Source organism: Nicotiana sylvestris, chromosome 6, assembly GCF_000393655.2.
Source record: "Nicotiana sylvestris chromosome 6, ASM39365v2, whole genome shotgun sequence".
NCBI lineage: Eukaryota > Viridiplantae > Streptophyta > Magnoliopsida > Solanales > Solanaceae > Nicotiana > Nicotiana sylvestris.
This window is the reverse complement of record NC_091062.1, coordinates 202467821-202539909: the sequence shown is the minus strand read 5'-3', so window position 1 is coordinate 202539909 and position 72089 is coordinate 202467821. Positions and strand designations below refer to the sequence as shown.

General features: G+C 37.2%; 2 protein-coding genes across 2 annotated transcripts; both read left to right on the top strand.

Moving 5' to 3' along the window:
- The first annotated feature begins 38827 nt into the window (after positions 1-38827).
- Positions 38828-40515, top strand: LOC138871938 (uncharacterized). Its single transcript, XM_070149862.1, has 3 exons — positions 38828-39272; positions 39375-39526; positions 40435-40515. The coding sequence occupies exons 1-3, from the start codon at positions 38828-38830 to the stop codon at positions 40513-40515; spliced, it is 678 nt and encodes a 225-aa protein (XP_070005963.1).
- Positions 40516-55494: 14979 nt separating this feature from the next.
- Positions 55495-57478, top strand: LOC104233466 (hydroxyproline-rich systemin-like). Its single transcript, XM_009786860.2, has 2 exons — positions 55495-55578; positions 56642-57478. The coding sequence occupies exons 1-2, from the start codon at positions 55500-55502 to the stop codon at positions 57190-57192; spliced, it is 630 nt and encodes a 209-aa protein (XP_009785162.1). The 5' UTR covers positions 55495-55499; the 3' UTR covers positions 57193-57478.
- The last annotated feature ends 14611 nt before the right edge of the window (positions 57479-72089 follow it).

The window sequence follows — 72089 nt, the reverse complement described above, 5'->3', positions numbered from 1 at the left end:
ACATCTGACAATGTAATAGAACTTTTAAAAGAAGTTACTGATGAAAAACTTTGTGAAAAAATTATTACTTTAGCTGCAAGTTCAAGTTCTAGTAGTTCAAAATCTGTTGAAAAATACAAAAACAAATTTGAACACTTTGCACCATATTCTTTATCTGAAATAAATAGAAAACTTCAAAAGTCCAGTACTCCTAGTCGAGATACTTCTTTTGATGATTTAAAAGAAGAAATCAAAAATTTGAAAAGAGATATTAAGTCTCTTAAGCAAAATCAAATGATTTGCGATCACCGTATTACTCAAATTGAGACAAATAATTCTCTACCTGAATCTTCGACTAAAGGATTTTCTGATTTTTCTAATGATAAAGGAAAAGAAATTTCTGATGAAAAATCTGATTTATTTTTAGGTATGATGCAAATTATTACTGCACACAAATGGTATATTAAATGTACTATTTTGATTGATAATAATTTTTCTATAACTGATATAGCTATGATTGATAGTGGTGCAGATGTAAGCTGCATTCAGGAAGGATTGATTCCTACTAGATATTTTCAAAAGACTACTCATTTGGTGAAATCCGCTTCTGGTCATGCTTTAGATATAGAGTACAAATTGCCTAATACTCATATTTGCCAGAATAAAGTCTGTATTCCACATTTCTTCTTTTTGGTAAAAAACCAGTTATACCCTCCAATCATACTTGGAACACCTTTTATTAATGCTATTTATCCGTTTAATAATATAGATGAACATGGTTTTTCTGCTACTTATCAAGATAAAAAGATAAGCTATTCCTTTGTTACAGATCCCGTAACTAGAGATATTAATGCCTTGATTAATATGAAACAAAGGCATGTTGATTCATTACAATTAGAAATTCTTAGTATGAATATATTCGATACTATACAATCTGCAAAAGTTCAGCAGAAGATTAAATTGATTGCTGAAAAAATGGCCGTTGATGTTTGCGCCGATCACCCTAGTGCCTTTTGGAACAGGAAAAGGCATATTGTAACTCTTCCATACGAAGAAACCTTCTCTGAGGATGATATTCCTACTAAATCTCGACCTTGCCAGATGAATGCTGAGCTAGTTGAATTCTGCAAAAACGAGATTGATAGTTTGTTACAAAAGGGTTTGATAAAACCCTCAAAATCTCCTTGGTCATGTTCTGCCTTTTATGTTAATAATGCGGCAGAAAAGGAACGAGGTATTCCTCGCTTAGTTATAAATTATAAACCATTAAATAAACATCTAAAATGGATTAGGTATCCTATCCCTAATAAAAGGGACTTGCTATCTAGGTTATATGACGCCAATATATTTTCAAAATTTGATTTAAAATCTGGTTATTGGCAAATTCAAATATTTAAAGAGCATACTTATAGAACTGCTTTCAATGTTCCATTTGGGCAATATGAATGGAATGTTATGCCATTTGGTTTAAAAAATGCCCCTTCTGAATTTCAAAAAATTATGAATGATATTTTTAACCCATATTTGAATTTTATCATCGTATATATTGACGACATATTAGTATTTTCCAAAACTTTGGAGATGCATATCAAGCATCTTGATATTTTCAAGAAAATTGTTATACAAAACGGTTTAGTAATTTCTAAATCTAAGATGAGTCTATTCCAAACAAATGTTCGTTTTCTAGGTCATAATATTTGCCAGGGAAAAATTACCCCAATACAAAGATCTATTGATTTTGCCTCAAAATTTCCTGATGTTATCACTGACAGGACTCAATTACAAAGATTTTTGGGAAGTCTGAATTATATATCCCCTTTTTATAAAAGTTTGTCACGAGATCTAGCCCCTCTATACGATCGGCTGAAGAAAGATCATAAACACCCTTGGACTAACCAACATACTGAGTTAGTCAAAAGTATTAAAGGGCGTGTTAAATCTTTACCTTGTTTAACCCTTGCCAATCCTACTTGGCAAAAGATTATCGAAACAGATGCGTCTAATGTTGGATATGGAGGGATTTTGAAACAAGTAAATCCCAATAATAAGAGTGAATACTTAATAAGATTTCACTCTGGTAAATGGACCGAAGCCCAGAAGAAATACGCTACTGTGGCGCATGAAATGTTAACAATTGTTAAGTGTGTATTAAAATTTCAAGACGACTTATACAACCAAAAGTTTTTGATAAAAACTGATGCTCAATCTGTTAAATACATGTTTGACAAAGATTTTAAGCACGATGCTTCAAAATTAATATTTGCTAGATGGCAGGCTCAGCTAGCACCTTTCGATTTTGAAATACAATACAAAAAAGGAATTGATAATTCCCTTCCGGATTTTCTATCCCGGGAATATTTAGAATAGATTATGAATTATTATACCATGTTTTTTGATGATAAGGTATTGATCACTATTCTTAAAGTGATTAAATTAAATAGAGACTTACAAGAAGTTATACTTGATATAATTATGGCTGACATAATTAAAACAAGGGAAGAAGAACACTCTAATTTTCAAGAAGTTATTGATATTCTTCAGTTAATTGAAAATGTGTGTCCCTTCGGTCAAGATGATATCAGCACTAGAATTATGCTATCCTTTTTAATTAATAATGATTTGCAATTTCTGCAGAATGGACCCTTCATGGGTCACCAGGGGCAGAGGTAGGGGAAGATCTTCCCCTAGTAGGACTTATTCTCAGGGATCGTCATACGGATCCTCATCAAACTCTCCAGTAATACAAAGAGGAAAAAAGAGTTTGATAAACTCAAAGGTGCCGCATACAGGAGAATCCTCAGGACATTCTATACATCTGGAAGATATTCCAGAAGATAGTCCGTTATATGGACATCTGCAGGCTTATTTAGCATCCAAAAAGCAAAGTGATACTTTTGCTTCAATTGCTAAAGAGGAAGACAATGACGATATCAAGTCATATGAAAAGTTACCAAAGAGAGAAATGATATTTCTCCTTGAAAACTCTGAGATTCAGAGAAAAGAAGAACCGTGGAAAATATTTCAGAGATATCTGATTAATGGATTATACTATCCGGGTGAATCATATAAAACCCGCACCTATTATGAAACTATCCTGATCAGTACAGGTAGTGCAGAATTCCAGCACTTTTCGGGTTATAACACGAATGAAAATGTTTATAACTTTTCAAAAGTCATTATCAAACAGATTATATCTGTTGAAGAATGGGGTATTTCAACAATGAAAGAAAGGCAGATAAGCCTTAATAAATCACCTATGAATTTCACTTATTGGGATTATATTCAAGCATTTGATAGGGTGCTTTATTATAACAATGAGAGACATAAGCATACTTGGTTTATCAAAGTATGCGCAAAGGTATTTACAGGACCTATCCCTAACTGGTTTTTAAACTGGTGGTCATACCACGGTCCTACTACCAAGATTTTGCCCGAACCATTTCTAAAGTTATACAAAGAATGGACAAAAGCTTCGCCGTTCTTAACAGAGTTATATCACGCAGATCATATCTGCTACCTAGAAAAAATTGATCAAATCTACTTCTTTATTGAATTTTCAATCCCCTGGATCCATAAATGGACTCCGGAATTAGGTTATACGGAAGAACAAATCCCTTGTTTATATAGGGTATTCTACAATAATTTTTGGGACAAATTGATGAAGACTGATCCCAAAACAAAGACGTTATATGGACAAGAATTATTAGATTCTATTAAAACACAAGTCCATTTATATGTAACGGCCCCTCAAAAGAGGATAATAGAAGAAAGCACTGTTAAACATATTGCTCGGAGAATATCAATCCAAGACGGAGATAAAATTGATTTGATAAATCAATACTTAGAAGGATTGAAAAGAAATCTGCTCCAATCACTAGATCAGTGCGAAAAATCAGACACTTCGATGAGAAGTGAAACGAGTGGTGATGACCTCGTAGAAGATACACAACCTATACAGCCAGAAATGATATTATCTGACAGAGATATCGACAAGGTGGAAGAATTCCTCCAACAAATGCACAATTTGGACAAAAAGAAGACTTGACAGCTTATCAGCCGCCAGGACCCACTTAAACAGTAGATACACTGTTCATCCACAGTAGAAACACTGTTTATCTACAGTAAAAACACTTGTGTAGGGACCCAGATGTGTGACCCATTTTACTATTCAAGATTCTTTTTTTTTGTTATATAAGGATGCTTCTTCATTTGAAGAAGGAAGAGCCGGAACCCCTCTCTCTCTACTCTTTCTCTCTCTCTCTCAACCAACCACCTTTGTAAACATTTAGTATATAGTTTAGTTTATAGTTTGTAAATCAAATTGAAGAATTAATAAAAGTTTTGGAGTTCATCTTCAGGGCCTTGCTTCTCGGCCTACAAGGTACATATTTTTATTTTTCTTTTTAGTATTTCTAGTCTCTCTCCCTAGCCGTGACTATGTCCGGCTAAACGGATTCATATCTATGTTGAAGAACTAATTTCTCTTGCATATTAACCATGAAGAATCCAGACTCTTTCAAAATATAAAATTTTTTTAATATAGTTTCTTGATTTGGTTCCAAGATGGTGGTACAGTCGGTTCTGGTACTACTCTTATTGGCTTTGCCTTAATGGCTACGTCTAGCCAAGGTTGGCGGTAGTCCGCACGACCAATAAGGATTCGAAATATACGAAAATTCTATTATAGTTTAATGACTGTATGGAAGGATCTATATCTTTTTACCCAAGCAAGGGGCCTGTCTAAGCCCGATACATACTCTTACTGAGCCCATGTGTCTAGCAGTTCTAACTTTGAAAGAGGTAGCCCTTTTGACAACTTGGTACCATTTTACACCAGGATCTAGGTAGGCGGGCGGTAGTCCGCACGGCCATCCAGATCTAGCTGCTTTAGTATACTTTAAAGGTTGGAGGTAGTCCGCACGACCAATAAGGATTCGAAATATATGAAAATTCTATTATAGTTTAATGACTGTATGGAAGGATCTATATCCTTTTACCCAAGCAAGGGGCCTGTCTAAGCCCGATACATACTCTTACTGAGCCCATATGTCTAGCAGTTCTAACTGTGAAAGAGGTAGCCCTTTTGACAACTTCAGCGGGCTTTAATGTCATAGCTGGCTAGACGTAGCCACTAAGGCAAAGCCAATAAGAGTAGTACCAGAACCGACTGTACCACCATCTTGGAACCAAATCAAGAAACTATATTAAATTTTTTTTATATTTTGAAAGAGTCTGGATTCTTCATGGTTAATATGCAAGAGAAATTAGTTCTTCAACATAGATATGAATCCGTTTAGCCGGACATAGTCACGGCTAGGGAGAGAGACTAGAAATACTAAAAAGAAAAATAAAAATATGTACCTTGTAGGCCGAGAAGCAAGGCCCTGAAGATGAACTCCAAAACTTTTATTAATTCTTCAACTTGATTTACAAACTATAAACTAAACTATATACTAAATGTTTACAAAGGTGGTTGGTTGAGAGAGAGAGAGAGAAAGAGTAGAGAGAGAGGGGGGGTTCCGGCTCTTCCTTCTTCAAATGAAGAAGCATCCTTATATAACAAAAAAAAAAGAATCTTGAATAGTAAAATAGGTCCCACATCTGGGTCCCTACACAGTGTTTTTGCTGTAGATAAACAGTGTTTCTACTATGGATGAACAGTGTATCTACTGTTTAAGTGGGTCCTGGCGGCTGATAAGCTGTCAAGTCTTCTTTTTGTCCAAATTGTGCATTTGTTGGAGGAATTCTTCCACCTTGTCGATATCTCTGTCAGATAATATCATTTCTGGCTGTATAGGTTGTGTATCTTCTACGAGGTCATCACCACTCGTTTCACTTCTCATCGAAGTGTCTGATTTTTCGCACTGATCTAGTGATTGGAGCAGATTTCTTTTCAATCCTTCTAAGTATTGATTTATCAAATCAATTTTATCTCCGTCTTGGATTGATATTCTCCGAGCAATATGTTTAACAGTGCTTTCTTCTATTATCCTCTTTTGAGGGGCCGTTACATATAAATGGACTTGTGTTTTAATAGAATCTAATAATTCTTGTCCATATAACGTCTTTGTTTTGGGATCAGTCTTCATCAATTTGTCCCAAAAATTATTGTAGAATACCCTATATAAACAAGGGATTTGTTCTTCCGTATAACCTAATTCCGGAGTCCATTTATGGATCCAGGGGATTGAAAATTCAATAAAGAAGTAGATTTGATCAATTTTTTCTAGGTAGCAGATATGATCTGCGTGATATAACTCTGTTAAGAACGGCGAAGCTTTTGTCCATTCTTTGTATAACTTTAGAAATGGTTCGGGCAAAATCTTGGTAGTAGGACCGTGGTATGACCACCAGTTTAAAAACCAGTTAGGGATAGGTCCTGTAAATACCTTTGCGCATACTTTGATAAACCAAGTATGCTTATGTCTCTCATTGTTATAATAAAGCACCCTATCAAATGCTTGAATATAATCCCAATAAGTGAAATTCATAGGTGATTTATTAAGGCTTATCTGCCTTTCTTTCATTGTTGAAATACCCCATTCTTCAACAGATATAATCTGTTTGATAATGACTTTTGAAAAGTTATAAACATTTTCATTCGTGTTATAACCCGAAAAGTGCTGGAATTCTGCACTACCTGTACTGATCAGGATAGTTTCATAATAGGTGCGGGTTTTATATGATTCACCCGGATAGTATAATCCATTAATCAGATATCTCTGAAATATTTTCCACGGTTCTTCTTTTCTCTGAATCTCAGAGTTTTCAAGGAGAAATATCATTTCTCTCTTTGGTAACTTTTCATATGACTTGATATCGTCATTGTCTTCCTCTTTAGCAATTGAAGCAAAAGTATCACTTTGCTTTTTGGATGCTAAATAAGCCTGCAGATGTCCATATAACGGACTATCTTCTGGAATATCTTCCAGATGTATAGAATGTCCTGAGGATTCTCCTGTATGCGGCACCTTTGAGTTTATCAAACTCTTTTTTCCTCTTTGTATTACTGGAGAGTTTGATGAGGATCCGTATGACGATCCCTGAGAATAAGTCCTACTAGGGGAAGATCTTCCCCTACCTCTGCCCCTGGTGACCCATGAAGGGTCCATTCTGCAGAAATTGCAAATCATTATTAATTAAAAAGGATAGCATAATTCTAGTGCTGATATCATCTTGACCGAAGGGACACACATTTTCAATTAACTGAAGAATATCAATAACTTCTTGAAAATTAGAGTGTTCTTCTTCCCTTGTTTTAATTATGTCAGCCATAATTATATCAAGTATAACTTCTTGTAAGTCTCTATTTAATTTAATCACTTTAAGAATAGTGATCAATACTTTATCATCAAAAAACATGGTATAATAATTCATAATCTATTCTAAATATTCCCGGGATAGAAAATCCGGAAGGGAATTATCAATTCCTTTTTTGTATTGTATTTCAAAATAGAAAGGTGCTAGCTGAGCCTACCATCTAGCAAATATTAATTTTGAAGCATCGTGCTTAAAATCTTTGTCAAACATGTATTTAACAGATTGAGCATCAGTTTTTATCAAAAACTTTTGGTTGTATAAGTCGTCTTGAAATTTTAATACACACTTAACAATTGTTAACATTTCATGCGCCACAGTAGCGTATTTCTTCTGGGCTTCGGTCCATTTACCAGAGTGAAATCTTATTAAGTATTCACTCTTATTATTGGGATTTACTTGTTTCAAAATCCCTCCATATCCAACATTAGACGCATCTGTCTTCGATAATCTTTTGCCAAGTAGGATTGGCAAGGGTTAAACAAGGTAAAGATTTAACACGCCCTTTAATACTTTTGACTAACTCAGTATGTTGGTTAGTCCAAGGGTGTTTATGATCTTTCTTCAGCCGATCGTATAGAGGGGCTAGATCTCGTGACAAACTTTTATAAAAAGGGGATATATAATTCAGACTTCCCAAAAATCTTTGTAATTGAGTCCTGTCAGTGATAACATCAGGAAATTTTGAGGCAAAATCAATAGATCTTTGTATTGGGGTAATTTTTCCCTGGCAAATATTATGACCTAGAAAACGAACATTTGTTTGGAATAGACTCATCTTAGATTTAGAAATTACTAAACCGTTTTGTATAACAATTTTCTTGAAAATATCAAGATGCTTGATATGCATCTCCAAAGTTTTGGAAAATACTAATATGTCGTCAATATATACGATGATAAAATTCAAATATGGGTTAAAAATATCATTCATAATTTTTTGAAATTCAGAAGGGGCATTTTTTAAACCAAATGGCATAACATTCCATTCATATTGCCCAAATGGAACATTGAAAGCAGTTCTATAAGTATGCTCTTTAAATATTTGAATTTGCCAATAACCAGATTTTAAATCAAATTTTGAAAATATATTGGCGTCATATAACCTAGATAGCAAGTCCCTTTTATTAGGGATAGGATACCTAATCCATTTTAGATGTTTATTTAATGGTTTATAATTTATAACTAAGCGAGGAATACCTCGTTCCTTTTCTGCCGCATTATTAACATAAAAGGCAGAACATGACCAAGGAGATTTTGAGGGTTTTATCAAACCCTTTTGTAACAAACTATCAATCTCGTTTTTGCAGAATTCAACTAGCTCAGCATTCATCTGGCAAGGTCGAGATTTAGTAGGAATATCATCCTCAGAGAAGGTTTCTTCGTATGGAAGAGTTACAATATGCCTTTTCCTGTTCCAAAAGGCACTAGGGTGATCGGCGCAAACATCAACGGCCATTTTTTCAGCAATCAATTTAATCTTCTGCTGAACTTTTGCAGATTGTATAGTATCGAATATATTCATACTAAGAATTTCTAATTGTAATGAATCAACATGCCTTTGTTTCATATTAATCAAGGGATTAATATCTCTAGTTACGAGATCTGTAACAAAGGAATAACTTATCTTTTTATCTTGATAAGTAGCAGAAAAACCATGTTCATCTATATTATTAAACGGATAAATAGCATTAATAAAAGGTGTTCCAAGTATGATTGGAGGGTATAACTGGTTTTTTACCAAAAAGAAGAAATGTGGAATACAGACTTTATTCTGGCAAATATGAGTATTAGGCAATTTGTACTCTATATCTAAAGCATGACCAGAAGCGGATTTCACCAAATGAGTAGTCTTTTGAAAATATCTAGTAGGAATCAATCCTTCCTGAATGCAGCTTACATCTGCACCACTATCAATCATAGCTATATCAGTTATAGAAAAATTATTATCAATCAAAATAGTACATTTAATATACCATTTGTGTGCAGTAATAATTTGCATCATACCTAAAAATAAATCAGATTTTTCATCAGAAATTTCTTTTCCTTTATCATTAGAAAAATCAGAAAATCCTTTAGTCGAAGATTCAGGTAGAGAATTATTTTTCTCAATTTGAGTAATACGGTGATCGCAAATCATTTGATTTTGCTTAAGAGACTTAATATCTCTTTTCAAATTTTTGATTTCTTCTTTTAAATCATCAAAAGAAGTATCTCGACTAGGAGTACTGGACTTTTGAAGTCTTCTATTTATTTCAGATAAAGAATATGGTGCAAAGTGTTCAAATTCCTTTTTGTATTTTTCAACAGATTTTGAACTACTAGAACTTGAACTTGCAGCTAAAGTAATAATTTTTTCACGAAGTTTTTCATCAGTAACTTCTTTTAAAAGTTCTATTACATTGTCAGATGTAATAGTTTTTATATTAAGATCATCAAATTGTGATTTCAATTTATAAAATTCATCACTATCACAAGCACAAATATCACCTTTGCAAGCAGTGCAAGCAGTATCAACATTTTTATTATTATCAGAAAAATCAATTAACTCAACTTCAGCTTCAGATTCAGTCTCTGAGTAATAGTCAGATTCTGATCCCGAAGTGTATAACAAGCCATAAACCTTATCGTGTAACTCATCATCGAGTTCTAAGGTTTTTAGCTTTTGAAGCTTGCAGTTTGGAGAAATATGACCAAACTTTCCACACTTATAACACTTAATATCAGCGAGATCACGTTTGGATCTATTCTTCGCAAATCGAGTAGATTTCCTGTTCGCTTTTCTAGTATCACGTTCTTCCTTAGGCCTATATCTAGACCTCTTTTTCTTATACGGGCTATCCGGGTTAGGGTACCTATGATATTTGGTTTTCTTCTTCCTATTTTGAGTGGAAGTTCCGGGTAAACCAAACTGGGTACAAAAGTCACCTACTTGGGACCTTTCTTTAAGCTTATCTATCTTAAGCTGTCTAGAAAGTCTTAGCTCATTACATAATTTAAGACCTTCTTCTGTACAAACACCTATAAGCTTACCATAGGTATAATTATTATACAGAATCTCTCCGCAACTACCCTTTAACACATTCCTTACTCTTTCAGCAAATAAGGAAGGGAGGCCGTCTATAAACTTGGCTTTCCAGTGTTCATATCTATTCTCGGGTAGTTCCATAACTCTACTCATAAAAGTATCTTTATACCATCTAAATTCACTAAGGGTCTTACATCTAAGTCCATTAAGTAAAGTTCGGACGGTCTGATGATTTGAGGTAAATCTACCATTGAAATGCTCTAAAATTGTAAGTATAAGGGTATAAACTGCATCTTCTCTACCCACTACTAGAGCCATTCCTATGTTATCAACACCTTCGTCGGTTGCAGTAGCATTTATAACGAAAGCCTTTTCCTCTACAGATAAATGATTATCCCACCAGCCACGAAGTTGGCCAGTAAATCCTGCAATAATCATTTTGCAAATAGTTCTATCTGTATTTTTAACACTTTTACAGATAGTCGAATACATAAGCATTCTGTGTACGAGAATGGTTAATTGTCTATCAGTTAGACCATCAAGATTCCATTCATAAATTTCGGAACCGTTATAAGACGTATTAGTCTGATTCCAGTCTCGTTCCTCAATCAACACATCTTGAGGAGTAGGACGAGGATAATAATAGGTCTGCATTCTTGGTTTATCAGCATACCTATGATTTTGTTTAACAATCCCTTTGAGTTTATTAAACTCTGACCAAGTCTCAGTTTTATAATCAGAAACGGTCTCCATTTTATCAGCAAATTTTTTTGATAAATCAATAGGTCTAATATTTAAACCAGAAAGCTTTTTATCTAAAAGCTGAGCTAAGTCATCAAGAGATTTAAATTTAAAATCCTGAATCTCAGGAGGTCTTTGAATATGAGTAAGAATGTTTTGATCAACTGTTTTACTTCCTGAAGTGGAGGCAATATCAGTTGGTCCTTTCTTAGTACCCATTTCTTTTATTAAAATAGTCAAATCATCAAGTTTTTTATCAAGAGAACCAATATGTTCTCCTAAAATTTTAACATATAAACCCAAATAATTGTTTTGAGAAATCAATTTATTAATTTCTGCAATACTAATAGCTGCCACATTATCATCAATAAATTTTTGAAAGGCAGTGAAAGTAATACCAGTATTATTAGGTAAAATAAAGGGAGCCTGAGGAGGATAAATTGCTTTAGTAATATTACCACTCCCGTCTTTATAAGATCTTTCTAATACCTTTATATAAAGAGGTAAATAAGTTGTTATAAACCAAGGAACAAAATACATAATTTGATTATGCAAGGCACAAGCTTCATAAAATTCTTGAGATATATTATTTAAATCATCTTTACTATAAGTATCAAAAAACCATGTTTTAAACTGGTTCCATTTTTCACTAAAAAATTCCTTTTGAATATAAATACGGGCCCGAGAACCGGGGCTAAAATCAATTTGGTGTGGAATCATTAAATATTATTGGGGTCGAAATCCATCTCGGATAAAGAAGGAATATCCTTATCTGAAATATTGTCATTATCTTGAACAATATTTGTTTGAGGGTTAATCTTAACCCTTTCAACCCTTTTAACCTTTTGATCAGGCTTATCACTAGCAATAGTGTGTAAAGAAGCCGCACGATTGCGAGCTGGACCGTAAACTGGTTCAACAGGGGAAATATGTTGAATAGCAGGTAGAAGTCTATGATTAGAAAATGAATGTCTATTATAAATAGTAGACTTATCATCAAATTGAATACAAATCCTACCATCTGGATTTTGAGTAACATGCGAAAATTCAGTATTTGACAAGTCGTTAGTAATCTGACTTGGGGATATGACTGAATTTAAAGTCCATGTAGTTGGAAAATTAATTTCCTCCCACCTGATAGGTCTCCTAGTGGTAACCTTGGACTTTGCAAAATTGGTTTCGACCAATATGGTCTGATCCGAAGTATCGTATAACTTACATCTAGGATTCAAAGTAGATAATAGTTTGAAATAAATCCTATAGGACAGACATATAAGTTCAGAACCAGGCGCATAATTATAACCATGCGTTTTCACATTTAAAGTCAAAGCATCAAGAATATTAACATCAGAAAGAGATAGTTGCAGATTGGGTTGAGTATTAAAATATACTGGACCATAGGCCACTGTAGATTCTATCGAACCCATTAGAGACTGTCTGAAATTCAGATTTCTAGCATCTCTAAGAGCTGCTAAAAAGGTCTCTGGTAATCCTTTAAGGGTTAAAGGTTTAAATGCAATTTGAACCATACCAATATGCACATAATGGTAATGATGTTTATATAAATCTATATCATGCTTGTTTAACAAACGAATAGTCTGTTCAGACGAATTTAATGCTAAAGACTGTTTAGTCGTTTTTATCAATTGTTTAGAAGAAAGTTTATCAAACCAACCATAATCATAAATGGTATTATTAAACTATAGTAATAATATGCAATATACTATAACAGTATGATGTAATAGTATACAATATACTATAATATTATACTTATTACTTGTAAATTTACTTGCCTTTTTCTTTTTAATTTGCTTTAAGATTTTACCCAACATGAGGGGCAAATTGAAAATACAAAAAAATAAATAATATTATAGTATGCTATATAATGTAATGGTATACTATTACAATTAGATCCTTTTAGAATGTTTTGAAATTGTTATTGACAACTGATATTATTTCAGTTTAATAATTGAATTAATTTTTTTAACGCTTTGCGTACAATTGTATACCCTGTTGGTATAACTATATACTATACTGGTATCATATGTTAGTTAATATTTGTTTGGTTATATTAACTACATTTAATTGGTACACAATTTGATTTTTCTTTAGTAATAATATAAAAAAAAAAGAATAATAAAAAATAGTGAAAACAGTAAAATGAAATTAGATTATGAAGAAAAAAGAATGTAGAAAAAAGAAGTTAAATGGAATTGGAAAAGGAAAAGAAGAAGAAGAAGAAGAAGAAGAAGAAGAAGAAGAAGAAGAAGAAGAAGAAGAAGAAGAAAACGAGAAAAAAGGAAAGGAGAAAAGAAAAAAAGAAAAGAAAAGAAGCATAGAAATAAAGAAAAAATTCCCCATTAAAATTACTATAGGTAGAAAATATAATTAGTTTATGGGTAGAAAAATAAATGGGTAGAGTAAATAGTTTTGTTTTTGTGGGTAACTGTGTCAAAACCCCTTGTTTTAAATCTAAGATCCCGTTTGGACATAAGAATTTTTTGGGAGAAATTCAAAAATAGCCAAATTTACAAGTGGTAATTCAAAAATAGCCACAATTTCAAAAGTAATCGAAATTTAGGCACTTTTCATGTAAAGATAAATTTGAACGAAAACGCTGTTCAAAATTCGGAAAATACTCCAGCATAATATACTGGAACTCCAGTATACTTATGCTGGAATTCCAGTATAATATACCGGTCCAGCATAATATGCTGGAAGTTGATACACTAGTGCTTCAATCTCAAGTATATTTTGTTGGAACTTTCGCATGCTGGAGTTCCAGCATAATATGCTGGAAGTTCATACACAGGTACACCAATTTCAAATATATTATGCTAGGACATTTCGTGTTGTAGCAAAATAGTTGCTAGTTTCAATGACTTTGCAAACGCTGGCTATTTTTCAATTACCAGTCCGAAAACTGGCTAGCCCGTGCTATTTTTATGAGTTTTTTTTTTTTACTTTTTTTCGAAATCAGCGTTTGGTCATAAAATTTTCAATTTTCACTTGAAGGTGCATTTTGAAATTTTTCGAAAATTCGAAAAACTCCAAAAAGCTGTTTTTCAAAATTTTCACTCAGATCACTCACAAAACTCAAAAAACAACTCAAAATTATATTTATGTCCAAACACAACTCTATTTTTCAAATATCATTTTTACTTGAAATTTTTTTTCACTTTTTTTTTTTTTGGAATTTTACAATTTTTATAACCAAATGCCCACTAAATATCTCTATTAGATTTCAAACAGTTAATTATTGGGCTCAGTCAACCCAAAGATATTCTTTATTTAAGTGTGCGTATAGGGATTTTGGACAAGTTATATTGGAATTTAGGGATAATACATAATTACCTTTTTGGGATTGTCTTCCTTTATCAGATGCACTCTTACACTTTATGGGGATCTTGTGGCTCCCCTATATTTGTTAGAAGTGTAATAAATAACACTTTTTATTTCATAGCACAGTCTCAACTAAAATTGTGTATAACACACGCCAACTATAATTTGACATTTGTGTAGGCAATGAAAATTTTATTAGATTTAAATCCATAACAAATTTGGATTTAATCTAAATTTTAAATATGTTTCAGTCCAAATAAATATTATGGGCTAATATAATTGGATTAATTATGTAAGTCTAATACATAGGGATTAAATAAATAAGTCTAAATTCATTGGGCTAGTGATGAGCCCACCTCATTAATCCCAAGATGTCATCTTCCTAGAGGCTCAGTTTGGTGCCACGTGTCAAATGACGTGGTACACCACGTCAAATGGAAGAGCCAATAGAACCATGCCACGTGTCAAAATGACAATACATGCCAAGTTAAATTAAAGGGCCAATGAAAACGTGCCACATGTGTAAATGACATGTTCTGGCCAATCAAATGCAGCCTTGTCATACTTCAATTTGATTGGTCGGAAAGAGTTTGTTCTTATCATAACTCTTCCCTCCTACAACTATAAATAGTGGTCTTCATAACTCAGAAAATACACCAGAAGTTATAACAGGAAGCAAGAAAGAGCTCGTGGATCAAATGGTGCAAATTCCTCCACAGTTTTCAAGCTTCAAGCAGTCAAGTTCAAGCTCAAGAACAAATAAAGATTCAAGTTCAAGTTCAAGAACGAAGAACAAATCAAGCTCAAGCTCAATCTCAATAACGAAGAACAAATCAAGCTCAAGCTCAAGAACGAAGAACAAATCAAGATTCAAGGAGTACGAGTTCAAATCAAAGTTCGTGCTAGTTGAATTCAAGATCATCGTTCGTGGCAACAATATAGATTCAAGATCAAGCTCAAAGGCCCTTGAATTTATTTTCTATTGGAAAGAAGAATCAGAGTAATCATAGAGATTATAACACTCAAATATTCTAAATAAAATACTACGATTGTTGCAATATTTTCTGATCTTAATTTTATTTTCTTGACGTAATTTATTGTCTACAAATTCCGGCACGCCCAGTGGGACAATCTCTACCTCTCATCTCAACTTTTCAATCACCAAAGTTCAAGAACATCGAAATGGCTTCAAAGAAAATCAACTCCAGTTCAACTTCCACCAAGACTGCTAATTCCAGGTTCTATGTTGATGTTAAAAACATACTCGAAGTGACCTTTGGAAGCTTTGGACCAGTTACTAGGAGAAAAGCAAGCTCGTTAGGACAACAAGCACCCCAAGTGCCATCTGCATCTACCCTTGTTTTCAGATATTCATCCTCAAAAGGAGCTAGATCTTCCACAAACGGACCCGAAGAAGGAAACGATGTTGCTGAAAAAGTCAAGAAAACTCTTGCTCTACTTGACCTCTCCGGATCCAAGCACTCTGCTGTAAAGGAATATGATGATGCTTCAAGTGATGGATCCTCCCCACTTACACCACATAGCATGAGCCAATCAAGGATCAATCTGTGTGACAATCCATGATATTCTCCATCATCTACAATAATCATGCAAGACATGGTGACAAACACTTCATCTGTGGAGGAGCAGAAACTTGACAGAAGCAATCGCTGGCTTAACCAAATGCATGCAAAATCAAGATGCTAGAATTGACAAACTAACAGGCAAGGTGGGAATCTTGATGGAAGAAGAATCTACTCATGCACCTGGCAAACTACCAGAAGTTCAAGAGATTGATCCTCCCCCAAGACAAGTAGCATCCGCTAGGGCTAACCCTATCTCATCTGAAGGGATGATTCCAATCGATCAACTGAAGGAGTTCATTGAAGGAACCATTAATTACAAGTATGGAATTGTTGCCAAATCCTCCCTTACATATGCAAAGTTGTATACTATAAGGGTCGATATGTTGAAGATGCCTGCTGGCTGTAAACCTCCAAAGTTTCAACAGTTTGATAGTAAAGGTAGTCCAAAGCAACATGTGGCGCACTTCATTGAGATGTGCAACAATGTTGGGACTTATGGAGATTACCTCATCAAGCTATTTGTCCGCTCGCTAAAAGAAAATACTTTTGACTGGTACACAGACCTCAAGGCTAGATCTATCGATAGCTGGGATCAACTAGAGCAAGAGTTCCTCAATTGCTTTTATAGTAAGAGATGTACTGTGAGTATGATAGAACTTACAAATACTCCTCAACGAAAGGGTGAACCAGTTATCAACTTTATCAATCGTTGGAGGAATGCAAGCCTCAACTGCAAAGAGAGGCTTAGTGAAGCTTCTAGCATATAGATGTGCATCCAAGGCATGCATTGGGGACTCCTCTGTATATTGCAAGGTATCAAACCTAGCATATTTGAAGAACTTGAGACTCATGCCCATGATATGGACTTGAGCATGGCCTCAACTGGAAATGAAAGGTTACCTATATATGAGCCTCGCAAAGCGAATGACAAGTAAGAAGTCAAGAAACAGGGCAAGTTCATACCCAAATCTGAAAACAAAAAAGCTATGAATGTCAACACATCACCTGTAAAGTTCACAACGAAGGTGAGCAAGAAGCAGAGTATGGATTCGACTTCTTTTCAAGATAAGCCAAGTGAAAAGTTAACTCTAAAAGAAATGCAAGAGAAAGAGTCCCCATTTCTAGATTCTTATATGCCAGCTATTTTTGAAGAACTCATCGAGTTAAATCTCATTGAGCTTCCGAAGATGAAGCGACCAAATGAAGCTGGGAAAATAAATGACCCAAATTACTGCAAATACCATCGACTTGTGAGCCACCCTATGGAGAAGTGCTTTGTCTTCAAGGGCAAAGTTATAGAGTTGGCTTGTGAAAAAAAGATCGTGCTTGAAGATGAGAAAGCAAGCGCAAACTAAGTCTCTATCATCTTTGGTTCATTCAGTCCGGATGAATTATGCGGTTTTAAAGAAAGTAAAGACGAAGAATTACTGGAGAATGACAAAGCTGAAGTCAATCAACCTGAGGACGATAAAGGTTGGACGTTAGTGACTCATCGCAGACGCCACAAAAGGGGCCCAGGAAAAGGATCAATGGAAAAACCAACAAGGAAAATAATGGTGAAAAGAGCTAGAAGATGAAATCCAGTTAAGCACATAAAGAAAGAAAAAGTGGAGGTGCACCACCCTAAAAAGCCACGACATCTAGTGACCTTGGAGGAGTTTTTACCAAATTGGTTCCGCGCAAAGATTTTCCATGGGGGTATTGATGCCTCTTGTTGCCATACTGATGAAGGGAAAGAAAAGGGCGATGACCTACCATTGACACCATCTTCAGAAAATCTTATCGAGTCCACTCCTCAAGAAGTTAATGCTTGTGAGTCACGTTCACAAATGACGATCTTCTACTAGGTGACACTCCTTATAACCGCCCATTGTACCTGGTTGGTGATAACCAGGGATTTTGATACATTTTATACTCCTTCTTGCTTAAGTTTTGATTAGAAATGTGTACAAAATAGTCCCAAACGCTCACAAGTTGTGCTTGATTGCAGGTTTGATCAACAAGGTGACAAGATGTCAAAGATCAACTCAAAAAGGAGTGAAACTTGCACAAGTACCAAGATAAGACAAAGCTCAGGCAAAACAAGGCCAATACGGCTACACACCATTCTGTGTGGTCCGCACAAGTGAGGTTCAGAGAGTATGCAACTCAGGCAAAATAGGTAATGCGGCCGCATGGGATTTACTGCGGTCCGCATTGGAGTCACTACGGCCGCACTCGATTTAGTGCTGTCCGTAGAGCCAAGAATCAGAAAAGTGCCAGTTTGGAGTTTGAAGCCCAATGCGGTCCGCGCTCCATTTCATGCGGACCGCACTCGATTTTGTGCGGTCCGCATTGCCTGAGTTCAGAGAGCTGAATTTTAAGTCAAGAGCCTTAGTGTGGTGCACGTGATTTTGTGCGTCCGCACTAGCCCCACCGGGGTATTTTTATCCAGAATTTTTAGCTCAGTATAAATAGCTTCTTTTCCCATTTTTAGGTTATAACATAGTTTTGGTACTGGGCTGCGCTCGTGACTTCGAATATTTTAGCTATTTTGAGTAATTTTAGCTTCATTTCAACATTGAATCTTCTAGTTTATCTTAGCAATTAATTAATATGAGTTTTTCTTCATCTATTTCTTTGTTTTCTTCTCTAATTATGAGTAGCTAGACCCATAAGTTAGGGTTGTGTCTCAACCCTAGTGCGGGTAATTGATGAGTCTTGTGTTTTAGGGCTAGATTGACTATGAATGTTTGATATTTGGGCCAATTTCATGGTTAATTGCTGAATTGGTGGTTGCAAACACTAGTTTGTGTTTAGTTGACTTTGGCTCTTCTTGAAAAAGAGAGCCTAAGTCTCTGAAATTGGTCCAACAAGGAATTGGGGCGTACTCAAGGGATTGATAGCCTCAATTAAATGGTTAAACCTAGAGATAGTAATACCCGACTTGAACATTGATTGCTTGTGCAAATTTGCATACCCAATTGGTCTTGAGAAAGTTAATTTGGGCAAAATCACTCGAACCACCGAGAGGTGTAGAGTGGGTAAAATCATGCAACGGTTATATCATACTCCCCAAATATGTTAATCATGCCTTAGACTCAAGTATCCGTCAATTGACCACCTAGGTGAAAGTCACCACCCTAGTGCCTTTTAACCATTTGAACAACTCGCAGTAGTTTACTCTTAGCTTATTCTAGTTTAATTTAGCGTTGTAGTTTGATAAAATTAGAAGTAAAACAAAAACCTAAAAAATGTTTACAAGTGCAATTTGGAACACATACAAAACTCCACTTTAGATAGACACCCGACTCCAACTTCTAGCTCCATGTGGAAATCGAACCCGACCTTAATCGGGTAAAAGCTGCTTCAGCCCTCTCTCACTACTCAATAGTCGTGCAGGGTTGGCCTCGATCACTTTTTGGCACCGTTGCCGGGGAGCTAACGGTTTTGGCTATCTATCTAAATAGTTTTGTGTAATGTTCTTCTTTCCTTCTTTATTACTAGTTTGTTTGTGTCACAAATTAGGTACCAAATGGCAGCGAACAATGCCAATGACCCTCTTGGAAATGTGATTGCGGGGGAGGAGGTCGATGATGTCTGAGATAATGAGGTGCCTCTTGTACCTCAAGGACAAAGTAGAGGCCGCCAGGCTAATGCTAATGTTAATGATAATATTCCAGACCCTCCTTTGCCACCTCCAAGAGTGGCTCCTAGAGTGCTTCCGAACCAAGGCTATACAAGTGCTATTGTCCCACCCTGAATCCGGGTGGACAATTTTCAAATAACCGATATGATGTTGACCTTACTAGAGCAACGTGGGTATTTCAGGGGCGCTACAAATCAAAATGCTTACAAACATCTCAAGGGGTTCGTGGATACATGTTGGGGGAGCAAGATAACTAATGTGTCCGAGGATGCCCTCCGGTTAAGACTCTTCCCATTCTCATTTAAAATAAAGGCGTTGGATTAGCTCGAACGACTTCCAACCATTCCTTCACTACTTAGAATGAGTTGGCCGACAAGTTCATTGCAAAAATTTTCTCATCGGGGCATATGTCTACATTAAGAGATGAGATCTTGGAGTTCAAGCAAGAGCCCACCGAACCTTCGCATGAGATTTGGAAGTGTTATAGAACAATGGTGAAGGAATACCCCAACAATGATATGACCGAGGTGATGATCCAACAGACTTTCTACCGGGGTATTAACACTACAAACTAATACATAGTGAACCAACTTACAGGGGCAACTTCATGAAGTTGTCTTATGATGAGGCTTGTAACATTCTTGATGAGATGGCTGACACTTCTTCCGCTTGGCAAAGCAGAGCTAATGTGCCCTAGGGTGACCCCACGGTTATTCATTTGCATGAGGAATTACATGATCATGGGCAAACTATAGCTGAGTTGACAACTACAGTGAACCAACTAGCAAAGGCACAATTGCAACAAGTTCAAAATCCTTGCCAAGTAAATGCCATGGAGGGTGTTAACATGCTTGTCAACAAAAGAAGACAAAGAGGTCAACAGAACCAAGGGAATTCGGAGCAATTTGACAATGATTGTGGTGGATTTCAAAATGATGGTTATGATGAACAAAGTGAAGAGGTGCAAAAGAGGCAATTCTTCCAACCAACAATAATGGAGACCCCAAGGCAATTGGGAAATCAACAACAAGGCAATATTAATTGGGAGAACAACAACCAAAACAACAACTGGGGCAATCAGAACAACAATCAAAACAACCAAGGAAATTGGAATGGTAATAACAACAATTGGGGTAGTAATAACAATCAAGGTGGATGGAACAATGGAAACCAAGGAAACCGAGGGCAAGGCTTTCAAAGGCCCCCAATATACCAACAACCGAACAATCCACCCCCATTTTCATCTCAAGGTCCTAGTTTTTCTAGAAATGATATGGATAGAACTGAAATGATGTTCGAACAAATGATGAAGAAGAATGCGGACTCGGATGCTCAGTTGGCTTCTCACAATACCTCTATCAGAAACTTGGAGGTGCAGTTAGGCCAAATCTCACAGTCTTTAAATACTCTCCCTAAGGGTGCTCTACCAAGTGATACGGTTGTGAACCCGAAGGGTGGGAACAATCATGTTATGGTGGTAACAACAAGAAATGGGAGAGGCGGTGATGTGTATGCCTCCAAACAAAAGCAAATTGTGGATGATGATGTCGAGTTGCAAGAAGATGAAGTTCCTTTGGTGGTTGAAAATGTGATTGATGAAAATGTGAATGAAGAAGTGAGGATTGATAGTCAAGATGTCGAGGTAGAAACGCAAAATGATGTGAACCCGTCTAGGGAATACATAATAGACATGCCGGAGCCAGTTGTGCCTAAAACCAAGGCCACCCCCGCCTTATCCTCAAAGGCTCGCGAAGCAGAAAAATGAAAATCAGTTTAAAAAGTTCATTGACATGATGAAGAGCTTATCCATAAGTGTCCCTTTAGTGGAGGCTCTTAAACAAATTCCAATCTATGCTAAATTCATGAAGGACTTGGTAACAAAGAAGTAGTCTATGGATTGTGAAACTATGAAGACGACTCACAAAGTTAGTGCAATAGTGCATTCAATGGCCCCGAAGCTTGAAGATCCCGGTGCTTTCACCATTCCTTGCACCATTAGGAGTGCGGATTTTGCTAAAGCTCTATGTGATTTGGGGGGCTAGTATCAATTTGATGCCCTATTTCGTTTTCAAGACTTTAGGTATTGGGTAGCCGAGGCCGACTTCCATGAGATTACAAATGGCAGATAGAACGATGAAGAGACCATTGAGTATTATTGATGATGTGCTTATCCGGGTGGACAAATTTATCTTGCCAGCTGACTTTGTGATCTTGGATTACGAGGTAGATTATGAAGTTCCTATCATATTGGGGAAACCTTTCCTTGCTACGGGGAAGACCTTAGTTGATGTGGAAGCCGGGGAACTCACCTTCCGGGTGGGTGATAAAAAAGTGGTCTTTTATGTGTGTAAATCAATGAAGCATCCCAACAGTACCGAGGTATGCTCTTTTGTGGACCTCGTCACAACATTGATAATTGATGACACCAGTACAATGATCAATGTGGAGGACCCTTTGGAGGCCGTATTGTTGAATCTCGATGTTAATGATGATGAGGGCCGAGTGGAGTGTGTGAACGTTTTACATGGAATGGGCTCTTACTCTTATGAGCCTAGGAAATTGTCTTTGGACCTCAAGAATAGAAAGACTCCACCAACTAAACCTTCAATTAAGGACCTCCGGTGTTGGAGTTGAAACCAGTGCCTCCACACCTCAGGTATGAGTTCTTAGGCTCAAATTCTACTTAGCCAGTTATTCTTTCTTCTTGCCTTACTAACATGCATGTTGATGCCACATTGGCAGTACTTCAAAAGTAGAAAAAGGCAATTGGATGGACTTTAGCTGATTCGGGGGATAAGCCCCGCATTCTGTATGCACAAGATTAGTTTGGAAGATGATGCAAAGCCCTCCTTGGAGCGTTAAAGGAGGTTGAACGAGGCAATGCAAGAAGTTGTGAAAAAGGAGATGATCAAGTGGTTGGATGCAGGAGTTATGTACCCCATCTCTGATTGCTCTTGGACTTCACCGGTGCAATGTATACCGAAGAAGGGTGGCATGACCGTGGTTGCAAATTCACAAAATAAGTTGATTCCTACCAGAACCGTCATCGATTGGAGGGTATGTATGGATTATCGCAAGTTGAATAAAGTGACCCGCAAGGATCACTTCCCTTTGCCTTTTCTTGATCAGATGTTAGACCGACTTGCTGGGCGTGCCTTCTATTGTTTCTTGGATGGGTATTCTGGGTACAACCAAATCTTAATTGCTCCAGAAGATCAGGAGAAGACCACATTCACTTGTCCATATGACGCCTTTGCCTTTTCGAGGATGTCTTTTGGGTTGTGCAATGCACCGGCTATATTTCAGCGTTGTATGATGGCCATTTTCACTGATATGGTGGAAGACATTTTGGAGGTGTTCATGGATGAATTTAGTGTTGTGGGAAACTCATTTGGTGAATGCTTTAAGAATCTTGATAGAGTTTTGGCCCATTATGAAGAAACCAATCTTGTTCTCAATTGGGGGAAATGCCACTTTATGGTGGAAGAGGGCATAGTTTTTGGGCATAAAATTTCGAAGCATGGTACTGAGGTAGAAAAAGAAAAAATTGATGTGATTTCAAGGCTCCCTCCCCCTACATCTGTCAAGGGAGTTCGAAGTTTTCTTGGGCATGCGGGGTTCTACCGGATATTTTTCAAAGACTTTTCGAAGGTAGTGAATCCCTTGTGCAAGTTGCTAGAAAAAGATGCCAAGTTCGTGTTTGATGAAAAATGTATGCAAGCCTTTGAATTTCTCAAGCATAAGTTGACCACCACTGCTATCATTACCGCACCTAATTGGAGCTTGCCCTTTGAGCTCATGTGTGATGCAAGCAATGTTGTGGTTGGGGCGGTTTTGGGTCAAAGAGTGAACAAAATATTTCATCCGGTGTATTATGCGAGCAAGATAATGAATGATGCTCAAGTGAACTACACGGGGACCGAGAAAGAACTTTTGGCTATTGTGTTCGCAATGGAAAAATTCCGGCCGTATCTTATGGGTGCTAAGGTTATTATTCATACCGACCATACCGCACTCCGATACTTGATGACGAAGAAAGATTCCAAAGCTAGACTGATGCGATGGGTCTTGTTACTTCAAGAGTTTGATTTGGAGATTGTGGATCAAAAGGGTAGTGAGAACCAAGTGGCGGACCACTTGTCTCGCTTGGAGGAGGAGGGGAGGCCTCGTGACAGCCTAGAGATCAATGATTCATTTCTCGACAAACAACTCCTTTTGGTGTGGTTTTCCGATGTTGCTAATTTTCATGTGACTGGTATAATCCCGTGTGAGCTTTCTTCTAACCAAAGAAAGAAGCTCAAGCGGGATAGTTTGGATTTCTATTGGTATGAGCCATACTTGTTCAATATTTGCACAAATGGTGTGATCCGAAGGTGTGTCCCGGAGGAAGAGCAATTGAGTATCTTGGAGGCTTGTCATTCCTATCCCTATGGTGGCCATCATGGCGGGGCGAGGATGGCTTCCAGAGTTCTCAATTGTGGGTTTTATTAGCCAACTTTGTACAAATATGCAAGTGAACTTGTGAAAAGTTGTGATGAATGTCAAAGAGCGGGTGAAATTTTGAAGAAAGATGAGACGCCTCTCAATACCATTCTTGATGTTGATATTTTTGATGTGTGGGGCATTAATTTTATTGGCCCGTTTGTTAGCTCATGTGGGAACACATACATTCTTGTGGTGGTGGACTATGTTTCAAAGTGGGTTGAAGCCGTGGCTTTACCCAATAATGAGGCCTGGAGTTTGTTGCATTTCTCAAGAAGAGCATCTTTACAAGGTTTGGTACTCCTCGTGCAATCATAAGTGATGGGGGGTCTTATTTTTGCAATAGAGCTTTTGACACTTTGCTTGGAAAGTATGGTGTCAATCACAAAGTTTCTACTTCCTATCATCCTCAAGCAAGTGGTCAAGTGGGAGTCTCCAACAGGAAAATCAAAAGTATATTGTCAAAGACAGTCAATGCTAATAGGACCGATTGGTCAAAGAAGTTGGACGACGCTCTATGGGCTTATAGGACTGCTTACAAGACTCCGATTGGTATGTCTCCGTATCGGTTGGTGTTTGGGAAAGCTTGCCATCTACCGGTCGAGTTAGAGCACAAGGCCATGTGGGCTTTGAGGAAGCTAAATCTTGAATGTGATGTTGCAGCAAATCTTCGTGTGGAGCAGCTTAATGAACTTAATGAATTCCGATTCCATTCCTAGTCTAGTTCATCCTTGTACAAGGACAAGATGAAGTACCTTCATGATAAATATGCTGGTAGCAAGGAGTTCAAAGTTGGTGATTTGGTTCTCTTATTCAACTCTCGGTTACGTCTGTTTTCGGGAAAGCTTAAATCAAATTGGAGTGGACCTTTTGAAGTGGTGTGTGTGACCCTGTTTGGTGCTCTTGATTTAAAGAACAAAAATGGGGAGGTTTTTAGAGTGAATGGGCATAGGGTCAAGCACTACTTGGAAAAAATTGATGACAGCTGCGTGGTGGCACTTCTTCATCTCAAATGATTTGATGGTAACCTGCGTCGTGCCGCGACGTTAAATCAGGCGCTTCTTGGGAGGCAACCCATGTGTTTTCTTCTTATTTTTATTTGATTTTCATGGCAGTATAGGATTTATTTTTGGACTAACTGGTTGTGAGATGCTACAGGATTGTGTTGATGCAGTGTAGGACATAATGAAAAAAGTGTTCCGGTCTCTGAAGTTCTCAATGCGGAGGCACTACATTTAGTGCGTACCGCACTGATAAAGAATGAAGTGTCCAACTCTCTGAAGTTTGCCACCGTGGCCACATTACATTTTGTGCGGTCTGCGGTGGACCACTGCGGCCGCATGGTATTTTGTGCTGACCGCAGTGGGTTGCCTTCTCAAACTTGAAACATGCTGTGTGGTGTGGACCGCGGTCCATTTTATGCGGTCCGCTCTAGGTTGGTAAGCTGGGCCCCAGGTCCTTTTATATAAATAGGGCCTGAGGCCCTCCTGTTACACTTTTCGATCTCTTTACTCTTAGAACCCCTAAAAACACTATTCATCATCCCTTTTGCTCGTAACTAGCTGCTAGGAATCATTAATCATCACTAAATCTCACATCTGGTAACTTGTCTTCTTTTTTAATTGCTTTAATTTTGTTATTCTCCTTTACGTTTTGTTTTTTCTTGTCTATTATTTTGTTCTTCCCGTATTTTCTTCGATTGGTTAGGTTAGGGTAGTTGACTTCTTGATTAAAGTAAAATTAGGTAGATAAAATCACTGGGCAAACTCTTAGGGACCTTTATTAGGTGTAAAATTGGACTTAAAATCAAAATACATTGAACCCTAAGTTAGTGTTGCTTCTGGGCACGCAATGCGGACTGCGGTCGATTCTGTGTAGTTCGTGGTGCTTTAGTGCAGTCCGCAATGGCATTTTGTGCGGACCGTATTGATGAGTGTTTGTAATCTGATCTTCAGGGACTGCGGCCGCACTACATTTTGTGCAGTCTGCATTGGTCCCTGTGCGGCCGCATTACATTTTGTGTGGTCTGCATTGCATGGATATAGAGAGTGGGTAGTTAGAACCCCACCTCTTTGCGGACCGCATTGCTATTTTCTGCGGTCCGCATTGGCCTCTGTGCGATCGCACTCCATTTTGTGTAGTCCGCACTGTGTCACCTCTGCAACTATCTGCAACTTTTTCTTTTCTGCAACTCTGATCTTAATTATTTTTACTGATACTAACAAGCATAATGGATAGTGTTTGCAGACAATGGTGAAACAGAGAGGTAAGTGTTCTAAACAAGCTAGTCGAGGTGAATCCTCCCGTGGAGGGAAACAGAAAATGATAAGACTGATTCCTCAAGCCCGACAAAACATTAAAAACATGAGGAAGATGATTAAAGCTACTGATAGGGTTATTGACATGTCTGGGAGTGAGTACGAGCCCTCCGGGAGATATCTTCAGACTCTGTGCCTGAATACATCCCTGACTGACCGGAGAGGAACAGGCTAAGAGACACTCCTCCACCTTCCCCTGCTGCCTAAACGTCAATAAATGTATCTTCTGGGTCGTCTGAGGGCTCAACTGAAGATAGTGGGGATGAATACCTCACCTCTCCCACAACTTCATTATCCGGAGAGGGTGCAGTAGGATAAGAGGTAGTAGGGGAAGGGGGTAAGCCCCAGGTTGGCGGGGTAGAAGAACTAGAAACCCGAAGGTGTGGCAAGACCGGTTTGTGAGCGAGGTAGCTTATCACAAATTTAGGGAATGGTGGCCGGTGAAGAAGTTGATCTCGGAGAGGAGCTTTGTTGATAGAGACTTATTACCTCACAATCATAATATGAGGAGGCAGTTTAGGGAGAGAGTTGGCTGGGAGTATTTCTTAAACAACTATGAGGATACAAACGAGCACCTGATCAAAGAATTCTATACCAATGTTGCCCACATCAAAAAGGTCACAACAGTGATCAAGGTGCAAAATCTGAAGGTGCTTTTTGACGGGAAAACAATAAATGATTACCTCGGCTTTGATGAGGACGATATGGAACTATATATGGTAAATATGGAATTGGGTGAGGAGGTCCGTCCCTGGTTGGCACATTATCTGGCAATCCCAAGTACCACCCCCGATTGGCTAAATGCGGGAGTGAAAATTTTGAGAAGAAGTCTGAATTTCGAAGCCAAGGGGTGGGAAACATTTGTATGCAGCAGATTGGACCCCACTACTCATGACAACTCCCTCCCTCTTCATCGGGCAGTTTTGGTGGCATCGATCATGCCGGGGTACCCGATTAATGTCGAGAAGGTAATGTATCGGGTAATTACGTAGATGAAGGCAGGACCCGATACCAATGCTGAGGGTTGAGGTTGACAGGATGAAGGCAGATCATCTGCCTTTGGACTTATTGCTACAAGACCCAGTACCAGCAGCTCATCCCTAGCCTGAGTAGTTCTAGAGGCCTCCCAAGAGGAAGAGGATGATTCCCCGAGCAGACGATGCAGTCATCCAGTTGGCAGACCCAACGGAGACCTTCTCTAGTCAGCCACAAGATGCACCTCAGGAGCCTATCCAGGTCCAGGTCCCAACAGCAGAGTAGCAGGCCATAGGGAACCAGTTTGAGGTTCCCGAGCATATTGAGGACCCAGGGACCACTCAGAAGCTCATGCAGACAGACAGGCCATAGAGAGTCTCTATATCCTTTTCCCCTTTTCTTTTTGGTGCTTATTTGGTTTAGTTGGCATTGGGGACAATGCCAACTTTCATTTGAGGGGGGAGGCCCTACTTTTATGGATTTGGATTCTTGTTTATATTTACAGTTTTTATGCTTTCTTTATTTTTCATCTTTGGTTTATATATAATTTTAGCATTTCATTACATTTCTCGTACTTTTATTTTACTTTGGGTCTGTATATAAAGTTATGTTACATTGTACATATTCATCCCATCTATTGTATATTCGATTAAATCCCCTCTTGTAAATATTCATTATTCATTTAACTTTCCACATTTTTCTTTTCCGTAGCTTCTTATTCATGTTCGTAGCTTCTTGTTTTGAATGTGTGCAATAAGGCTTTGGTTTTCTTAATGCCACGGTTCTTTCCAAAGGTGGAGTTTGTGTGAATCAGGTGGCTCTTCCCAATGATAGATGGCATGACAACCTTCTTAAGGGTTTGAGTTCGTTTCTTTTTGCTTTTTAATAGTTAGTGGTGAGGGTGACTCAAGGAAAGCTTCACTTGGTCCTAGCACATTTGCCTTTGATCTCATGGTCAAAAATAAATTGTTGTGTTTAGGATGGTGAAAGTCGTGACCTTGAGACTCTTGTGTTGACCGATAATCATCAAATGGTTTTTCGGGACCATTGTGTGCTCAAATCTTATCTAAGGTCGTTGTGGGCACCCAACTCTATGTATTTAGCAATCTCATAGCTTGTGTGGTGAGAAATTGCATTGCAAGTCCTAATCCCGAGCCATTGGTCTAGAACTTACCCTGAATATTTATTGAGGTGAAATCCTAAGTGAATTTTGACTTGAGACATGATTATAGGCTCTCCTTGGTCCAAATGATAGCTTGAACACTTCCATAACCTACCAATGATAAGATCCCTAGTCAACCCTTTTGAACCTTAGACCTTTTTCCTTCAAAGAACCATGATGCAAGCTTTTACCCGTTCTGACTGATACCCTCTCTTGGCACCCGATCTTTTCTTTAGCACTTGGCAAAATTATAAGTTTGGGGGGGGGGAGACAAGGATGGCAACAAAGTGGTAAAAAGGTACAAAATGAAGAAAAGGAAAGGCAATGAAAAAGAAAAAAAAACAAAAAGACAAAAAGAATGTTCAAAGTAGAATTGAATAAAAAGGGATTCAAGAAAAGCAAAGAATGAAATGTGTGGAAAGTTGAGAAAGGAGAAAAGATTTGAAATGTATAAGAAAGAGTGACAGTGTATCTCTCTAACCCCTTAGAAAGAAGTGAAAAGACTCAAAAAGTCAAATAAATTTGAGCCAAAATGAAATAAAAGAAGTGCTTAAGGGAAGATGGAACCTACTTAGACCAAATATTACCTACCCTAAACCAAAAGCCTTCACTATGTCTCTACAAAAGCCTTATATGATCTTGAGTTGAATGAAACTTACATTAGTGGTGACTCACATAAGGGGCAAGCATATGGTACTTAGAGCCGGAATGACTTTTCCTTGAGAGAGATGAGTGATTTTCTATTAACCTCGTTCTGAGTGCTACTATTCTAAAGGTGAAGTTTGCTTAGGGAGAACTGAGGATGTGTGAGTTTGGGTTCCACGATGACCAAAGTAATAGAAAGAGTTCTTTGATGTGTTTAGTCAACTCTTGATGCTCTTGTGTTGCACTTAATCCATGGTGTTTAAAGGAGTAAAAGTTGTTAATGATTTATTTGTTGCGAAGGCAATTATTAGTCCCAATTGAGGTTAGATGAGGCCACTTTAGGACAGCTAAATTTTCTTGGATTTTCTTTTAAGGGATGGGTCTTATTTTGTTTACTTGAGGACAAGCAAAAACTTAGGTTTGGGGGAGTTGATAACTATGGATTTTATACATTTTATACTCCTTCTTGCTTAAGTTTTGATTAGAAATGTGTACAAAATAGTCTCAAAGGCTCACAAGTTGTGCTTGATTGCAGGTTTGATCAACAAGGTAACAAGATGTCAAAGATCAACTCAAAAAGGAATGAAACTTTCACAAGTACCAAGATAAGACAAAGCTCAAGCAAAACAAGGCCAATGCGGCCGCACACCATTCTGTGCGGTCCGTACAAGTGAGGTTCAGAGAGTATGCAATGCAGGCAAAATAGGTAATGTGGCCGCATGGGATTTACTGCGGCCTGCATTGGAGTCACTGCGGTCGCACTCGATTTAGTGCGGTCCGTAGAGCCAAGAATCAGAAAAGTGCCAGTTTGGAGTTTGAAGCCCAATGCGGTCCGCGCTCCATTTCATGCGGACCGCACTAGAAGCCACCGCAGTCACACTCAATTTTGTGTGGTCCGCATTGCCCGGGTTCAGAGAGCTGAATTTTAAGTCAAGAGCCTTAGTGTGGCTGCACGTGATTTTGTGCGGTCAGCACTAGCCCCATAGGGGTATTTTTGTCCAGATTTTTTAGCTTAGTATAAATAGCTTCTTTTCCCATTTTTAGGTTATCAGATAGTTTTGGTACTGGGTTGCGCTTGTGACTTTGAATATTTTAGCTATTTTGAGTAATTTTAGCTTCATTTCAACATTGAATCTTCTAGTTTATCTTAGCAATTAATATGAGTTTTTCTTCATCTATTTCTTTATTTTCTTCTCTAATTATGAGTAGCTAGACCCAAAATCTAGGGTTGTGGCTCAACCCTAGTGCAGGTAATTGATGGGTCTTGTGTTTTAGGGCTAGATTGACTATGGGTGTTTGATATTTGGGCTAATTTCATGTTTAATTGCTGAATTGGTGGTTGCAAACACTAGTTTGTGTTTAGTTGACTTAGCTCTTCTTGAGAAAGAGAGCCTAAGTCTCTGAAATTGGTCCAACAAGGAATTGGGGCGTACTCAAGAGATTGATAGCCCCAATTAAATGGTTAAACCTAGAGATAGTAATACCCGACTTGAACCTTGATTGCTTGTGCAAATTTGCATACCCAATTGGTCTTGAGAAAGTCAATTCGGGCAAAATCACTCGAACCACCGAGAGGTGTAGAGTGGCTAAAATCATGCAACAGTTATATCATACTCCCCAAATATGTTAATCATGCCTTAGACTCAAGTATCCGTCAATTGACCACCTAGGCGAAAGTCACTACCCTAGTGCCTTTTAACTATTTGAACAACTCGCAATAGTTTACTCTTAGCTTATTCTAGTTTAATTTAGCATTGTAGTTTGATAAAATTATAAGTAAAACAAAACCCAAAAATGTTTAGAAGTGCAATTTGGAACACATACACAACTCAACTTTAGATAGACACCCGACTCCAACTTCTAGCTCCTTGTGGAAATCGATCCCAACCTTAATCGGGTAAAAGCTACTTTGACCCTCTCTTGCTACTCAATAGTAGTGCAGGGTTGGCCTCGATCAGTTGGCTATATGCATGATGAAAGTGTAAATTGAATTTTGGTTGATGGAGGATCCTCAGTGAACATTTTGCCAATTTATACTGTGAAAGAACTTGGTATTCCTATGAATAAACTCTCAAAAAATCATGTGATAATCCAAGGATTCAACCAAGGGGGGGGGGGCAAGAGACATAGGCACAATCTGGCTGGGAATCACTATTAAATATATGCAATCAAGTGCATGGATGCATGTGATCGATGTGAAGACTTCATACAATTCCTTGCTTGGAAGGCCTTGGATACACGAGAATGAAGTAGTTCCATCTACCTACCATCAATGTTTAAAATACTACGAGGGTAAAGTCGAGAAAAAGATAGTTACTGATGATGATCCATTCACCGAGGCAGAGTGACACTTCGCCGATGAAAAGTTCTACTTGAAGAACCGCATTGTGAAAGATCTAAAAGTTGATGACGACATAAAAAGCAAGAATGACGAGCCCATAACTAAAAGAACAGAGGTGACTATTGGTAAAGCCAAAGATGTTACTAAGGAGGTATAGGCCAACACGAATAAATCTCATAGAGGGAATATTGCATCTTATGACAAGAAAGTAAGTCCTAAGCTCCAATATGATCCTAAAAGGAAGAAAGACAAGGGCGAATCATCTAATCTCCAAACCAACAAGCTAAAGGAGTTAACTCTTTCGGTAAAATGAATTGAGGCAGTAAAGTTGTCCTCAAAGCCGCTTGTAGTGTTTGTAGCCCAAAATCGTTTGCAGAATGTGGCATTCCCTACAAAGCGAACAGATGAAGGTTTTGATCCTAACGCTTACAAGCTATTTGCAAAAGCTGGATACAATCCCAAATGCGCCGTTAACGTTAGGGAAGATCCCATCAGAAACTGCAACGAGGCAACCACGTGAAGGTTTGGGATACAAGCAACCGTCACCAGTGCGCATCTCCATCAAAAGGGCGAGTAGTAATTATATCACTGTAGAAGACGAATCCGCCGCTTCTAACAGACCTTCTGTCTTTAATCGACTTGGAAAATCAACTGTGAGAACTTTCGTATTTGAGAGATTGGGTCCATTAAAGAAGGGTAATAAGTTCCAGAGAAATTACCAAAATACGAGAACACCCGTTTCGCCCAAAATTCAGGGGATCTCTAAAGATTTCCAAAGTTTGGTTCCTTCCAGAGTGAAGCGACAAACAAAAGTCATGGTTTCGTATGATGAAGTACTGAAGGTGAATCCATACACTATGGTCTACACTAAAGAACGTGATGAAGATGAAGAAAGTATAGGTTCTTCATATCATGTTACTACACAAAGCGAGCGTGGTGTTTTATCTCTAATAGAGGATGATGAGAAATTGGACGATGTTTCACCGTGTTATCACATATATTTCAATAGTGGGGACCCTCAAGAAGATGAAGATGTGAAAGATGCTCCTCCGAAACTTGATGAAGGGGGTGAATACAACGGTTGATGCCTTAAAAGAAGTTAACCTTGGCACTAATGAAGAATCAAGACCCACCTACCTAAGCGCTTTACTAGAAGTTGATAAAGAAAGCACTTATATTGAGTTACTCAAAGAGTTTAGGGTTATATTTGCTTGGAGTTACAAAGAAATGCCTGCCTTGGACAGTAAAGTGGCAGTCTATCACATTGAGGTCAAGAATGGTGCTCATCTTGTTAAGCAAGCACAAAGGTGCTTTAGGCCGGACTTGGTTCTCTTGATTGAAACCGAAGTTAACAAGCTCATTAAAGCTGGATTTATTCGGGAAGCTAAATACCCAACGTGGGTTTTAAGTATTGTCCCTGTAAGGAAGAAGAATGGCCAAATTCGAGTATGCGTTGACTTCGGAGATCTCAAAAATGCGTGTTCCAAAGATGAATTCCCGCTTCCTATTCTAGAGCTAATGATCGATGCTAATACTGGTTACGAGGCAATGTCTTTCATGGATGGTTTATCGGCTATAACAAAATTCGCATGGTACCAAAAGATGAAGAGCTTATTGTATTCCGCACCCCAAGGGTATTTATTGCTACAAGTAATGCCTTTTGGCTTGAAGAACGCTGGTACTACTTACCAAAGGGCTATGCAAAATATTTTTGACGATCTTCTCCACAAGAATGTCGAATGCTATGTTGACAACTTGGTGGTAAAATCGAGAGAGAAGGGCGACCACTTAAAAGACTTGAGAATGGTATTTGAGTTGCTTCGGTGGTACCAACTTAGGATGAATCCATTGAAATATGCCTTTGGAGTTACTTCTGGAAAGTTCCTTGGTTTCATTGTCCGACATCGAGGGATCGAGATTGATCAAGCCAAAGTGGATGCCATTTTGAAAATTCCTGAGCCTCGGGATATTCATGAATTGAAAAGTCTACAAGGAAGGCTAGCATACCTTAGAAGATTCATCTCGAACCTAGATGGAAGGTGCCAACCATTTAGTTGCCTCGTGAAGAAAGGCGTTCCTTTCAAGTGGGACCAAGCTTGTAGCAATGCCTTTGAAAGTATCAAAACCTACTGGATGAAGCCTTCAGTTTTAGCAGCTCCTATACCTGGAAAGCCATTGATACTATACATTGCGGCGCAAGAAAGGTCTGTTGGAGTATTGTTGGCCAAAGAAAATAGTGAGGGGAAAGAAAACTCTCTTTACTACTTGAGTAGGATGATGACACCAAACGAGCTGAATTATTCACCAATTGAAAAGTTGTGTTTGGCGCTAGTCTTCTCAATTCAAAAGTTGAAGCAATACTTTCAAGCTCATGTTGTTCGTCTTGTTTCCAAAGCAAATCCCATTAAGCTCGTGATGTCAAAACCTGTTCTTAGTGATTGACTAGCGAGATGGTACCTCCAATTTCAACAGTTCGAGATTTTGTACATCCCTGAAAAGGTTGTAAAAGGACAAGCATTGGTAGACTTTGTGAGCACGTGATTTTTGCCTCACGAAAACTACTCCAAAATAAATCAAAAATAAAATAAATTTCTTTTAGTGTGCAATTTTTGAATTTGCGTGGTGTTTGTTAAATATTTGTGTTATATCCGTAAATGTTTACTTTGTCATAACAAAATGAATAAAAATAAAAATATATGTTTCATGCATATCTAGGATTTAATTATGCATTTAATAATTGATTCAAAATAAAATCACAAAATATGCATTTGTTCTATTTAAAATATTTCACTATGTGATTAATGTTTGGTCTGTGTGTTAAATAATTGTTAAAAGGTAATTAATATCTTTGGAAGGGTAATTTTTGTTTTTATAATTTTAATTAAGATTTTAATGATTAATAATAAAATTAGAAAATAAATAATATAAGTTGTAAAAAGAAAAATCGGACCTGGACCTAAATCTAGGCCCAAACAAAATAAGCCCCATAAGCCCAGTCCAAACAAACCTGTCCGGTCCAATTTAAACGAGCCAAATGACAGCGTTTGGTCACGCTTCATCAAGGACCGTTGGATTGAATCAATCCAACGGCGGAGATCTCACCCCCTTACCCGTAACCCTTTACCCGACCCTTTGACCCGATCCAGCCTAACCCCAACTTTCAACCAAACGACAACGTTTGGTTAAGTGAATTGATCTCAACCGTGCATCTTAATTGATCCAACGGATGAGATCAATCCACCCCACTCGTATATAAATCCAATCCAATCCACACCCCAGCCCCCCAGACTAAACACCCCCCTTCCTCTCCTGTTCATCATCGTCTTCAGATGATGCCCCTAACCCTAGCCGCCCTAATTCCCCATCGCCTGAAACTCGGCGGCAACAACGCCGCCGGTCACCACCTTAACACCCCAGACACCCCTGAACATCCTTTATCCAGATATATTAGCCACTTGGCTCGAATCTTCATTTGAAGATTCGAGCCAAACTCAGATCTAAACCAAACAGCCCCTAGTTAACACCATAGCATCCCCTATCCATCCTCATCACGGATCTGTTAGTAGCATGGTTCGAATCTTCATGGAAATACTCGGATCTTCATTTGAAGATTCAAGTGAAACCTAACCCTACTCAGATTCCTTCCAAATTAACACCAAATGACCCCTAGGCTTCCCTCACTCTTGTGTCGTCTTTGGTTCCCTTCGAATCTGCCCGGAAATGTTCGGATTTAAAATCCAAGATCTGAAACCCTAAATTTTCCAATCTTGAATTTTTTTTCAATTCAAACGAAGGATTGAGGTTTAATCGACCTTAGTCAAAGTATTTTCAGTTGAAAATACTTCGACTAAGGTCTATTTGATTTCAAAAAGTCCGAATCCAAGTTGAGTTTGAGTCTGAATAAATTTGAAGATTCAGAGGTATTTTTCTTTTTCTTTTGTGTATTCTACGTGTATTTTTGTTTGTTTTAATAACCTGTGTAATTTTTCATATTTTTGTTTGTTTGTTCTATGGATTCTGTCTCCTACCCGTCTACTTAATCCAAATATGAATTGTTTCTGTTGGTTGTGATTATTTACAATGTGTGTAATCGACTCGATTAAGTTCGTCGATTAGTTGTATTATAAATCCTGCTTCTGAAAATGTTGACTGAAACAACCTGTTTTGGATGGATTATTTTGCTATAATCAGTTAATTAGTTATTGTTAATAAGTTGTTTCTTGTTTAATAAATCAGTAAATTCAAATGAATGTTGTGTGTATGTTGATTTCTGAACCAGTAAGTTTCCAGGCATTGTCAGTATATTGACAATGCTCCCGTGTTTGCCTGATTCTAGTTCAAAGTTGAAGTTCAGTATAATTTGTTATGTTGAAATTCAGTATAATGTTGTTGAGATGTTAGGTAAATTCAATTTCACAATTTTTGGGTAGATACAACTATGTTAGGAACTTAAGAGAATTGGTATTAGCTGTTTTAAATCAGGTTGATAATTAGGTTTGAACAGATTTTTAAATCTGTTTCATAATAGATCCTGATCTTGTATTAATGGGCAGTAAAAAACAGTAGGTCAGGGGCATTTCTGGGGATGAAACAGTAAAAACAGTGTGTTAGTGCAGTGTATTATAATGGAATGTTAGTGGCTATAGTTTAAGATAATAATGGGGAACAAGGGATAATGGGGCTGCTGAAAATCAGGATAAGATCACTTAATAGGATTTAAAGTATTCAAAAGCAGATTTTTAATGGAACTTTCTGTTTTTTTTAAAAAAGAGAAAAGGGTCCAAGCAGCACTAAAAGAAAAGGGGCAGACCTGTATAAATACAGGATCTGATTCACAGATTAGAGGAGAAAAAAGATCAGTTTTTCAGAGAGAGTTTTTAAGAGAGGAAGAGAGATTTTAGGAGCAGATTTTAAGTTAGATTTTAAGGACTGAGATTTGAAAGAAAAGAAGAGAACTCAGATTTGTTTTAGAAAAGGAAAGAGAGGAAGAAAATAGAAAAAGAAATAGAAAAGAGAACATTCACACACACACACAATCTGAAACAGATACAAAAGCAGAAACAGAAAAATCGGAAATAGGAATCTGAAACAGGAAAGAAACTGAAATCTGAAAAATGTTATTCTTCTAGAATCTGTTCGTTGTTTGTTTGTGGATATTGTTCAGTTTGAATATGAAATTTTTCTCTCAAGTTTCAGTCATTGTTCATCTGGGTTATCGGGTCTTGTTCAGACCTGCTGTGTTGTTGGTATATTCTGCCGGTGTTTTGTTACTGCTGCGACTGCTGAAATTTACTCCTTCTATCTTCATTTCCAGGTACATATCTTTTAAATTCTATATTGGGGAGAGATTCAGCATGACAAATCAATGAAGCTTGAATTGCAATTCTATTTTTTTTATTTTGTCTCAGTTCATTATATTAAATTTCAGACTTGTTTCATGTTTGGTTAATATAGTAGTATGTTTGACATGGTAATTAGCAGTTGATCATTCTCTTTTGAAATTCATATAAGTGTTGTAATAGTATTATCTATTCCAGAATTTCATTAAAGTATAGTTATGATTGAATTGTCAAGATAGGGAACATGGCATGAAGTTGGCTATTAATTAAGTCTTATGATATTGTTAGTCAGGTATAGAGTATTCTGGGAATATCAAGAAAATGCATGGTTAGCGTATTTCGATTGTTTGGTTGTGGATTAAGGCTAGATGATGTTGGTTGCATTTTGTCCATATATGGCGTAATAGTGATTATGATTATAATCAATAGTCGAAAGTTGCATTAGTATCTTCCGCTATGTTTGCAAATGTCAAAATATGGCGAATAATGTTGTATGCAATATCTTTTTTATTGAGTCAATTAGGTAGATTTGTTCTCTTTCTTAATAACAAATGGCCTAGGAATTTTACAATGCGAAAGTTAGTGTTTAGCAATGGTTCACATAAATTGAGAATCAAAACGGTTTGATTATATATATATCTTACATTCAACCATAAGCAGAATTAACAAAATAATTAGGCTTATTAGATTAAAAGCAAGTATATGGAAATGAGATGAGATGTACAAGCACAAATTGCAACACTTTATATCAATGGTAATTAGAAATAGAATTTGCACTAAATAAAAATAATAAAAATTCTTCAAAAAATATTTCTTCCCTTCATAAATCATTTTTTTTAGTTTCATATGCAATTCATATATATATATATATATATATATATATATATATATATATATATATATATATATATATATATATATATGTTGTATTTGCTAAAAATAGTATTAATTATATTTTTATTCTTTGCTTTGAATTTGAATAGTCTGGATGAATATAATTTATACGCGGAAATTATAATCGACGGTCAACATTTAATAAATTGTGAATTCTTTTAAAAGAATTTAAAGGCATCCCTTAAATGTGAATTTCTCAGGATTTTCATATAAAATGTGTAGATATAATAAACAATTCGTGAAAAACCCATAATACCATTAAGAATATTTGGCGTAATTAGGGATGCGTTCGCGTAACCTGATTATATTTCTAAAAGCAATTTGAATTATGCTTTCTCGCAACTTCGAGTGAACATTTTAATAAAAAGGATTTCTCCGAGGATGTCAAAATAATTTCATATAACCCGAGATGTGCAGTTCATTGTTTAAATACAAGGGTGACGATGTTCTTAATTTTATTTTAAATTTTGAACATATGAGTTTTATTAAAAAATATAATATGGTCAATTTTATTGTGTACACGTATGCGTGGCACGATCCCCTGTAATTATAAAAGGTATATAATACGAATATACGTACGCGTAATTCGTTTATATAATTGTAAACAATAAGTAAAAGCGGTAATAAAATCATGCAATAAAAACGTATTTAGTAAAATCAAGATAATTAAGCCAAGAATAAAAACAGTTGAGCGACCGTGCTAGAACCACGGAATTCGGAAATGCCTAATACCTTCTTCCGGATTAACAGAATTCCTTACTCAGGATTTCTGGTTCGCAGAATAACAAACAGAGTCATATTCTCCTCGATTCAGGGATTAAAACCGGTGACTTGGGACGCCTTAAAATACGCAGGTGACGACTCTGAAATAATTAAATAAATCCCGTTTCGACTGTCCTTCAATTGGAGAAACTCCCTACGCGCCCCGCGGGCGCGGAAAAAGGAGGTGTGACAGACTTCTTGGCAGATCATCCGATACCTGATGACTGGGAGCTAACTAACGAACTACCTGATGAAGACAGAATGGTTGTTGAATTTTAGCCTCCATGGAAGATGTACTTTGATGGTGCTGTGCACCGTGGGAAAGCTGGTGCGGGTGTAGTATTTGTCACTTCCCAAGGTAAAGTCTTTCCCTACTCCTTCACCTTGACACAACTCTGTTCCAACAATGTTGCTGAGTATCAATCATTAATACTTGGGCTTGAAATGGCGGTTGATATGAAGCAATTGCAATTGCAAGTCTTTGGTGACTCCCAATTAGTGGTCAATCAGCTTTTAGGCAGTTACGAGATCAAGAAGCCTGAACTACGCCCATATCATGATTACGCTAAAAAATTAATGGCGTGGCTCAGTGATGTGAGTATTCAGCATGTTCAAAGAAAAGAAAATAAGAAGGCTGATGCTTTAACTGCCCTAGTTTCAGCGTTAACCCTACCGGATCAAGCGCAAGTTACTGTCTACCAAAAATGGGTAGTACCGCCGCCAAATGAGGCTGAAGGTGAAGAAAATGAACTCAAGCATCTTGTCGCTATTTCTGAAGTTGAGAAAGAAGAATGGCGACAACCCATTATCGACTACTTATGCTATGGGATACTTCCAGAAAATCCGAGGAGAAGGACTGAAATCCGTCGTCATGCACCTCACTTCCTTTATTACAAAGATACTCTATATAGAAGGTCATTCGAGGGAGTACTCTTGCGATACTTAGGAGAAGAAGAAGCACTCCAAGCTTTACAAGAGGCAAATTCTGGGGTATGTGGGTCACACTAGTCTGGACCAAAGCTCCACTTCCATATAAAAAGGATGGGATATTATTGGCCAATGATGGTAAAAGATTGCTTGGACTACGCTCGAAGATACAAGGCTTATCAATTCCATGCGAATTTTATTCATCAACCTCCTGAAGTGTTGCACTCGAATGTTGCATCCTGGCCATTTGACGCTTAGGGATTGTATGTTGTTGGATCACTGCCAAAGTCCTCTAGTGGGCACCTATACATCTTGGCTACAACTGACTACTTCTCAAAATGAGCTGAAACTGTTGCTCTTAAGGAAGTAAAGAAAGAAAATGTTGTAAGTTTCATCCTAGTAAACATTATCTATCGCTTTGGTATTCCTCACTACATAATAACGGATAATGGCAAGCCGTTCTACAATAGGTTGATGAACAAAATTTGTGAACTCTTTGGCTTCAAGCAGCGTAACTCTTTATGTACAATGCTGTCGTTAATGGTCTAGCCGAGGCATTCAACAAGACTCTATGTAACTTTTTAAAGAAAGTAGTCTCCAAATCCAAACGGGATTGGCATGACCGTATGGAAGTAGCTCTATGGGTATATAGGACAACTCACTGCACGCCAACACAAGTGACCCTTTATGCACTCATTTATAGAGTTGAAGCCGTCTTGTCACTCGAGCGTCAAATACCTTCATTACGATTAGCTATTCAAGAAGGCATCAATAATAAAAAAATGCTCGACTTCGATTAACAGAGTTGAAGGCTCTTGATGAGAAAAGGTTGGAATTTCAACAGAGTCTTGAATGTTATCAAGCTCGATTGTCTCGCGCCTTCAATAAAAGAGTTCGCCCAAGGTCCTTTCAGGTAAGAGATCAAGTCCTTTCCATAAGAAGACCCATTATTACTTCCCATAAACCTGTAGGGAAGTTCACTTCAAAATGGGATGGGCCATATGTCATGTAAGAAGACTATTCAAGTGAGGCTTACAAGCTGGTCGATGTAGATGGCATGAGAATCGACCCTATCAATGCCAAGTTTTTGAAGAAGTATTATCCTTGAAGTTGCAACGCTCCTTGACGCATGAGCCTAAACTGCATGTTCCTATACTCCTAGCCCGCATAAGTCTAAACTGTGTACGACCCACAAAAAAACGTCCGCTAGGTTGAAAACCTCGAAAGAGGCGGCCTAGGCAAAAGTTAGGACATAAAAAAAGAATCTGCTAGGTTGGAAATCTCGAAAGAGGCGGCCTAGGCAAAAGTTAGGACATAAAAAAATTTAATAATTCTACCCATTCTGAACTACTGTATGACTTGATCCTCTTCACCGAGGTATGTAGGCATCTTAGAGTTTTATTCTGAGCTTAGTCGCATAAGTTCAAAAGATACATAATCCCCCAATCGTTGTCCGAATGAAATACGATGGAATGTAATTTATTTAATCAGTATTTGAAAATCAAGCTGAGATACCATTCTTCTGTTAAACTTTGGATCCCATTTGATTTAAAGTGGGTAAGCCGCTATGGTAAATTGGTGTTTACAATGAAATGATTAATATATTTTAGGTGAGGGGGCTTCCAAGCATTTGAATTAAAGTCCGGGGATCCGTTATGCCTTCACGTTCTCCAAACCTTCAAGTTTTTTTGGTCTGCCTTCACGACGTTTCAAATTCAGTGAGACTTGAACCCCTGATATTTGGCGAGAATGAATCTCTTGAATTTTAATTTCTGACAATTAAAAAAGTCTTACAATATCGAGGCTTCCACACTAAGATACAAAATTTTTGGTGAAGTCGTGCTAATTTAGAACTGTCGGCATATCAGAAACCGAAGTCGAATTCGAACTATCATCTAAAACTATCCTTAAGGAATTAGATTTTACATATTGGATATGTTTTAGATTTTGAAATTAGTTTTCAAGAAATCAAGTGGTTCGTGATTTCGATGTTCCCACTTCAACATACAAAACTTTTGGCGAAGTCGCGCAAATCTGAAATTGTCGGTATGTCAGAATTATTATTTACTTTGGAATATTATCTGAATGCATTCTTAAGGCATTAAATCTTGAATTTTTTATATATTATACATTTTGAAGTTATGTTTCCATTAGATCAAACGATTTGTAATTTCGATATTTCTATACTAAGATATAATTTTTTGGGTAAAACTTTGGAATATTATCTGAATGCATTCTTAAGGCATTAAATCTTGAATTTTTTATATATTATACATTTTGAAGTTATGTTTCCATTAGATCAAACGATTTGTAATTTCGATATTTCTATACTAAGATATAATCTTTTGGGTAAAACTGCACAAATATGAAACTATCAACGTATCGGAATTTAAAGTTAGATTCAAAATAATATCTGGGACGATTCTCAAAGTGTTTGATTCCAAATTCTTATATATCTTAGATCTTGAAGTCTAATTTCCATAAAATTAAACTGTTCGTAATTTCGACATTTCTACACTAAGATATAATTTTTTTGGTGAGACTGCACAAATCTGAAACTATCAACGTGTCGAAATTTAAAGTTAGGTTCAAAATAATATCTGGGATGATTTTCAAAGCTTTTGATTCCTAATTTTGGATATGTCTTCGATTTTGAAGTCTAGTTTCTATGAAATTAAATAGTTCATAATTTTAACTTTTCTACTCCAAGATATGTTTTTTTTGGTGAGACTGCGCATATTTAAAATTTTCTACGTGGTGGAATCTAAAGTTGGTTTCAAAATATTGTCTGGGTTGATTCTGAATGTGTTTAATTCTAATTTTTGGATATGTTTTATATATTGAAGTCTAATTTTTAAGACATCAAACGGTTCATTAGTTGGACTCTCCCACGACAAGATATGAATCTTTTGTTACAACCGCGTAAAGCTGAAAATTATGCGACTAAGATAAAAGTCAGACAATGTAAAGCAAACGAGAAGCTGAAAGATTTAAGCCCTTGAAGCCTCCAAGTTGAAGTCTTCAAATCCGTCGGTCTTAAGTTGAAGCCTCCAAGTTGAAATCTTCAAGTCCGCCGGTCTTCAAGTTGATATATTTAAGCCCACCAAGTCCCCAAGTTGAAATCTTCAAGTCCGTCGGTTTTCAAGTTGAAATCTTCATGTTCACCACTCTTCAAGTTGAAATATTTCAGCCCTCCAAATATTCGAGTTGAAGTCTGCAAAGTCTGCCAAATCTTCAAAGTTTTCCAAGTGTTCAAGTCGATGTCATCTTCAAGTTGAAGCTTTATAATTTTCCAATCTTAAGGTGGGCATATGAGTCTTTTTGCACCTTAAGTTGGCCTCTCCGATAATCGGGTCATTTTGAGAGTAATCTCTCCAGTAGTCGGGCCACATTGAGAGTAATCTCTTCGGTGGTCGGGCCATTTTGAGAGTAATCTCTCCGGTAGTCGGGCAACATTGAGAGTAATCTCTCCGGCAGTCGAGCCACATTAAGATTAATATTTCCGGTAGTCGAGCCACATTGAGAGTAATCTATCCGGTAGTCGGGTCATTTTGAGAGTAATCTCTCCAGTAATCGGGCCACATTGAGAGTAATCTCTCCGATAATCGGCCATTTTGAGAGTAATCTCTCCGGTAGTCGAGCCACATTGAGAGTAATCTCTCCGATAGTCGGGCCACATTGAGAGTAATCTCTCCGATAATTGGGCCATGAGAGTAATCTCTCCGATATCCGGGCAGGGATGAGTAACCATCCCCTCACACTCCAAGATTGTATTCTTCATGCATGGATCATCTCGTTAAACAAGAACACACCTTTTTTGTTTGACCTACAAAAAAAAAGGAAAAAATAGACAACAAAGACAAAAGCACAAGAAAGGAAGAAGAAATTATCTTCGCGTCAATGCTTCCCATAGTCGGGCCACATTGAGAGTAATCTCTCCGAATTGGGCCATGAGAGTAGTCTCTCCGATATTCGGGCAGGGATGAGTACCCATCCCCTCACACTACAAGATTGTCTTCTTCATGCATGGATCATCTCATTAAACAAGAACATACTTTTTTTGTTTGACCTACAAAAAAAAAGGAAAAAACAGACAACAAAGAAGAAAGCACAAGAAAAGAAGAAGAAATTACCTTCGCATCAATGCTTCCAAGTTGTGAAAAGTGAACTCAAAGTGGTTTGCAAACGTTGAAAGGGATAACTAATAGAATGAAGAGTATACCATAGTTATAAATGTCAAAAGACGATGGTTGGGAGAGAAGTGTCGATGTGGGATCAGTTATGAGGCAGCAGAAATTGCAATTCGAGTTGAAATCGAATTGCAATTCGAGTTGTAATCTGCCAACGATGGTTCATAGTGCAATTACCCTCGAAAACTGATTAAGAATGGATGTTGGACATCAAACTTAGACCAACTTGATATTTGATACTAGAATGAATATTTTATAAAGAAGCAAAAGCTGCTTATAAACATGCCACGTGAGAATAAAGGCAAGTATACAAATTTGTCATTGTAGAGATCAATGTGGCAGTAAAGGCAACATGACACGTGAGATACTTCTAGCCTTGTCTTTGATAAACAAAATATATAATGTGACAAGTCTTAAAGTAGTGGCATTTGTAGGTAACGAAAATTTTATTAGATTTAAATCTATAACAAATTTGGATTTAATCTAAATTTTAAATATATTTTGGTCCAAATAAATATTATGGGCTAATATAATTGGATTAATTATGTAAGTCTAATACATAGAGATTAAATAGATAAATCCAAATTCATTGAGCTAGCTTATTTAATTGGGCTAAAGTGATGAGCCCACCTCATTAAGCCCAAGATGTCATCTTCCTAGAGGCTCAGTTTGGTGCCACGTGTTAATTGACGTGGCACGCCACGTCAAATGGAAGAGGCAATAGGACCATGACACGTGTCAAAATAACAAGACATGCCAAATCAAATTAAAGGGCCAATGAAACCGCGCCACATGTGCAAGTGACATGTTTTGGCCAATCAAATGCAGCCTTGTCATACTTCAATTTGATTGGTCGGAAAGAGTTTGTTCTCATCATAACACTTCCCTCCCACAACTATAAATATGGGTCTTCATAATGCAGAAAAGACACCAGAAGTTATAACAAGAAGCAAGAAAGAGCTCGTGGATCAAACGGTGCAAATTCCTCCACAAGTTTCAAGCTTCAAGCAGTCAAATTCAAATTCAAGAAATCAAGATCAAGCTAAAAAACGAAGAACGAATCAAGTTCAAGTTTAAGAACGAAGAACAAATCAAGCTCAAGCTCAAGAACGAAGACCAAATCAAGATTCAAGGAGTACGAGTTCAAATCAAAGTTCGTGCTAGTTGAATTCAAGATCATCGTTCGTGGCAACAATATAGATTCAAGATCAAGCTCGAAGGCCCTTGAATTTATTTTCTATTGGAAAGAAGAATCAGAGGAATCATAGAGATTGTAACACTCAAATATTCGAAATAAAATACTACGATTGATGCAATATTTTCTGATCTTGATTTTATTTTCTTGATGCAATTTATTGTCTACAACAGGTATTGTTGTTTTTAAACTATATAATTTTCTTTTGTTGCTATTATTTTGTTTATCTTTTCGTTTTCTTTTTCTTTTTTATTTTTTTCTTCTTTTTATTCTACTCTTAATTCCTTTCACCCAACTGATTCTTCAATTTTTTTTTCACTTTTACATTTCTCTCCTCCCCGTCCTCGTCCTCGTCCTCCTCCTCCTCCTCCTCCTCCTCCTTCTCCTTCTTCTTCTTCTTCTTCTTCTTCTTCTTCCATCTCAACAATTTTGTTACGTAATCATAAATATTTAGCATGTAGGAGTTGAAAATAAGACGTTTTGATCATTTTACGCTTAAAATCGACCGGCCCAAAGTTGTCAATTTGTGAACGACTGTGTGTTCCGAATATAAAAACCCAATTTCCACGCTTGAAAAGATGAGTCACCGGAAAAAAAGTTTTCCGACCAAATTTTTCATAATTTCCGATAAAAATATGAAAAGAATAAGATATGGGTTAAGATTTAAAATAAAATAAAAGAAAGTTGAAACTGATATCCTCCTAATTCAAAGCTTGAAAGCTTTGACTACCCAATGTGCGGCAATGGAGGATCCCGATCGAAGTTACAGAGAGATGTGGAGATGCTGAAATGGGTATAGAGTTATAGGGAAAAGAAAACAAGAAAGAGAAAGAAAAGGAAAAAAGACAAAAAAATGATATTTGTGGGTTCAAATATCATGGACTACAATTAAAAGTTACCTAATTTGTATTGAAGGTTTGACTATGGGGAAGTTGAGTGTCACGGCCCTAAAACGGATCCGGTCGGGATGGTGCCTATAGTGAAACTAGGCCAGCCGACACAAACCCCAAAACCAACCATTAGTCATTTAAAAGTCATTAGTAAGTTAAAATCCCAAAATGTAAGGTAGCATAGAACAATGCGGAAATAAAACATGGCCCGACATCGGGGTGTCACCAGTCATGAGCAACTACAACTCTTCTAGGAATATGAAAATACAACATAGTCTGAAACAAAGCTAATACAAAGCTGAATAAAGATAGGAAGGAGAGGCACTGGGCTGCGAACGCCAAACAGCTACCTAGTCAACTCCGAAAGCCTGCTGGAAGACAAATCAGCCCTCGCTAGCGCGACTCGAGACTTCTGGATCTGCACACAGCGTGCAGGGAGTAATGTGTGTACGCCAACTCAGTAAGTAATAAAAGTAAAGGCAGTTGAGCTGTAAGAAAACAGTAAACTACAGCATAGCGCTACAACAAAACAGTATAAGTCTAGAACAATGCAGTAAAACTCGTAAAAACATCTTAGTTCAGTAAAACCATTTTAAAACATTTTACAATAGTTTCAAACGAGTGATGAAATTGGTGAGTAAAAGTATAGAAATGTAAAAGTGCCCCCCGGGCAAAACAAGCACCACAACTGCCCCTCGGGCTACCTCACAATCACTCGTAATCAGCCCCTTGGGCAATATCATGAAATAATAACAGCCCCTCGGGCAAATGTTGTGCCCCCTTTTTTCCTTTCCATCGGAGAGGAGTTCGGGTTTTGACATTTATGGGTGTAATGACTCATTTCCTTTTTTTGGGAATTGGGTATTTTGAAGAGTCGTCACCTAATGATTTTAAGGTGCGTTAGGGCACCTATAGGGTTTGGCTACAATTATATTTGATAACCAGAGATAGGATAAGGGCTTGAAATTATCCCAAGGGGAAGGTGTTAGACACCCCTTAGGATCCACTAGTGTGGTTCCCGACCAGATAGTTTTTTTGTGAATTTGTGCAATTAGTAAGTAATCAAATAAGGCTCAAGTAAGAGGAGGTTTAAGTTAAACACACAAGTGCAAATAATTATTGAAACACAGAGTTTTGAAATGAGTTATAATCTAGACATGCTTGTGAATGTAAAAGGGGTCCTAGGTTTGTTTGTAATATGGATCACCTCAATGAAATACCCGGTATGACACTCCTTAGAAGAGGGATACATGTGGCATTAGCGCACCGGTCATCATATCCATATCTACCCTTCCCACCCCATGAAGGTATTAAAGTGCGGATTAGTCTTGACCTCTATTGCATGTTATTACCCGTCCTATTCCTATCAAACCCAAAGGAATTTAGGACTACTATTCCTATAAGGGGGAGGATTCAGACTGACTCTTAGGTTTAAAGGTAAAAAGGCTAAGGTGACATACAAAAACAGGTAGGACTGCATTTAAAGGGGAAATATGTAAGCAATTAGAAGTCTCATGTAAACCTCCGCAAATAATGCATATAAATAGCACGACTTGAACACAGTTAAGGCCTGAATTTTAAAATCCTAAAGCAGGGTTTGAGTCAGAACCAGATTCATTATATAACTCAGAAAAGAAGTCTGAATCAGGCCTGCCTGCTGGTTGTAGCAGTTGATAATTAACAAAGGCATTTAAATTTTTTTTTCTAATTATTACCTAACGCTTGCCTAGGCGTAATAGTGATGTCCTATGAGCATGATATCTATATTGATTAGGAATGCAGTAGAGCAGTGATTAATTTTAAACGAACAACTTGAGATCATATAGACATGCTTTCTAACGATGTTAATTCAAGGCAGTGTTTGAAAACTTATTAAAGAAGCGACAGATTAATTAACTAATCCAATTCAGAATAAACAACGTGAACTAAACGACTTCACCAACTAAACTGGTTTTAAGTTCTATAGGTATGATTTCTATTACAACCATTTAGATCATATATACATGGTATCTAAGTATTAAAAGCTGACTTTGGACTTATAGGCATGATTTCTAGGGAGATGAATCTGAATACATGTTGTAATGAATTGAACTTCAATTACTTTGCACCCTATAGGCATGATATCTAATTTTAAAACTGATTTTAACTCTATAGGCATGATCTCTATTATTAAAACCATTTAGATCCTATAGACATGTTATCTAATAGACCATATTTGGGATCAAAATAGACCCTATAGGCATGTTATCTACCCAATTTACTCACAATATACAACTACCCACCTTTTTTTTACTAATCACCCCGATATTGTTTACAAATTATTACAGACTCAATGATTGAATTACAGAAAAAAGTTAAAAAAATAAGGAGTTACAACCATATGAAGCCTGATTTTGACTTCCTCTCTGAGGTATGTAATAAACCACCTCAAAAGCAAATAGTGTTCCAAAGACTTTCTCATACCTGGGTGTGTGAGAGTTCCCTAAGGACCTCAAGGGATTCGGGGCAGTGCTCACACCTAGATTTGCATAACCAAATAGAATGAGTGCAGTGTGGAAGGGCCAACTCTTATGTATCCAAGTTCAGAGGGAGCTCAAGGGTCCCAAGGCAAGGCTCACACAAGAGGTGCAGAACCTAGATTCTAAGAGTAGGTGAGAGTGCTTGACATAGTTTGAAAAAGATTTATTTAAAAAAGCTTGACTGGCAGGTCCATTTTGAAAGTAATCACCAACAGAGGTAATTGAAAGTAGTTGTAGTAGTAAAAAAAACCCAAACACACAGAATCAGTAGTCATTCAAAGGATCAAGAGGGTTTGGGACACACATACATTTGAATGTAAACACATAACCCCATTAAGGGTCTTAGGACTAGTTGGACATGCACAGCAATGGCTGATACTGGCATGATCACAGGCTAGTTAGAAAGAACATAAGTACATTGAGGGGATAGGGACTTGGGATGGCAAGTACACAATAAGTGACTGATAAAGCATGCTTCAAACACACATAGGGGAAGCATTAATCTAAGGGGGGAGGGATACATTACAACATGCTGCTAGTGTAAACTTGACTGCAGAACCACAAACATAAGTAGACTAGAATGAGAGAACTGAAAGAATTAAAGAAGCCTGTTGTTGTTGAGACTTTAAAAATTAACTAGGACATACCAGTAGAGAAACAAAGTGCAGAAAGGAAAAGTAAGAAGGATTCCACAGTCTAGCCTTGGTTTTCAGCCGGATAGACAAAGCAGTAGTACAAGTAGTAGTAGAGAAAGAGAGAGTTTTGAGTGTAAGTGTGTGTTTTGAACTCAGTTGTTCGTGTTTTTTAAAGAAAAGAGGGTAGGGTATTTATAGCTTTGAAAAAGAGTAGAGAATTAAGGTAACAATTAAAGTTTCAACACAAACATGAGAATAATCACAATCAGAATCAATCAACACAAGTACTTCTCTTTAATCAAGGGATTACTGCTCAAACGGATACTAACAGGGTTAATTAAGGAAAGAAATCAGTTTGAGACAGATTGATTCTTACCATATAAGGTGGTAGTAAAAGTATAAGGTAAATATTTGAGTCTAAGTACAAAGATATACTTAATTTTGGGAAAGAATTCAAGGCAAAACATTACAGTAATTAAAGGAAGAGAATCAATCAATTAAAACAAATGAGTAAAAATTAGGGTTTATAAGGGAACCTTTTGCAATTAGTCGTAACATTGAGGAAATCAAGATCAATCACGAAAGAAACATGATTCTGCACTTTGCCATATAAATAGAGAAGGATGAACAAGAGTGTCAGACATGCAAGGCCAATCATATTGCCAAAAGAAGCAACACAAACATACAGTAGTAGCAGGAGTAAGCTAGGATTCAGTAGTAAAAGAGATCTACACGAAGCACAGTAGTCAACAAAGTCAAGTAGTCACATAGAATCAAAAGTGAAGAAAATGGGTAAATGAGATCAACACACAGAAACAAGCAAAGTCTTTAAACTCATAGCAATAAGTGAGGAAAACCCTTTTAAGAAATTAGGGTTTTTAACAACAGTCGAGTTAAAAATGGTAAGAACTCTGAATCAACAAAGAAAAGGATCCAAACATAAAGAACTCAATCGAAACAAGCATGCGTATAAAATAAACAAAGAGAGTTTTAGAACCCCAAGTAGAACCAAAACACTTAGGGTTTTCAACACGATAAACCAGGTAGCAGAAAACATGGAAAACTGTTTAAACATAGTAAAACCATAAAACAACTGAAAATCGGAGAAAAGATCTTTTGAAAAGAGTCTAAAAAACCCTAATTTGAAAACGAAGAGTCACTTTGAAAGAAAATCAAAAACCCTTTTGGAAAACATTAAGAAGTTCATAACATGCACAGATCTAAGACAGATCTGCAAGAAAATATCAAAAATCTCTTAAAGCTAGGGTTTCAGAGAACCCAGAGAAAGTGAGAAAGACTTTGAAAAGTTACCGATCTAGCCGGAAAAAGTCAAGGATCTGACTTGAACAGGCATGGATGGCCAGTAAAAGGTCATAGATAGAAGTTGAACCAAGACTGGACTAGATCCCTTTGATATGTGTTCATGGAATCACGAAAATAGGTAACCAGTAGACATAGGAGACGAGTACACGCCTCAAACCTTCATGGGAGTCCATGGATTAGGTGGGGATTGAAGGGAATTAGGGTAGATTTGGGTGGCGGTGGCTAGGGTTTAGGCAAAGTTGCAGAGTGAGTTTGAGAGGAAGGGATTCAAGGGCGGCAGGTGGTGAGAAATGAAGTAGGTTAAGGGGGTCGTTCAGGTTTATTTTAGGTAGGGGAAACGGTAGCCGTTGATCTTCAGATCAACGACCTAGATTTAAAGGGGTAGGTGGGGATCCGAGTTTGGGTAAGATTAATTGGGTTAGGGTCGGGTTAATTAAAATTGGGCTGGAGAAATTGGGTTTGATTTGGGGTTAAATTTAAAACCAATTTGGGCTAAAAATTAAATAGCCACTTTTTTCCTTCTTAATTTATAAAAAATAGTAAATAGCTTCTGAAAATAAATTAAAAATACTATAATAATTTATAACACATAAATAACAATTAAAAATACAAGACTTAATTTTATGAATATAAAATGTAATTAAACCTTAAAATGACTAATATTACAATTATCTGCAATTAGCTTTAAAAAATACTAAATAAAATTATAAAAATATGTAAAAATTACATTAGTCATATTTTGGAATAAATATAAAAATTTAATAAATTAATCATCAAAAATAATAATTTTGGACATAATTATTGGGATTTTATGGATGAAAAAGGGGAAATAAATCAATTTAAAAACCTTTAAAATCATGGAAAAAATAATAAAACGCTTGTACATGCTTATATATGCATAGATATGCTATTTTGAAAGTATTTTGCATATTGAAAATATATAGGGGAAAATTAGGTATCAACAGCAAATATCACATCTCACACTGGGTTCCCGCGCTCACTGTTCAGACTCCGGAGGGGCTCCTACAACCCAAGCGCTATCACAAACCATCTCATGGCATAACAAAATCAGGCCCTCGGCCTCTCGTATATCACAATCAGTACACATGTTGTAGCACGCAGCCCGATCCCATGATATCCTAACAATACAGGCCCTCGGCCTCACTCAATCGGAAATCTCTCAAGCCCCTCGGGCAACAGTAAAACATGATGCTCAGCCCAAAATACCATTTAAAATATCAACAAAGCATAAATATGGTTGATTTATGAAAACAGTAGAATACAGCATGACTGAGTACAATTATGAAGTCAACACAGTAAGGAATAGTAGTAAAAAGCCCCCAAGGGTCCAAAATAGTTGGCACAAGGCTCAAATATGGCATTCAGCCCAAAACATGATAATACTTTCCAAAGCACAATGATATCAAGCAGTGTTAAATCAAATACGCGACTTAACAGTCATACGGGACGGACTAAGTCACGATTCCTAAGGGTGCACGACCCCACGCTCATCATCTTGCGTGTGCGTCACCTCAAAGCAGCACAACGGTGTGAAATCCGGGGTTTCATACCCTCAGGACAACATTTACAATCATTACTTACCTCGATTCGGTCCAAACTCTAGCCCGCGATGCCTTTGCCTCTCGACGGCCTCCAGATGCTCCAAATCTAACCAAAAATAGATTTATACCATCAAAATATGCTAAGGGAACAAATCCCACTCGAAAATAACCAATTTACATAAAAAAATTCCGAAATTGGCCAAACCCGACCCCCGAGCCCACATGTCGAATTTCGATAAAATCACAAAATTAGAATCCTTACACTCTCACGAGTTCATACATACCAAATATATCAAAATCCGACCACAAACAACCCAGTCAAATCAAGGTCTCCGATACCAAGCCCTAATCCTCCAATTTTAACCCTTAATTTCCATTAATTTCAAGCTTAATAAGTGAAATAATGCCATATAAACGAGTTTTAGTTCCAAGAAATTTACTTCCACGAAGTTCCCTTGAATTCCCTCTTCAAAATCTCCCAAAATGCCTCAATCCAGGATAAAAATATTGGAAAACAACTCCAATTTTGCGAAGGAGGACTTATATACTTTCTGATCCAAGGATTCTGCACCTGCAGCCCTTTTTACCGCTTCTACGGTCAACCAACCGCTTCTTCGGTTTTCACTTAAGTCCCTTAGGGCCGCATCTGCGTCCAGGAACCGCACCTGTGGTCCCGCAGATGCGCCCAATGCATCGCATCTGCGGCCAAGCTCTAGCTGACCCAAATCTGCTTCTGTGGCCTCCTCTACGCATCTGCAGCGACAGGAGCAGAAAATTCTGCAGCTGCTCCAAAACTCCACACTCTCTGTCAACCATCCAAATCCATCTCGAGGCCCTCGGGACCTCAACCAAATATGCCAACAAGTCACATACAACTATTCCAACTTAATCGAGTCCTCAAATGACTCAAAACAACACTAATACATCAAAACACCATCGGATTCAAGCCTAAAAGTTTCAAAACTTCCAAATTTTGCTTTCGATCAAAAAGTCTATCAAACCTCGTCCGAATAACCTTAAATTTTGCACACATGTCACAAATGGCACAACAGACCTACTCCAACTTCCGGAATTCCATTACGACCCATATATCAAAATCTCCCCTTTTAACCGGAAAACGCCAAAAATTCCAATTTCGCCAATTCAAGCCTAAATCTACTCCGGACCTTCAAAACACACCCGATCACGCTCCTAAGTCCCAAATCACTTCACGAAGCTATCCGAATCATAAAAACCAAATTCCAAGACTGTTTTCTCACAGGTCAACTTCCGGTTGACTTTTTCAACTAAAAAGCCAACTTAAGAGTCTAAGTGTCTCATTTCTCTAAAAAAAATCACTCCGAACCCAAACTAACCAACACGATGCGATGAAATACAACTGAACAACATATAAAGAAGCAGAAATGGAGAAAACGGAGCGGTAACTCATAAAACGACTGACTGAGTCCTTACATTGAGGTGAGGCACTGGCAGGAAAAAAGTAGAATGTTAAAAAAGGAGAAGAAAAGAAATAAGAAAAAAAGAAGAAGGGAGAGAACAAAAGAATAAAAAAAGAAGAAAGAGAAAAATGAAAAAATGTAAAAAAATAAAAATAATGATATTTTGGCGCTTCACGCGCAGTCAGTCTAGAAATGTGCCGCATCAGCTCAAAATGTAGTATTAATTACATTTTGAACAAATATAAGTGGGTCATAGGACCCCCCACAAAGTATAAGGGTGCATCTGGTAAAAGGAGACAACCCCAAGAAGTAATCAGGGACGGACCCACCTTATAGTGAGGGGGTTCAATTGAACTCGCTTCGTCAAAAAAAAAACTAATTATATTCCCCCGTTAATTTCTTCAGAAAATCATGAAAGCAGACAATATAATAAAAGATGAACCCACTTAACACAAATAGAAACTGTGGAGTAGCGGTAAATAGGGCTCAAGTGAGGGGTGGAAGCTGTGAGTTCAAATCTCTATTGGAACAAAAACGCTCTCTTACTTTCTTTTTTGTTTGTGAATTCTTATTATGTTAAATTTCTCACAACCATAAGTTTTTTTAAGTTGGTTAAATATTTTTTTTGTTAAAATTACTAAATTTGTTAATACATATAAATAAAATTCTAAAAATTAAAATTAATTAGTTTTTAAAAAAAATTCCCAACTTTGATTAAAAAAGAGCATTAGTGACTTTATCTTGGGATCACAAGATGAACAAAACTGAGTAGTGAGCAAATTCTATTTACCGGTACCGCTTATACAAGTTACTACTATGCTTTTTAACTGAACCCGCTTGTATAAAATTCTAGGTCCACCATTGAGGTAATTATGTATTATCCCTGAGATTTACGACTTTTTTCTTTTAAAGAAATATACTACTATATTTTAAAGTTGCCTCACCAAGGCCCACTGTATAGATTCATGACCTTCAATAAAATTTACTCCCTCTGTTTCAGTTTATGTGAACCTATTTACTTTTTGGTCCGTTCCAAAAAGAATGAACCTTTTCTAGATTTGGTAACAATTTAGCTTAAACTTACAACTCTACCCTTAATGAGAAGCTTTTATAACCACACAAATACTCTGAGCCCTATTTGGACTTGTTTAGGATCACAAATTTCAAAATTTTTTATTTTTTTCTTAAACTCCGTATCCATTCAAACATGTTCACATAAATTGGAACGAAAAGAGTACCAATTATATTGCTTTTCAGAAGATAGGTCGATTGAATTAGACCTAACATAGGCGTAATGAGAGAAAATCGAGAGACATTGTACGGATGTTCTAAATCACCTAAAGTGGTCGAGATTAATTATTGATAAACAACAGTGAATATTTGTACGGATGTTTTAATTCACCTAAAGTGCTCGAGATTAATTATTGATAAACAACAGTGAATCACAGGGTAAAAATCAAGTAATTTTCACGTGCTAATTGACTCGAATGGTGGCTGTTTTCATGCATTGCTCGTACACTATATTCAGTCACAACTCAAAAACGAGTGAGGAAGACCGACGACCAATGAGTCTGTGACCACTAATGAATTTAACTTTAGTGCGCTGACAATGTTTACGGTTAAATGCTTATATATTAGTCTAAAAATACAATAAATAACTTGTTATATATCTAGTTAAATTTTCATATAAAAATTCTTTACACGATTAATATAAAAGTTAAATTCTTGTTAGAAATAAAAAGAAAGAGAACAAAAAAGAGAATTGATTGCACACTAGCCTTTATCCTAACTTATTACTCCCTTCTTATCACTAATATGTTCCAAAAAGAATATCATATTCATATATTTGTTTAATAAGAAATTTTTACAGTCACACAAATATTATGATATGTTTAACATTATAAGTTTTAAAAATGTATATAGTCATAGAAATGTTATGGTATAATCCATATACTATATTTATTTGATTAATATAACGAGTTTCAAAAATCAATTTTTTTTTTATTAAATTATATGGCAAGTTAAACTATGACAAATAAGGTGAAACACATGATGAAGTATATACGCAATAGAACTAATTAAAAATGTGTTTTTTCTGCAGAATTAGATCCTATCATAGATTGTTCAATATAAAAGTATTATCCTAGTTAACGACAGTTAACATCAGTTCAGAAAAGAAAGTTTGGTGCTAATGCACTGCCCACTTGAGCTTTTCTCCTTTTTGTCTATAAATGTAGACTTGAAAGAGGTCTGTTTAAGCAACAAATAACGATGAGAACTAAAATGATTCTCTTTAGCAGAGCTAATTTCTTTCTCATTTACTACCTCGTTTTTATAGGATCTGAAGCAAGAACTTTATTGGGTACTAATCTTTTTTTTTTTTTTTTTTTTTTTTATGGCTAGTTATTTCGTTGTTTATACAACAATATCCCTGCCAAAATATTTTGTACGTAACACACCAATGGAAACTGCAGCTCTACTCCTTTTTTCACCTAACATTAGTATTATTTCTTCGGTTAATCCACATGAAGATATCAATATAACATTACTGATAGCATGCTACTCTATATTTTTATTTATAGTATTGTATTTCTTTGTGGCGCTGGCCTGTCTTCTTGTTCTTTTCCTCAGTTTTCTATTTAATTCCTTGGTGCTTTGCAACATAGGAGTATTTATTTAGAAACGTGGTGGAATAAAGCCTATTCAAGCTATCTGGAGGAGCTGATGTAATATATATAGCAGAGATTGTTCTTTTCCTCCTTTTTGTGATTATCCTTGTTAGGGACAGAGAATTTAAAATTTAGAATTGTTGGGTTCAGAATAGTTGTTATTGATTACATATATACATTTAAAATTATTTTTACATATGTATACATAATTTAAGCCAAGAGCAGAGATGAGTTTATTAACCCTTTGGCCAGATCTACCTGTATATATAATACATGGGTGGGTGTGGAAGAAATCTCAACCTCTTACAGAGTTGATTTTCCTCTAAACCATCTATGGTGTTTATAACTGCAGTGGCAAAATTAGGAACTTAGGTAGTTAAGAGTGTTCAAGAATTAGTACATATTTGATCTATATACGCAGTATACTCTGGAGGCGTTCCTAACTAATAATTATTGGGTGTGCGAACAAAGTCTCATATTGATAACAGAAAAGATTGGGAGTTTACATATAAGGTGTAAGGATCTCTTAATGGTGTGAGACATTTTGGGGAAAATCGGGCGGGCTTGGCCCAAACCGATCAATATCATACTATATTAAGAGTGTGTTTGGCTGGTTGAGCCCAACAGTAATTAACCCCAGAAGTTATGAATCTTGCTTTATTTCCTTATTCTGCACGCACTTGATTCATGGGCTTGTCTAGTTATATATAAGCGAATCACATACGTAGACTAACTTTATGTTTGGTGGTGCTACAGAAAAGCAACATGAGCAGAAGGTGGTAAAATCTGGTTATGGAAGGCCAGCTCCACTACCTCCATCCCCACAATCAGCTTCACCAAGTATCCCACAAAGACTTAAGAGGCACGCTCATCTTCCACCTCCTGCGCCCAAACATGGTCCGAAAACCGATCAAGTCACAACCAGCAGACATGGTAGCGAAAGAAATGAGCTGTTATTGACAATTACAAGCAATGGTATTAGTGATAATGAGCTGCTAATTATGCTTCCGAGTAGTTCATCAGACCACCAAGAAAGATTTGGGAAGCACGGTATACCACCACCACCACCACCACCAAAACCAGCTGATGAACAGCGTCAGATAATTGTCACTTCCTCTAATTATCAAGGTGGAAGTAACTATAGTGGACAAGAGGAACAAAAACTACCACCTCCCTCACCCCACCATAAAGCACCAATCGGTCAACTCTCAAGCAGCAAGCATGGACGTGGCCAAGGACTTAAACCTCACAAATCTCTAATTTCTTCACACTACCCTGCCTTATTACCTCTTCAGGCTTCCTATTAAATAGTTTTAAGCTACTAGCTCTAGATTGGAACTTTATTAAGTGGCCATAATAAGTAGTGTAATTTTTGGTTTAGTACTTGATTATATAACCTGGCTTTAGTTCAGCTATATTGTCAAATATGATAAGAAGATCTAATATATAACGTGAGTTAGCTCGCTAGCTAGCCTTCTGGAAGACCTATATCAGCTTGTAAGTTGTAACTTAGTGTTATCCTATATATCCTAATAGTCTTGTGTAATATAACTATGTACGTAGTAATTAATGAATTCGATGAGTGATGGTTTTCAATGCATTTGTTATCAATCCAAAAATAATGGAGCCATTGACAAAGGAAACATCTATATATCAAGAACAACTTCATTAATTAATTATAATGACATGCATTTTTATGTGTATACTCGCCTCCAATGTTTACACAACCCAATAATAACACGATATGTTCTATTTAATTTTAAATTATCGAAATATCATTTCAAATTCGAAAAAGATATGAATATGAAATAATAAAGAGATTGACGCATTTCACTAACACTTGATAAGAAAGTGATCAATCCATTATTTAAAGTTAATAAATATGGAGCACTTCATATTTAACAAAATATTACATCCCATAAGAGAATCACAAATATTTCTAGATATTTTTTAAAGAAAATTCTATAAAAAGTCTTAAAAGAATATATAAAAATTATATATTTATATGTAGGCTTGGTTCAATTTTTTTTTTACTCAATACCAAATCTAATCGAGTATTTTAGTTGATTTGTTTTTACGGCAGTTTCTGGTTTGGTTTGTACAGCTCTAGCTAACACAGTGCATACGAGAGTGGCTCGATATAGTTGGGCTTTTCTCTATTTTTAGTCCAAAAGTACTATAAGATCAAGACTAATAGCATGTTTGACCAAGCTTCTAAAATCAGCTTATTTTGAGAAGTGTTTTTCTTAAAAGTACTTTTAAAAAAGTGTTTTTGATGAAAAACAGTTTGTGTTTGGCTAATTAATTTGAAAAACACATTTGAGCAGTAATTTGTGTTTGGCCAAACTTTTAAAAATTGCTTCTAAGTGTATTTTTCTCAAAAGTGCTTCTCAGAAAAGCATTTTTGGAGATAAACTACTTTTTTCTGCTTCACAAAAACTGTTTCTGCTTCTCCTCAAAAACACTTTTTTTCTTCTTCCAAAAGCTTGATCAAACACCTCAATTTTTGGCTAAAACTGTTTTTGGCACAAAAAAGCTTGCCAAACAGGCTATAAATAGTCCAATAAGAGCCCAAACTCGGTTCTTCTTTCTTTGCTCATTCGCATTTCCGTTTTAAAGGCAGGAATAGCTAAGGGCAATTTATGCATTTGGCCAGTCAATCAAAAAAAAATATTTTCTAACCAAATATACAAAATATACAAAATATGTATATTGTATATTTACCAATATTATTATAAAATCATGAATAAAATATTATTTTATAGAAATAATTATCTTTTAATATTAAACATAATAACTCACAATAAAAGGACATAACTTAAATTCTACACATTAGTCTTGTAATCCTATTAGTTTTAGGACATAATACTGCACGTTAGGAATCCTACATGATTACCTTTAAAAATTCTATTAGTATAATTATTTTTAGGCATCGATATATAATACTACATGTTATCATATAAACCTAATACCTTTAGGAACATGTTAGATTTCCTATTAGTATAACTACTTTAGAGATATGAACATATTTTTAGTCGTAATCCTATTATATTTAGGATATGTTTCTTAAAGAAATTCTATTACTAATTTAATTTGAAAACATATTATATCATCCAATACATTTAGAAATAGGAGAGCCTATTTTAATATAAAGGCACGTATACAATATTGATAGATCAAAATATCCATAAAATATTAAATAGAAGAACTCGTAGAGAAATGACATAACTGTAATAACTTATTTTTGGACTGCAATAACTTCTATAATAATTTTTTTAATATTTAAAATTTTAAAATTAATACAATATTGCCTATTGAATTCTTACTAAAAATATATAGGAAGGATTAATAAAATTAATTTTATAAAAATTCTCCATATTGTTAATGTAACGACCCTACCGGTCGTTTTATGAATTTCAGCCCCGTTTTCCCCTATTTATGCTTCTTTATGTCTTATTCAGCTGTATTATATGACATCGGGTTGGTTGGTTCGGGTTCGGAGTGGTTTTGGAGAGGTATGAGACACTTTTGAATAAGCTTTAGTTGGAAAAAGTCTAACGGAAGTTGACTTGTGAGTAAATGATCTCAGAACTTGGTTTTTATGGTTCAGATAGCTTCGTGAGATGATTTGGGACTTAGGAGCATGATCAGAATGTATTTTAGAGGTCCGGGGTAGATTTAAATTTGAATTGGCAAAATTGAAATTTTGGCGTTTTCCGGTTGGTAGTGAAAATTTTGATGTCGGGGTCGGAATGGAATTATGAAAATTGAAATAGGTCCGTTGTATAATTTTTGACACGTATGCAAAATTTCAGGTCATTCGGGTGAGGTTTGATAGACTTTTTGATTGTTTGCGGAATTCAGAGGTTTTAGAATCCTTAGTCTTGAATCCGAGGGCGATTTGGCGTTTCGGCATTGTTCTGAGTGTTCTGAGGTTTGGTATAAGTTTGAATAGTGGTATGTGACTTGTTCGTATTTTTGGATGAGATCCCGGAAGCCTCGGGGTGATTTCGGATGGTTATTGGAAAGTTTTGAAGTTGGAGAATGCAACTGAAGCTGCTGGTTCTATCATAACCGCACCTGCGGTTAGGGGATCGCAGGTGCGATGACCGCAGAAGCAAGGAAAGGCCGCAAATGCGGTTGGGAAGCGCAGAAAGGGGAGTTGAGGTGCACCTGCGAGTCCGCAGGTGCGGTGGATTGACCATAGGTACGGATGAGGGCTTTTAAGTGAACATCCACAGAAGCAGAGATTTGTCCGCAGGTGCAGACGGCAGATGCGAAAATGTCCGAAGGTGCAGAAATGCCTGGGCAGAAACTATATAAACCTGCCTTCCTGAATTTCAGCTTTGTTCCACCATTTTTGAAATGTATAGAGAGCTTTTTGAGTGGATTTGAAAAGGGATTCAAGGGATAACGCTTGGAAGTAAGATTTTTGAACCCAATACTCGATTCTATGACATTATCTTACTGATTAGGCTTAAAGTTATCGGAAATTAAGGGTTAAAATTGGAGAATTAGGACTTGGTATTGGAGAGTTTCTCCGATTTTGATGTTCTTGGTATGTATATAGTCGTGGGAGGATAAGAATTCTTATGATGTGATTTTTATCGAATTTCGGGACGTGAGCTCAGGGGTCAGGTTTGGCCAATTTCGGAATTTTTGAGTTAAATTGATAATTTTTGTATGGGTTTCATTCCTTTAGCGTATATTAATGATAATATACTGATTTTGATTAGATTTGGGGCATTTGAAGGCCGAATCGATAGGCAAGGGCATCACGAGCTAGAGTTTGGCTTGGTTTAAGGTAAGTAACGCTTCGAAACTTGGTTCTGAGGGTTCAAAACCCCAAACTATATGTTCTATAATTACTATTAAGGTGACGCAAATGCCAAGTGAAGGACATGTGGGCGTGCACCGTGAGAATCGCGGCCTGGATCATTCCATGGCACCGCTTAGTGACTCTTTCTTGCTGATATTTGTGTTATAATTGTGTGATTAAGTTAATGAGCTGTAAATCATGCTAATTATCATGTTAGGGCTTCACACCAATACTGTTGAGGCTCGAGAGGTCGTTTCTTGCTGTCATATCATTAGCTTCATTGATGTTTTGTACTCAGTCATGTTCATGTATATTATATCATGCCTCAGTCTCGATTATTGTTATTTGGCACATTATATCATTATTCGGGCTAGTATCATGACATTTTGAGCCCGTGTGTGTGAGACTGGAGAGTGATGACTGAGTGAGGCCGAGAGTCTGATATTGAGTGACAGTATGGGATCGGGCTGCACGCCGCAATGAGATATTGATTATGCCTTCATTGGCTTGTTATAACGCTTGGGCTGAAAGGAGACCCTCCGGAGTCTTTACACCCCCAGTGAGTGCAGTTGATGATATTGATGGATGGATCTTCCCTGGACATGGATCTTGTCCGAAGTATTTATACCTGGAGATGGATCTTCTCCATCGGGATAGAATGGCCTTCCTTGGTACTGGATGACTGCGGTCAGTGATGTGTATATATTCCGGGATGGATCTCCACTGCGTCGAATGGCCATATACAGTTTGAGCACTTGTGAGAGGAGGTACACGGAACATTGATCATGCTATCTGTGCATTGGTGCATAGAGATTTCCTGAGCTTTATACTCCGTACTGTTCAAACTGTCTTTATTTACTGTTGAGTTTTTACTTGAACTGCAAGCATGTCTACTTTTCTGTACAGTTTAATTGCATTACCTGTTGAGGTTTGGTTCGTCACTACCTGTCAGTCCATAGTTTGGACTTGTTACTTACTGAGTTGGTGTACTCAAGTTGCCCCCTGCACTTTGTGTGCATATCCAGGTATCTCGGGCCACGGTAGTGATACCTTGGTCACAGTAGTAGTTGCTGATCATTTCAGTCATGGGCTTTCATTGGAGATAGCGAGGTAGCTGTCTGGATCGCAGTCCCGCCTTTCTCCTTCCTTATCTTTCTCTTAGTGTATTTTTTAGTTATTCTCAGACTCTGTTAGTCTCGTTTTATTTCGAACAGTTGTAGTATTTTGCTCATGACTTAGTGACACCCGAGTTTGGGCTTGTATTATTTTCTATCTTGTTAAACTTGATTTTATATCTTTATTGGATTTTTGTTGAAAAATGGGTTTCTTAAGTTTTAAATGAAAAATGTGGTTTGTTTTGGAAGTGAGTTGGCTGGCCTAGTTTCACGATAGGTGCTATCATGACCGGGTCGATTTTGGGGTCATGACAAGTTGGTATCAGATCCTAGATTACATAGGTCTTACGGGCCATGAGCAGGTTATGTAGAGTCTCGTGGATTGGTACAGAGACGTCTGTACTTATCCTTGGGAGGATGTAGAACCTTTAGGAAAAACTTCACATTCTTGAATTTTTGTCATGCGAATCTGTTGATTCTGGTACTAAACTTTGTTATTCTATTCTCTCACAGATGGTGAGGACACGTGCTATCGGTTAGGACGGAATACCACCAGTACCACTAGTTGGGGCCGCTAGAGGCCTATGACATGGTCGAGGTCGTGGTAGGGGCAGGGGTGTAGCCCGCACAACAGCTAGGGCAGCACCTGCGGATCCACCAGCCACCCCAGTTCATGATTAGGCTCCAGCGGGGGAGGCTCCAGCAGTACCAGCTCAGACGCCGGCTGTTCCTATTGTTATTCTGGGTCTTCAAGAGACCTTGGCTCAGATCTTGACCATGTGCACTAGACTTACTCAGACAGTCACAGTTTCTACCATATGAGCTACTTCTCAGGCCGGGGAAGGCACTTAGAATCCCACTACCCCTACACCCGAGTAGGTTGTTCAGGGACTGTAGACAACGGAGGCACCACCAACCCAGTCAGTTGCACCTGCTCAGGATTATGTGGGTCCAGTTATGCCTGATGACGAGCAACGTCAATTCGAGAGATTTGGTAAACTTCAGCCTCTGACTTTTAGTGGTGCAGAGGGCAAGGATGCTCAGGGTTTCTTGGACAAGTGTCAGGGGATTATACGTACAACGGGTATTCTAGAGATTAGTGGGGTCTCATTTACTACTTTCCAGTTTTCTGGAGCTACCTTCACTTGGTGGGAGGCTTATGAGAGGTGTAGGCCTGTTGGTGCAGTGCCCCTTACCTGGCATCAGTTCTCTATTCTCTTCCTAGAGAAGTCTGTACTACATTCTCGTAGAGAGGAGTTGCGCATGCAGTTTGAGCAACTACGTCAGAGGATATGACCGTGATGCAGTATGAGATGTGATTCTTCAAGTTGGACCGTCATGCTATCTGGCTAGTTCCCATGGATAGGGAGAGGATTAGAAGGTTCGTTGATGGCCTCACTTATCAGCTACGGATTTTTCTGACTAGAGAGAAAGAGAGAGTATCTGGCGCTTCTTTTGAGGAGGTGGTTGACATTGCCAGAGAGATAGAGTCAGTTTGCCACTAGGAGCGAGATGAGAGGGAGGCCAAGAGGTCTCAGGGATTTGGTAGTTTTGGTGGTGTTCTTTCGGGAGGTAAGTTTCAGCATGGCAGAGGTCGTCCATTCAGACATGCTCGGCCAGCCCATTCAGGTTATCATGGTAGATCATCTGGCCACGGTTCTCACAATTCACATCAGGGTCACTTATCTCTCAGTGCCCTTCTAGCTCAGAGTTCGACTCATGCACCATCAGTTCAGGGTTCGTCTGTGCCTGGTTTTTCTAGTGGTTATCCCGATGCTCGGGGCTCTCTTCAGTCCCCACCGCTATTTGCCGGGAGAGGTTGCTTTGAGTGTGGAGATTTGAGTCATATTAAGAGGTTTTTTCCCCGTCATACAAAAGGTTCATCTCAGCTGAGGAGTCAGCCTTCGACTTCAGCACCAGTTACTTCCTCACCCACTCAGTCATCTTGGAGTGGAGGCTAGTTAGTTATGGGTCGCCCTAGAGTGGGAGGTCGATCAGGTGGTGGTTAGGCCCGTTTCTATGCACTACTAGCTAGATCAGATGCTATTGCTTCAGATGCTGTGATTACAGGTATTGTCTCCGTATGCCACTGAAATGCCTATGTATTATTTGACCTCGATTCTACTTTTTCATATGTGTCATCATATTTTGCTCATTATTTGGATACGCCCCATGAGTCTCTTGTTTCATCCGTTCGTGTATCTATTTCGGTGGGCGATACTATTGTTGTGGACCATGTATATCGGTCGTGTGTGGTAACTATTGGGGGCTTGGATGCCCGAGTGGATCTCTTATTGCTTAGTATGGTTGATTTTGATGTGATATTGGTCATGGATTGGTTATCTCCATGTCGTGCTATTTTGAAATGTCATGCTAAAATAATGACATTGGCTGTTAGAACATATTATCCATATTTAACAGTTGAAATAAAAACGAGAGATAACTGGAACAACTGAAATATTAATGCAGAAGATAAAACTGCTAAACGTCTATTACAATCCCTGAATTTGGTGTCACAAGTGCATGAGCTGCTAGAATACTACATACAAAGGTCTGAAATAACATAAAGCTGTCCGAAAAGAAGATACACAACTAAATAAGAATAGGAAGGGGACTTCAAGAGCTGCGAGCGCTGAGCAACTCTACCTCAAGTCTCCGTAAGTTGTTTGATCCGAGCTCTCTCGTAGTCGCCCCAGGACCGACTCCAAAATTTGCACAATGTACATAGTGTAGTATCAGTACAACCAACCCCATGTACTGGTAAGTGTCGAGCCTAACCTCGACGATGTAGTGACGAGGCTAAGGAGGGTCACCTACATTATAACCTGTACGCAGTATATAATAATAGAACAACGAAAATACCGAACACAATTTAAACAGCCAACAGAAAATGATAACTACAGCCTCGAAAATAAACCAGTGTCGTCCAAAATTGCCAATCTTTACCAGTTCAAATAATAATACCGGGAAACAATGCAGCTTAGAAAATGGAAACATATAGGTTGTTGCAGCGCGTAACCCTATCGCACCAGACAACACATAATCCTCCCTTATTCCACCGTAAAAATATCAATAACAGTAAATAATGAGTAAGGGCTCGAAATAACCTTGAGGAGAAGGTGTTAGGCACCTCTCGCGGTCCACAACGGTGGGTCCCGGCCGAACTTAAACTATGTGAATTAGTTAATTAACAAGTAAGTAGTCTTAGCACATATTTGCAGATAAAGGTAGTTTTCACAGTCTAAGTACGTATGTGATCAAGGAAATTTAGATAATGAAAGTAAAAGAGGTTTGGACAGCTTAAACATATATATATATATATGAAGAAAAAGGAAGTTTAGATAATTTAAACACATATAGTAATTGGGAAAGGGAAGTCCTAAGTTGATTAGCTTATAGGATTATATCCATGCAATGCCCGGTAATCACTCCTCAATAAGAGGGGCTACACGTTGCATTAGCGCACAGATCATCATTTCCTTTTACTACCCATTACCCTCCCCTTATGGTTATATAAGCGAGTTTGATTAACGACCTCTAAACGTGCTGCTACCCATCCCTTCCTTGTGGACCCAGAGGAACTTTGGACCTCTAAATCTGGGCAGTTCTAGACAAACCTACGGTATTTAAAAGGCAAAATCTAGGCGACAAGCAAATAACATGTAGGATAAGAAAATAGGGAAAAGCAGTTAAAAGGCTTAGGTTTACCTCCGCATGTATATAGGCAAATAAACAGCACGTCTAAATTTTTTTTGAGGAAGTTCAGAAATCCTAAGAACATGATATCTAAATGAATTTTACAGATACAGGATATGCAATGTTTGTTTTAAGGGGAGTGGCAGAATCCTAACCAGTTTGCCTACTAGCTTTATAGCCTGTTAAGCCTTAAGCAGTTCAAACACAATCAGGACACAGTTTTCAGTTTCACAAAGAGACTAATTACCTAAGGCTTGCCTAGGCATGGGACTCTACACAATCACAGTTGCAAGAGCTGTTGGAATAGTTTGAGATTATTCATCCTATGGGCATGCTGGATCTAGGTGATACAGATTATAACATGTGCTTTATTTGTATTTTAAGACATGATGCCTATGTGTGAGGCTGTTTAAACCTTTTGTAGATAGTGATCGGAATAAACATGATTCAACAGATGCAAATAGAGTTACTAAAAACATGGTATCTAATGCATACAAGAGATGACTATTTTTATTAAGGTAGGATTATTAACCTAATAGCAGGATATCTAAGCGAAAGTACTTATGCAAAATCTAAGCTGGAATAGCGATATATGGCATGTAGTATGCTGAAGCAATAAGCGTGAATACCCTAAGAACAGGTTATCTAATGCACAAGTTCAACATGGTTTAAATGCAAATAGACATAGAAGTCCTAGAACACGGCTTCTAATATAGATTTGTAGAATATAAAGCCTATAGCATGCTTTCTACCCAGTTTTACCCACAGTACCATACAACTAGCCTCCCGTTTCACTAGTTACCCCAATATATGTTTACAAATAACTATTACAGACCAGAATTGAATAAATTACATAAATGCAATAGAAATTAAGCAATAGGCAACATAATGCATGCCCAAAGCAAACCTGGAGTACCATGCCTTCAGTAGTCTCAAATGCCCGAGATTTCATTGCCACATTTGTGTCCAGGTATGTCAGCGTTCCCTAAGGACCTCAAGGATCCCGGGAAGTGCTCACACCCAGACTTTTTCAAATAAATACTGATTATATGCAGTGTAAAAGACCCAATCTTGATATGCCAGAGTTCAGAGAGACCACAAGGATCTCTAAGCAGTACACATACCAGAGGGGTAGGACCTAGGGACTTAAGAGTAGAGTGATAGTGCTTGACATAGTTTTGAAAAGGTTTTAACAAGAAAACAGTACTGAAATGATTCTATAAGTAGAGAGGTTTTCTGAAGAATAAGAACTAATTTAGTAATAAAGTAGTTTGAAAACAATGTGAACACTTTTGGAAAAAAATCAGCAAACAGTCCAATTGGTTATAGAACAAACAGGTTTAGCATCACTCAACAACAAATTTCACCTAGGGGTTGTAAGAATTGGGACACATAGAGCATATAACAACAAGATGCACAGAGATTTTCAAGGGTCTTATAGGATTAATAAGTTAGTTATCAAATAGGTGGTAGAGACATAGAGCAAGGATCACAGAACAACCATGTTGAAATCACTGGACAAGCTAAGCACACAACCAGAGTTACTTTGGAATACTAGACAACTTAGCAAAGCAGATTATGCAAGAACCTAAGTAAACAGATTAGGCAAGCATCATATACTCCTAGTTTAAACATGCTGACATACCTAACAAGCAGATTGAAACATGCTAGATAAAGCAGTAGGCAGAATTGGACATACTAATCACAGGTTTAACAGAATCAAATTCAGACATGCTAGTTGAAACAGTAATTAGGCAATGTGATTTAGACATGCTGGTTACATGTTGATCAACATGATAGTAAACAAGAAAACTGGATTGGAACTCATAATCAATGAACTAAAACAACAATGAAACACGTAGAGTTTAGACTTCGGAATTGAATTAGGACATACCAGTTAGGAGAGAAAAAAAATAGAGTATAGAGCAGATGTTGTGCAATAGCTAGCTTTGGCTTACAGCCGGCTAGATCAGTGAAGATTGCAAGTAACAGAGAAGAACATAGAGCTTTTAGGTGAAAGTGTGTTTTTGAACCAAAAGTTCATGTGTTAGAAGTGAGAATATAGAAGAGTATATATAGTAGTTAAGAGCAAAGAGAATAAGGTAAAGGAGATCAATCATTCAGCAATTAAGGAAGCCACAGAATCAATTACACACAAATTAGTGTGGTTTTCCCTTAATTAAGGGTAATTACCCAACCGGAAAAGGAAGAATACATTTAAGGAAAGAAAATCAAGTGAGCAATTAGGGTTAAATAGACAGAAGTTCAATTAAGGAAATAATTAGTGAAGAATCAGTAAATATGACAGTTAATCGAATAAGGTAAGAAAACTAAATAAGGTCGCAACTAAAGGAAATAATCAAATTCATCACATAGTTTTTAACAGAGCCAATCAGTGAATTCAAAATTCAAAACAATACTGATTTAAGGGAGAAAATATAAGTTTTCCACAAATAGACAAATAGGCTAAAACACAATTTCACAAACACACACAGAAATCAGTCGAGAAGTCGAACCAGAAACCCTATAGAGATGAACTAGGGTGAAAAATTACAAGACATTAAACAAAACAATGTAGTAAGTAACACGGTCAGGCTCACAGTCAAAGCAAACTATAAGAAACTTAGGGCTTTAGCGTAAATCAACTAGGATCTAGGCAATCTCAACATGAATCAATCAGCAACACTTAAGAACAACGATTAAACACTCGAAAATCAGAAAAGCTTTGAGAAGGTGATTTCCGTGAACCCTAGTTTTAGGAAAGCGAAGAATCAATTGAAAGATCCCATAAGACTTACGTTAAGACATGTAAAATAAGTTCGATTCATCTCAGATATGGACAGATCTGAGAAGGTCAAAGGATAAAAATTAGGGTTTTTAGAAAGGCAACAGAGACGAGCATAGACTTAGGAATCCATGAAAAAAATGAGAAAAATCTTACTCAAGGTCGAGCCAAATAGCTTGAAATAGGCAAGAAAACCCCAACGTGTAAACAGACTGCCTAGTTCCCTTGAGAATCTTCTTAAGGATCCAAGAAATGGAGATACCATAGCAAGCAGGAGGCCAATATAAGCCTGAGACGACAGAGAAACATCGTAGAACGGAGGGCTAAGCCGATGACGGCGCCTTGATTAGGGTTCAGATAGAGAGCGTTTGAGAGAGAGGGGAAAGGGTGACGGTGGGGTATGGTGGAAATGAGTTAGGTTGGGAGGGGGGTCGTTAGGTTGATTATGGTAAGGACAAATATGGGCCGTTGATCTCAGAGATTAATAGCCAGGATTAGGGGAGGCTTGGATCGGGTCTAGATTAATTGGGAATGGATTTGACCGATTTGGGCTTGGTCTTAGTGTGTTAGGGGTTGAAATTGGGCTGTGCAATTAGGCTAAATCCGAAATAAGAGGGCTATTTGTTAAATACCCAGGTATTTGAATAAAAATTATTTTATAAAATAACTAAAAATAAAAAATAATAATTTTCATGAACGGGGAAACTTTAAAATAATTATTAAATATTTTAAAAATATAGCAGGCTAATTTCTAGTAAAATAATGCAGTGATGTATGCATGGGCTATAGTTGCAAAATTATTGCAATTGTAATCAAAAGATGTAAATTTGGCCATTTGTGAGATAATTAGGACTTAATAGGACCATAAATGATAATATTAAATCAAGATATGTTTTTAAAAAAATCGTCTATAATGCAGTATTTATTTATATGAATAAAATATTCAGATAAATTGATTTAAAAATGTAAAAATTATAGAAAAATATCAATTGATGCTAATGCATAGTTTTAAAGGTATATATGCATTTTAAAAATATTATAGGAAAAAATTGGATATCAGCAACCGGGTAACGGAATATTACCTAATTAACTAATAAGTTCGGGATAAGATTAGGACCCTACCCCCCACGTGGCATCTTTTGCCATAACATATTGTGACTCTTACATTGTTTAGATAAGTGGCATGAATCCATGCATGAATCCAAAATGAGTCATTAAGAAAGAAGGGGCGGTGACAGTACTTAAAACCATGAAAATATAAGAGTTATATCTCTTTCCTTCCATTCACTTTATGGAAGATATACATATAACACTCACACATTATTTTGGTGTGAAGAAGGAACAAAAAAACATTCAGATTCCTTTAGTTAAGGATAAATATTTGGAAATTCATGCAAAAAACATTATCCAAGTTTGAATGATTCATCTACGACCTTCTCGAGCTCTTACGAGCAATTAAGGTATGTTAAGGCTATCCCTTTTTTTTTTTTTTTGGCATGATCCAAATAATACAAAAGAAATGAGCAAATGCACAACTTTCATAAATGACTCTATTCATAGAAGTATTAGAAGTGCCTATGTTCTTGAATTCCTATGTATCTTATTATTCCATCATCTGTTCATGGGTCTCAAAAAATACATAAATTTATTTTATGATATTAATCAAAGGCATAATGGTCTAATGACACTCCAAAAAGTTTTATTGATATTTTTCATGCATTGCATTCATTTACATTGACCCATACATTGACCTATGACCAGATGAAGTTATATGCGCATATATATGTATATTATATGTATATGGGATATGGGAAAAGGTTACGGCGTTATATACGCACCACCAACTGATCAGCTAGTATACGTTGATGATTTGCCCACAGTGGCCGAGATAATATAATGGGATGCCCTCAGAGGCTTGATGATGTTATGAACACATATACCTATGCATGGCATGACATTTATATGCATATGCATGACATTATAAAAATAAAATGATTCACAGAGCTATGCAAACGTATATGTCGAGTCTTTTACTCCATGTTTCTCTCATATCTATTATTTACTGATTTTCATTCCTTACATACTCGGTACATTATTTGTACTGACGTTCCTTTTGCCTGGGGACGCTGCATTTCATGCCCGCAGGTCCTGATAGACCGGTCGAGAGCAATTCAAATAGGCTATTAGCTCAGCGGAAGATGTTAGTGCGGTGTCACAACCCTAAAACCGATCGGGTCGTGATGGCGCCCATCGTGAAACTAGGTCAGCCGACACAATTCCTGAATCAAACCAGTATTCTATAAAAGTCATTTTAAAGCCATTAATTATAAAATAAATCTCATAATATAAGTTTAAATAACCAGTGCAGAATAAATACAAAGCCCGGCATCAAGGTGTCATAACTCACATGCAACTACAATTCTAAATCAATACAATAAAGTCTAAACAAGTCTGAAAGACCATACTAAATAAATCTAGGGAAGATATGAGGGAGAAGAACAGGCCTGCGAATGCCAGGCAGCTACCTTGTCGACTACGATGAACCTGCCACTGAGTAATCAACACCCGCTACCGGATTCAGAAATACCTAAATCTGCATACAAGGTGTAGGGAGTAATGTGAGTATGCCAACTCAGTAAGTAATAAAAGTAAATGAAAGCTGAGCAGTAAGAAAACACATAATTTTACGTCATAACACTACAACAAATACCGTACATTGCTCAAAATAGGACAGGAACCATTTTTCTCGTAAAATAACTTAGTTTCAGTAAAATCTTTCCTTTTAAAACAACTTTCAATAGTTTCAAACGAGTGATGAATACATCTTTCAATAGTTTCAAACGAGTGATGAATACATCTTTCAATAGTTTCAAATGAGTGAGAAAATAGTGAGAAAAGAGTAGAAACGTAAACAGCCCCTCGGGAAAAGCATGTACTATAAACCGCCCCTCGGGCATAATATCAATAGAACCAGCCCCTCGGGCTACCTCACAATCACTCGCAATCAGCCCCTCGGGCTACCTCACAATCACTCGTAATCAGCCCCTCGGGCATAACATGAATCAACAACTGCCCCTCGAGCAAAACATGAATCAAGAACTGCCCCTCGGGCAAAACATGGATCAAGAACAGTCCCTCGGGAAACAACATGAATCAACAACATCCCCTCGGGCTACATCACATCACTCACACTGGGTACACGCGCTCACGGGGGGTGTACAGACTCTGGAGGGGCTCCAACAACCCAAGCGCTATAACAAGCCATCACGTGGCATAATCAATCAGGCCCTCGGCCTTACATAACAACAAGCCACCTCGTGGCATAAATCAATCAGGCCCACGGCCTCACAATATCATGAATCAGTAACAACCTGATGCGGTGTGCAGGCCGATCACATAACATCTTCACAACACAATCCCTCAACCTCACTCAGTCACAAACATCTCAAGCCACTCAGGCAACAGTAAAACAGGAAACTCAGCCAAAAATATCATTTAAAGTATCAAAACGGAATAAATACGGCTGAGTTATGAAATCAGTAAAATACAACATGACTGAGTACAGATAATAAGTCAAAACAATGAGGAATAGTAGTAAAAAGCCCCTAAGGGTCCAAAACAGTTGGCACGAGGCCCAAATATGGCATTCAACCTAAAACAGGGTAATACTTTCCAAAACACAATGATATCAAATGGTTTTCAATCAAATACGTGACTTAACAGTCGTACGGGACGGACCAAGTCACAATCCCCAATGGTGCACGACCCCACGCTCGTCATCTAGCATGT

What these genes read in the sequence shown, in the direction of transcription:
- LOC104233466 (XM_009786860.2), top strand. Translation starts at nt 55,500, where the DNA reads ATGATTCTCTTTAGCAGAGCTAATTTCTTTCTCATTTACTACCTCGTT. An exon ending in TGAAGCAAGAACTTTATTGG is followed by an intron (nt 55,579 to 56,641) that starts GTACTAATCTTT and finishes GTGGTGCTACAG; the next exon opens with AAAAGCAACATGAGCAGAAG.
- LOC138871938 (XM_070149862.1), top strand. Translation starts at nt 38,828, where the DNA reads ATGTACTTTGATGGTGCTGTGCACCGTGGGAAAGCTGGTGCGGGTGTA. An exon ending in GCCGCCAAATGAGGCTGAAG is followed by an intron (nt 39,273 to 39,374) that starts GTGAAGAAAATG and finishes GGATACTTCCAG; the next exon opens with AAAATCCGAGGAGAAGGACT. An exon ending in TACAAGAGGCAAATTCTGGG is followed by an intron (nt 39,527 to 40,434) that starts GTATGTGGGTCA and finishes ATAAACCTGTAG; the next exon opens with GGAAGTTCACTTCAAAATGG.